General features: G+C 36.3%; 3 protein-coding genes across 4 annotated transcripts; 1 reads left to right on the top strand and 2 right to left on the bottom strand.

Annotated features, from left to right (window-relative positions):
• Nucleotides 1–37,476: 37,476 nt before the first annotated feature.
• Nucleotides 37,477–37,830, bottom strand: LOC113312234 (prostatic spermine-binding protein-like). The gene has a single exon (XM_026560990.1). It carries the CDS (start codon nt 37,828–37,830, stop codon nt 37,477–37,479), a length of 354 nt encoding a protein of 117 aa, XP_026416775.1.
• Nucleotides 37,831–38,094: 264 nt separating this feature from the next.
• LOC113312233 lies at nt 38,095–38,939 on the bottom strand. Its single transcript, XM_026560989.1, has 3 exons — nt 38,699–38,939; nt 38,455–38,597; nt 38,095–38,334 (listed from the first exon to the last, which is right to left on the bottom strand). Exons 1-3 carry the CDS (start codon nt 38,937–38,939, stop codon nt 38,095–38,097), a joined length of 624 nt encoding a protein of 207 aa, XP_026416774.1.
• A 10,641-nt stretch (nt 38,940–49,580) lies between these two features.
• Nucleotides 49,581–56,098, top strand: LOC113308921 (elongation factor P-like). 2 transcript variants are annotated; one of them, XM_026557372.1, is made up of 14 exons: nt 49,581–49,920; nt 50,537–50,691; nt 50,861–50,916; nt 51,124–51,259; nt 51,811–51,841; nt 51,953–51,966; nt 52,188–52,238; nt 52,967–53,036; nt 53,496–53,562; nt 53,693–53,760; nt 54,478–54,601; nt 55,072–55,111; nt 55,660–55,727; nt 55,891–56,098. In XM_026557372.1, the coding sequence occupies exons 1-14, from the start codon at nt 49,629–49,631 to the stop codon at nt 55,901–55,903; spliced, it is 1,185 nt and encodes a 394-aa protein (XP_026413157.1). In that variant the 5' UTR covers nt 49,581–49,628; the 3' UTR covers nt 55,904–56,098. The 2 variants fall into 2 exon arrangements, with proteins under 2 accessions (XP_026413157.1, XP_026413158.1); XM_026557373.1 differs by having other exon boundaries at nt 49,788–49,920; nt 50,436–50,691.
• The last annotated feature ends 15,991 nt before the right edge of the window (nt 56,099–72,089 follow it).

Here is a 72,089-nt window from a genome sequence, read left to right as displayed (position 1 = left end):
TTTTTCTGCATTTGCGGTTTCCTCGTTAACAAAATTCTGGTGTCTGTGTTATTTCTTTTCCGCATTATATTTTGTTATATAATTGAAATATCACATGTTGTGCGTTAAGATCAATCAATTAGATATCCAACCTTTGGTTGTTGATTTACATTGATTGAAACTTGAACATTGGTGCTTGGTACCGTTCAAGTAACTCCTCTTATATTCAATCAGGCTCGCATATTTCTATTTGTTGATTGCGGATTGAATTAAGAGTTAGAGATATTAAACTCTTTGATATACTTTAATCTAGATTGAGTCTGACTGTCTAGTTGATTCTCTAGAAAGTGTATTGGAGTAAGTCCTCTCAGATTGCCAAACGAATTGTTGGGTGTGGTTGTTAGACCCCCGCATTTTCATCTTTGACTTTCTCAATTGTCTTTGTTGGGGGCAATTCAGCAGGAGGATTATCATGATGAAAATTGCTAATATCATCAATGATAACTGAAAATGCGGGGATACAACAACCTCACCCAATATTTCGATTAGCAATCTGTATGAACTAACTCTAATATACTTTTAATAGAATCAATTAGACAGTCAGAGTCAATCTTAATATCTCTATCTCTCGATTTGATCTTTGCTCAAGCAAATGGAAATCTGCGAGTCTTTATTAAATACTAGAGATATAAACTTGGATGGTACCAAAGACCAATATCCAAGGATCAATCAATTTCCAATCAACCACCAAAGGTTGGATTTCACAATTGATCGATACAACGCAAAACCTGTGATATTTCAATTATATAATAAAATATAATGCGGAATATAAATAGCACAGACACCAGAAGTTTTGTTAACGAGGAAATCGCAAATGCAGAAAAACCCCAGGACCTAGTCCAGATTGAACACCACACTGTATTAAGCCGCTACAGACACTATCCTTCTACAAACTAACTTCGGTCTAGACTGTAGTTGAACCCTAATCAATCTCACACTGATTCATGGTACAGTTGCGCTCCTTACGTCTCTGATCCCAGCATTATAATACGCACTTGTTCTCTTAGATGATCTAACCCACAGCTAAGATTTGCTACGACCCAAAGTCGAAGACTTTAATAAACAAATCTGTATCACAAAGAAAAGTCTACTATAATAGATAAATTTGTCTCCCACAGATAAACCTATGAGTTTTGTTCTGTCTTTTGATAAATCAAGGTGAACAGGAACTAATTGATAACCCGGACTTATATTCCCGAAGAACAGCCTAGTATTATCAATCACCTCACAATAATCTAAATCGTATGGTAGCGAAACTAGATATTGCAGAATCACAAACGATGAGACGAAGATGTTTGTGATTTCTCTTTATCTTGCCCTATCGGAGATATAATCTCAAGCCAATTATTCAATTGAACTCATACGATAGAAAATGGCAAGATCAGATCTCTCAACTACAAGATAAGTAGTTTCGTCTGGCTTCACAATCCCAATGAAGTCTTTCAGTCGTTAACCTACAGGGACTCGAGAAGAAACCTAAGGTTAAAGGAGAATCGACTCTAGGAAAACCAACTAGTATCACACAAGAGGTGTGGGGATTAGTTTTTCCAGTTGCTAGATATCTCCTTTATATAGTTTTCAAATCAGTGTTTGCAATCCAAGTTACCTTGGTAACAAAGCATTCAATATTCACCGTTAGATGAAAAACCTGATTCAACCAAGCTAATATCTTTCAACCGTTAGATAGAAACTTATCTTGTCAAACACAAATGAAATGTATTCATTTAGGTTTGAGTAACTGTACCTAAACATGTACACTTATTTGGTTCACAAATAGTTAGCCAATGGTTAGCCATATGAGCACTTTCATATTAACCGTATTCATCTTTCAAATAACTAGTTCAAATGACTCATAAGAACTAGTTGAAGAGTTGTTCAATTGCTTAGGTCTTTATTCATAGACACAATTGAAACAAAATCGGTTTGATCCATTTGAATCAATTCATGAACTAACGATTTGAGAAATAACCAGCTTGGGTACGCATACAGGTATGCGTACCTTAGCTACCGGATTTGAGTTTACAAATTCAGCAGAAATTTTCGGTTCGAAAACTTCCATGGGTATGTGTACGGGTATGCGTACATAAGGTGACTGGTTTACTAGTTTGCAAACTACAAACTCCCAACCTTTCTCCTTTATATAATCTCCAAATCAGGGTTTGCAAGTTAAGTTACCTTGGTAACGAAGCATTCAATATTCATTGTTAGATGAAAACCTGATTAGATTTAAGCTAATATCTTTCAACCGTTATATCGAACTTAGCTTGTTATACACAAATGAAATGCACGTTCATTTATATTTGTGTAACCGTACCTAAACGTGTACACCTAGTTGGTTCAACAGTAGTTAACCAAATGGTTAGCCATATGAGCACTTTCATATCAACCTTATTCATCTTCACCATAACTAGTTCAAATGACTCAAATGAAATAGTTAAAGAGTTGTTCAATTTATTAGATCTCATAGAATTATATAAGACACAATCAAAGAAAAAATGATTTTGGTTCGCTCGAATCGATTCATGAACATTATAGCCACGGTTTGCAAATATGTATTCCTTAGTTTATATATATCTTAGTTCACGAATATACCGTTTTTATAAAATAACCCACTCAAGTATGCATACTGGTAGCATACTTAAGTACCCGGTTTGAGTTTGTTTTCAGTTCACAAACTCCAGCAGAAATTCACGGGATGTGAACTTCCGGCAGTACGGGTACGCGGACTTAGCTTCCGGACTTCCTGAACCAGTAAAGTACGCATACTTTAGTTCAAGGATTTTGGACTTACACAAGTATGAGTTCACATACAATGTTTATATCCATTCAAGGTTATATATTCTAAACTCCCATTTCAATGATTGAAACATTCTTAGAGGATGTTAAATAGAGGTTATTCACACACTATTTTTCATCAAAGTAATTTTCAAGATATTGAAATAATCAACATGAATTTCGTCACTTGTAAAGATGAACTTGGCCAAAGTGAAAGCTTACCAACACATATTTCGAGAAATAGATAAGCGAGATAAACTCGGCTCGAAATAGCAATACGACTTTTGTCTCAAGATAGGAGATAGAGTAGATAGACTTTTGAGTGATAGATAAGTTCAAGTCTCCACATACCTTTTAATCGATGAAGTTCCACCATCTCCTTGAGTAGTTCTTCGTCTTTGCATGATATACGCCATGGAGTCTAGAGCTCAATTACACTTTCTATCCCTGTCCGAGACTTAGTTATAAGTAGACTAGAAATCAAGACTTATAGTTTTGGCAACTAAACTTAACAAACAAGCTTGAGATAGCAACGCTTGCGAGTTCGACCGAACAGTGCTCTGACAGAGATAACTAGGCTGAGTTTATCTCATTATCCCACTGCCTTAACTATTTTCCACGCTGAGAAATAGGTCGGGTAGTTATCACACGTGTCGTAGACCGCCAGACCAAAACCCTAATTGTTATCCCCCCCATTTGTGTGAAGCTGAGTGAGCCTTTGTGATGATATGTTGAGAGAGAGAAATATTATATATAGCCAAGTTGTCCAAGATAGAGAGATATTCTATGATTTGTGAGAATGACTAGGATGAGTCACGTGAAAAGGCATGGAATGCCTCAGAAACCGTGTGCAGAGCATGAGAGGAACTGAGGTTGAGATCTGACTCTCAATGGCCCGTCACATATGTCGCATGGAAACTATATTGCTTGTGGGTCCCTTTATTGAGCATGCAGATCTCAAGGGAGCTTATCCACGTTTTTGGATAGATATGTGCAGTTCAGTCCCAATTTACTAGCCATGAGTCTGTTTTAGACGCTGATAAATAGGCTTGTGCCATAGTTGAGGCTTGTGCCTAAGACTTTTACTTGCATAAGAATTTTCATGCAAGATGGCTCAGCTCGGATGAGGCCATCTGAGATTTGACCTACGTAACTCGGGTTGTTTGAGATTTGGACGACACTTATGGGGCTGTCTGAGATTTGGCCGACGCGTATGGGGCCGTCTGAAATTTGGCGGACGCTTCTGGGGTTGTCTGAGATTTGGCCGACGCGTCTGGGACCGTCTGAGATTTGGCCGACGCGTCTGGAGCCGTATGATAGTTGGATGACGAGTCTGTTCGAGACATGGCCAACGCAATAGAATCTCTCCGAAGTAAGCTAGGACATGTTTGGGAGAGAAAATAAGGCCTGCACGCCTGATAATGTCTCTGCGAGACTTCGGATCACTTGTATTTGACCAGCGTATCTTGCAGAGATGTGCTAGGAGTCAATTATATCCGTATTGTGGAGCCGACATGACTAATGTATCTCAGAAAGATGTTCTATGAGTCTTTCTAAAGGCCCCAGAGGCAAAATAGCCATCGTATCTCGCGGGGTTGTCCTAGGAATTGTTTGAAAGCCTCAGTAAGTCGAGTTAGAGTCTAGAATAGACATGACCAGTGTATCTCGTGATGATGTACTAGGAATCAGTCCATGATCTCAAATAGGGTGAGTCGTGCTTACAGCAGACATGTATATATCCGCTCTGGATCATAAGTCCATTGGGAACGTTTTTACGCATATACTGAGCCTGCGTGACCAACAGTATCTCGTCGAGGATCTATACTAGGAATCATGACATCACAATCATCTCCGTTTCGCGAAGATATGTTGTAATTGTGGTTGTTTTGGTTCATAAATTCGTCGTGGACATTTTACGCTCTATAGAACCTACATGACCAGTAGTATCTCGTCGAGGATGTGCGCTAGGAATCACGACATCACGACCAACAATGTCTCGCGGGGATGTATACTAGAAATCGTGGTTATGGGTGCCTTGAGGACCAAGGACTTAATCACTCCCGTGAGAGTTGAGTTTTGTCTATGGTCTTGAAATGACACTTTTTCCCCATATATAATTTTCACCATCTACAATACTATACTAGAATATGGACTCTTTATCGCTAACGCTCAAGTTTTGGAGGCTAGCGGCATAGTCTATGTCATTTTGTGCCCTTTTCCCATAATGGATGAACACATTTTTCCATCCACTTGGTTAGCCAGATGGGCATATTTGTCAATGCCTACGACGATTGGCTTGGGAATAGGAATAGTAGAACCAAAAAATATTTTAACTGCATCAATGAGATATTGTTTTATTATAAACAACATTGATGAAATGAAAATACAAACAATATAAGAAATAAAGTTAATCATGTATAAGTTGACTATGGGTTTATTATGGCACCAAAACACAAATAACTGCAAAAAGATGAGGATCCAATAGGGGGAGAGTAGTGTACATAGGGGAATATAAGTAACAACTATTAAAAAAAAAACTTAACGGTATAGACTGCACTTTGTCGCTGGAAGATAATTCTTGGCCGCTAGAAACATAGTCGCTACCGCTTTAGGTCCTGTTCCATTGTGGAAAAATACATTTTCCCATCCATTTGGCTAGCCAAATTGTCGTTTTTGCAAATGCCTATAAGGATTGGCCTAGGAAATCGTAGGAATGGTGTAAACAAAAAGTATTTTAACCGCATAAATGTAATATTTATTGTGAACAACACCCTTGAAATAACATAAAATAACAGAACAAATAAAACTAATTATTCATAAGCTGACTACGAGTTCATAACGCCACAAAAACACAAAAAACTACAAGCAGACGGGGATGCAAACTTGATTATTAAACTCTTCGGCGGTCGTTGGTCTGTGGAGGGAGTGGAGATCTACGACGGCCGTCGATCGATGGGGGTGGCACTCTAGGGATGCCGCTGGTCAAGGCTCTGGATAGGCTAATTGCTGGTGGTGAGGCTCTAGAGAGTACAATGGTTGGTGGTTGGGAAATGATCAAGTTATGTATCCGTCGCTCAAGCTGCACAATCAAGAAAACACACACATTATGAATACATGATTGCCTTAATAAATTATGGGATAACATACACAAACACTTGGACTAAAGTAGTCAACAAATAATTAAGCTTTTTTTTACTTGGTTTTCCTTTCTTACATCGAGGACCTTGTGAAAGGTCTTTTATAATGAAGATTTTTTTTAAAATCTGAAGAAAAAAAAATAACAAGAATGATACTTGAACTCATGCTCATTCTATAAATGATATTAACTGGACCTTAGATGAGTTTAATCCTTAAATATAACTGTGTAATGCTCCATGCATTGTGAACACCTCTTGAAAAACAAATTGGGTATGAATAGTTTACACTTCATATAGCAAAACTTCATAAAACTAAATAAACATTGTAAGGGTTATAAATGTTGTGCATGCAATTAGATTAAATTTATGTCTAACCTATGAATACGTAATGGCTAACATATGAGTACGTAACGGCTTTAATAAATTATTTTAACTGGGAAAAAATCCAATTACTTTTATGATGTGGAGATAAAATGGTTTCATCCGCTGAAATTCACGCGAAATTTGATCCATAGCGTTGAACACACTTAAACTTAGATCTATAAGAGATTATATATGCAATCCACATGTTTATTAATTTTATGGAAATAAATTGATTACTTCATACTTTATATAGATTAGAAAGTAAGGAAAGAGCGCTACGAAAAGTCTTCATACTATAAATGAATAATCAGAGAGAAGATCAAATGAGAAAAGATTTTAGAATTTGATTGGCATTATAGTCATATCGATATGTATCTTCCTATCTAACATGAACTGAAACTATATATGTATAACAAGAGCTTCATACTAACTCAATAATCTCTGACTTATCCCGGGCCTCTTTGAATGCCTTGCATGCCTCGGTGATCTATATGGAGCCGACACTAACGCCAAATAAATTCAACGAGGATATTAGTTTCCGTGTAATCGCCTGATAACATAGCATTTGATAAAGCAAAATTTTAACAACTTGGACTTGTCAGTCCAGGTTTGTGCAAATAACTTTGTAACTTCCCAATGAACAACACAAAATATCCCGCCTATTTAAGCCCTACAAGAGGTGATAAAAAGAATATACTAGAATAAGTAGTAAGTCTGATAGATGAGAGCAACTATAAAAATGGTCTGCTTATGGTCCCAAAGAAAAAAAATTCTTTTTTAAAATGAACTCTTCCATAAGAAGAGGCATGCTACCTACAAGCCTAGGCAGTTAGGTGAAGAAAGAAAAAAGAATTTCCCCATCCTGATGTAAGTGAGATTCAAATTCCAGACCTCTTATTAAAACGCACCAACAGTTAATATTTCGACGAACCTAAAAAACCTAATACTTAAAGCTGAAAAGATACCATAACAACAGTTAATGCTACTATTAGAGTGAGGAATGCGCTACGGAAAGAAAATACCAAAAAGTAGAATTTATCGTTGACGAAAAAAAATTTGAGAGATAAAGCCAAATAACCTAATCACTGATACGTATTGGATAAGATCATTGGATCTGGATGATAATCAATTAAAAAATAATTTCCCTAATCAATATTTTGACCATATATACACATTTATAGTATGACTAATTGGCTCATGATTAGGAAAATTTATGGCAGATAGAAGCTAACGGTACAATATATATAATCAATTAACAAATAATTTCTCTAATAAGTGATTTGTATATATATATATGCGTTTATAGTATGATTAATTGGCTCATGATAAGGAAAACTTATGGCAGGTAAAAACTAAAAATACTATGTATATGTATATATATATATATTGTGTTTTAAAATGATCAGTAGTACCACATAATCCTCAAAGTGTAGGTATCATATTTGGTTCTCAGTTAAATGTTATATCTGCAAAGAGTGAGTTGTCTGGTTGGAAATTAGTTAATTTGGATACTCCAAAAATACTTCTAACAAATATCAAAATTTATGAAACAGATATACGCATATTATATTTTCGACCATTATCACTACCTTTCGGAAATTGGTTAAGTTAGATGTTACCAAAATACCTCTAACAAGTATCAAAATTTATGAACTACGATAAGCAAATATACACACATTAGATTTTCAGACTCACCATCATTACTACTTGAATTAGTTTTAAATATTAAGTAACTACATGACATGGTTGATTACCCTTTGCTATTTGAGTGGATTCGGTGAATCAAATCTCCTATCTTCACTATGTTGATAACAGGTTTTCTGCAGAAAAATAAAACAAAATCTTAATCATGACAATTAATTTTGAAGGTAATGTACTAGTTCTATAACCTCCCAAAATCATATAAACACACGTAAATATGCATACCGAAAAATGCATTATTATGTTGAAAACATGCCTCCCGCAGAAGTTTAATACAAGACTCTAATAATAACAATTAGTTTTAAAGTAATATACTAATGTATATAACCTCCAAGACTCACACACGAGTATATATATAGAAAGAGACATATGCATAGGTGATACAAAATTTTCTTCAAATTATGTACGCATATAATTGATATATTTCTCCTATCATTTGTTCACCATCTTTGTAGATGACAGTTAAAAGATCAGACGCCATACTGAATCCCTTTTTCTTATGGTCCTCCATGTTTTGAACACCTCGGAAACATTCAAAATCATCCCTATCAAGAAGACCCTGCATTGAATAAATACAATAACACATATATCATTGTTCATCTTAACAATATCATTATATCTTCGATCTCCAAACTAAAGAGTTTGATGAAACATATAACCAAGTAGAGATCTAAATACATATAGCAAGAGAAAATGAAACATACACACACATTTATGGAGACTATCTACCACATCACCCTCTAACTTACAATAAGATATAAATGTGGCAAATAAAAAGTCCTTATTAAAATTATCAATGAGAAATGAATCATCCTCACTAATAAATTAAGTACCATATATAGAAGCAAGTGTATTTATTCCATAAATGCATTTGTATATGTACCAGAAGCAACCATCTAGTAACCAATAATGTTGTTTTATTTTTGTTGCAGAAATAATCACCACTATCGCTCTCATTGAATATATCACAAGATCTTAGAACTCAATCTTATATAAACTATTAAATGGTCATATGTAGAAAATGCATAATAGATTTTACCATTGATACATCATATGATATGGATAAAGGGGTGCATGAGAAAATCAATCTTTAACAATCAAAACTTTGCATAAATTCAAAACGAAAATAAGAAGAACCCAAAACATAGCACGAGACAAACAAAATAGAAAGTCAATAACAAAACTCGTACGATTATTTTATTTTATTTTTAATTTTAAATAAGGTATATTCAATCCTAGACACCGAGGAGGCAGGACACAAAAACAAGCATGAAAAAAGAAAGACTTTTGAAACTCACTTTAAGAGCATCTCCAATGCTAGGGGTGAAGGTAATCCTAGGTGGAGGTCTTATTAGTACCTTTTTTTTGGTGGCTAAGTTATGCTTTCCACCTAAAATTTCATCTCCAATGCCAAGGTATTACTACCCTAAAATTTCGAGACAAAATAATTTTGGAATAAAGAATTGATGATGTGTCAACAGACCTTGGGTCATGGAGAAAGTGAAGATATGACTTCCTCCTTTACCCTTACCTATGAGATGGCAGCCATGTCATGATTTTTAGTTAACCTTTACCATACCATTGGAGATAAATTTTTGGTTAGAAAAGTGTTAAATCCTAGGTGTCATGTCTTTTTAAGACCTTCACCCCTAGCATTGGATATGATCTAACAATAATCAAATCAAAGAACTTAGGTTTCCCATAATAAATCCTTAAGATTTGTATGTATTTTTTAAATGGAAATAAATAATTAAAAACTAACTAAAGAATCAATAGGTAAAAGAATACTCATTGTACCTCATCATATTTTGTAGACAAAAACATGGAGAGTTCTTCACGAAGAGCGGCCAAATTCTGAGCCATTTTTCAGAAAAAGAAAAAGAAGAAGCAAAATTCTTTACTTGATAAAATGGATATTCTAAATATCATAGACTGGAAAAACAAAGAGGTATCAATATAATAGGAATTATTTGAGGTGAAACTTCTGAAGGAAAATAAGTAAATTTATAGAAGCCTTTTAGAGAGAGTAAGTGACATAAATGTAGGTAATAATGATTACGCTTGTCAGAGAGGTTAAAAAAACAAGAAAAAATTAACTAAAAGTTTGAACAAAATAAATGTTAAAAATAAGTATTTAGTGAGGTTTAAATAGGAAGGTAAAATAATTTAGTTATTGTTATATTGACGTTATCATACTTCTACGTAATTTTTTGGTAGACCTTAACATTTGTTGTATAGTGAAAGTTTATTTTTGAGCAATCATGGATTGCTAATTTATTGATTGATTTGGTAATGACCTTAATTATACAAAATTATATGTGAAAGATTGCACGGTAATAAGTTACTAGTATAAAAATAGAGAAAAAGTTGTGAATAGTTATTGGTTAGCGGAGTGGAGATCTTTAGCGATAATTCGTGATAAAAGAGTATGCAATCATGATTGTGCTTGTAAGGAAGGTTAGAAAAACAACAATAATAAATTGAAAGTTTGAACAAAAAAATTTAAAAATATATTTAAAAAGGTCTAAATAAGAAGGTAATAATAATTTACTTTCTGTTACATTGAAAGAATCACCCTTTTACATTTATTTCTTCAGGTAGACCTTGAGATATTTTGCAAAGGAAAAGATTATTTTTGAACATTCAAAGGTTACTAATTTGTTGATTCTTTTAGTAGTCACCTAACTAGGAAGAAGTTATATGTAAAAGGTTTACGGAAACATATAGCAACACTAAAATGGAATAAAAAAATTATAAAGGGATGTTGGTTAGAGGAGTGGGACCCTTGTTTGACCAGATAATCTAGACACCTCAATATGAGGTGTAAGAACCTAAAATGGTAGTAAGCATATTAGTTGATAGTCACGAGGGATCTGGATAGTATGTTCAGCTTAGTGGTTGAAATGTGTACTACTCAAAAATAAATAAACTTATATGTTGTAAACTTGTACTTAACTTGAGTTGATAATGAAAATTTTTGAAGAATTTGATTAGTTTAATATAGTCAAACCGCGAGCATAGTTCACCTTCATCTCAGTATAGCAAGGATACATTAGGTCGGTATTGAATTATTTCTAAAAGAATAAAAAGAAAGAAAAAACTAACCAATTAAGATATTCCTTAATTCGTTAATATAATAATACTTGACATTTTAACACAAAATAATTTATCGTTTATATATTAATGTATAACATATAATTTGTCGCTTATATATTAATATAAATAAATACCAGTTTACCGGTAACATAATGGCGTTGTTGATGTCTTAATATGTGCAACGGTATTAGTTTATTGGTATTGCATAACGTATCAGAACATTAATCTCTTTTCCAATAGTTTCAGTATATTTGTTGCATAATATAATCTTGCACAACGGTATTAATGGTTCTTCTGCACAATGATAGTTAATCTGTTGGTAATAATTTTACCAATAATGTTTATGTTGTAACTATAAAATTTATGGAATACACTTTTTAATTTATTTTATATATAATAAATTATTTTTTTCGCCTCGTAGTGAATCATATTTTTTTCATTTACTTTTTTTATTTTAAATACACTTATAAGAAATATTTAATTAGATAATAAAAAAAATATATATAATGCATACATCACTAAAGTTATCATTAATCAATTAATACCGAAATTCATGATTCCGTAAATAACAAAAACACTAGCAAAAATACGTGTAAAGACATTAAGTCACCAGTAGAGTTTTTTTCTTTTTCTTATCAATGACAAAGTTACCAGTTTTAGTGAGAAATCTAATTGTTTTTGAAGAAAAATCGAAAAATCTAGCTAGTATTTGAAAACACGGGGGTACCAAAATATACCACCAACTTTTCGTAGGCAATCTGTATGGACAAACTTAAACACAATTCCGAAAATTCAACTTAATGAATCTCAATCAAGGAATAGTATTCAGAGTTATATCTCTTTCTCTCACAATCAGAAAGTTACAGAGACTAATCAGTGGACCTGATTTGCGTGTGAGAGTACTTGGGTGATTCCAAAGATCAATTTCCAAAGTAATCAATCAAGTCGTATCCAACAAACAAGGTTGAACGTATCTACAATGATTGATTAACGCACAACTTGTGATATTTCAATTATAAAGATAAATAATATAATGCGGAAAACAAATAACACAGACACCGGAAATTTTGTTAATGAGGAAACCGCAAATTCAGAAAAACCCCGGGACCTAGTCCTGATTGAACACCAAACTGTATTAATCCGCTATAGACACTAGCCTATTACAAACTAACTTCGGACTGGAACGTAGTTGAGACCGAATTAAACTCTCACAACAATTCAGTTACAGTCGCGTTTAGGGCTGCACATGGGACGAGACAGTACGGGTTTTTGCTTAGCTCAGTACATGTACCTCCCTATGGCCGGAACCTATATCGTGTACCTGTACCTGTGCAGTATGGGACGGGACGGGACCTGTACCTGTTTAACACGGTACGAGACGGGACCGGTTCTTTACTTGTAGCATATGTAAAAAAAATTAATAGAAAAAGTATATGGCCGGTACCAGCTCTAGTGGATTGCCTGTTATGCAAGCAAAAATACTAAACAAGGAAGGAAATGGAAGCGGCCTAGCTAGATAAGAAGAGAAGCTAGAGAGATTCGTTCGAGAAACGAAGATGTTTGTTATCGTTCTCGAACTGATACTCCTGAATACTTCATCTCTACTCAACACTATGCAAAAACAAAAATTAGTCAATAATGTTTGTCAATAATTTTAAGCCATCGCATTAATTTTTTCTATTAATTTTTTTTATATGCTACAGGTAAAGATCCTCGGTACTACGGGACGGGACGGGAATAGACTAGATCCATACTTGTACGTACGCTAGGTACGGTATCATTTTTTGGTACTTGTACCTGTCCCATATGACCGCGGTTCTGTGACGGTACCGGTACGGTTCTTGCGGTTCCGGGACGGTTCTACAGGACGGGACGGTTCCTGTGCAGCCCTGGTCGCGTTCCTAACGCCTCTTGAATCCCAGTAGGACTTTGCGCACCAACTAAGAGTTGCTTCAACTCAATTGAACATTTTAAACAAATCTGCCTCCCACAGATAAGCCTATATATGTGATTCCTATTTGATCGAATATCAAGGTGATGAAAATAGTTATATAATAAACAAAGTCTAGCTAACCTTAAAAACTGGACTTATGCAACCCGAAGTGTAGCTTAAATTATTATTCACCTTACAATTATTAAACTTGTGGAATCAACAAAGTCAGAGACGAAGAGAACTTTGAAGATTACTATCTACCTTGATCAAGTGAGCAGCTCAATAATCGATCAAGATCAGATACTCGAGCTATCAGATAAACAATAGTTGAACCTGGCTTCACGAAACCCTACGAAGTTTTTGTAGTCGTTAAACCCTAAAAGGGTTTTAGGAAGAGGACGACTCCAGATTTACAATTAGGACACGCCAAGAAAAATAGTGTTGGGATTCAAAAATCCCAGTTGTTTGAGGTTCCCCTTATATAAACATTCAAAGCATAGGTTGCTTTAGGTTTAAGCTAAGATAGCTTTGGAACCAAGCTAACAATATTCCCTGTTAGATGAATCTTTGAATCTGATTTACGTAATCAAGATATACACTCTGGTTAGGATGAACCGTAAATGAACCGTGTACAAGACCACACTTATGAATGGTTAGCCGAATCTAGCTAACTGAACTATAAGCTTGAGCATTTTCATAAAAACTTAACACTTAACTCGAGTCACAATAATGTGATCAAATATGTCTATGGTGTTTTTAGAGATTATTCAAATGCTAATTATCTCGGAAAATAATTTTATGTGCATATGAATTTAATCGACATGGTAAGTAGGCATACAAGGTACAAGTAGTTAACTTGTTCGTGAACAGTTATGTCATTGCATGTGTACCGGTATGTATAATTTATAACATTACCGAGTTTCGGAGTTCACAGAACTTTTTCAGTACGTGTACCAGTATGTAAACCTTAAGACATAACCGAGTTTCGGAGTTAACACAAAACTTTTTTGTATGCGTACTGGTATGGATGCCGTTTATATATAACCAAGTTACGGAGTTCACAGAACTTTTCTAGTACGTATACCGGTATGGGTACCAAACCGGTTCCGCAACCAACATTTCTTTTCTAGTACGCGTACTGCTTTGCGTACTGATCCGGTTTCACGAGTTCACAGACTTTTAAAGGTGTGCATACTAATATGCTTACCAAAAATCTTTTTATCGACATATAGCTACTCCGTTACGTGTACTGATCACATGTATTACGGCTTCCGACTTATAATAATTTTCTCAGTTTGTAAGACTGATATGTACTTTGTCTTGTATCCGAATTTATAGTAGTTCTATATTTCTCTCCAAATCGATTCGAAACATTCCGGAATAACATCAATGACACGTATCATTGTTCCAGAATATTTTCGAATGATAATCTTGAATTACGATTTTGATTGCGAACAATGAATTGTTCTTAACCGAAATTCATCAAGTATAAAATATTTATTAAGCTTAGTCATATTTCGAGGACTAATTACAAGAAGAATCTTGACTCGAGATTCTTGATATGCTTACGATAGCCTAATTAGTTACGCGACAATGTCTCAAAGATAAAAAAAAAAAGGTGAATATAACTTGAAAAATAGGTGGTTCACTCTTCACTTACCTTTTATTGAGGAATTTCTCCAAAAGCTTCGGTTGATCTTCGCCTTCAAACGGTAGAATAGAATGATGACTGTCGTGATGTCAATTTCTCAACTACATCTTATATCCTAATCCGAGACTTAACTAATTGTAGACTATAAATCAAGATATAGTTTTGACAACTAAATTTGACAACAAGCTTGAGATAGCAATACTTGTGGGTCGACCGAGCAATGCTCTAACAATCTCCCCCTTTTGTAAATTTTTGATCGTAGATCAAGGTGATTGGAAATCTATAACAATAGACAAAGCCTAGCTAACCTCAAAATATGAACTTATGCAACCCGAAGTGCAGCCTAGATTATTATTCACCTCACAAGTATTAAACTTGTGGAATCAATCAAAGTCCGTGACGAAGAGAAATTTGATGATTCGATATCTATCTTTTTCAAGTGGGCAGCTCAAAAATCGAACAAGATCGGGATACTCGAGCTATCATAGCTGGACCTGGCTTTACGAATCCCTCTGAAGTATTTGTAGTCGCTAAACCCTAAAAGAGTTTTAGGAAGAGGACGACTCTAGTTTTGCAACTAGGGAACACCAAGAAAGTAGTGTTGGGATTCAAAGATCCCAGTTGCTTGAGGTTCCCCTTTTATAGACATTCAAAGCATAAGTTTCTTTAGGTTTAAGCTAAGATAACTTTGGAACCAAGCAAAAAATATCTACCGTTAGATGAATATTTGAATATAATTTACATAACATGATATACACTCTGGTTAGGATGAACGGTAACCGAACCGTGTACAAAGACCACACTCATGAATGGTTAGTCGAAACTAGCCAACTGATCTATAAGTTTGAGCATTTTCATATAACACTTAAGACTTAACTCGAGTCACAATTATGTAATCAAATATGTTTATGGTGTTTTTAGAGATTATTCAAATACTAATTATCTCGGAGAAATAATTTATGTGCATATGAATTTAATCGACATGGCAAGTAGATGTACAAGGTACAGATAATTAACCTGTTCGTGAACAGTTAGGTCAAAGTACGTGTACCGGTATGTATACATTATAACATGACCGAGTTCCAAAGTTCACAGAACATTTCAGGTACGTAAACTAGTATGGATACCTTCAGACAATGACCAGTTCCGGTGTTCACAGAACTTTTCTGGCACGTGTACCGGTATGGATACAATACCGGTTCCAAGACCAACAATTTTTTTCTAGTACGTGTATTGGTTTGTGTACCGATCCGGGTTCACGAGTTCACAGACTTTTTAAGGTGTGCATACGGATATGTGTACCAAAAGTTGTTTGTTGACATATAGCTACTCTGTTACGTGTACTACATACATGTACTACGGCTTCAGATTTGTAACATTTTTCCCAGTTTGTAAAAATGATATGTATATTGTCTTATATCTGAATCTACAGTACTTCTATATTTCTCTGTAAATCGATTCCAAACATTCCCTAATAACATCAATGACACATATGCTTACGATAGTATAATTAGTTACGTGACAACGTCTCATAGATATAAAGGTGAATATAACTTGAGAAATAGGTGGCTCAGTCTTCACTTACCTTTTGTTGAATAATTTCTGCAAAAGCTTCGGTTGATCTTGATGTGTGTCGTATGGTAAAATTAATTCACTTATCTTCTACTTTACTAATGAATAATATAGCAGTAAATAAGGTTCGTTCCCACGAAGAGCAAGGAGTTTTAGTTGTCAAAAGTGTCACAAGGGGGATTTGTTTTAGACTCAAAGTAAAATCAAAGCAATTAAAAATAATTAAGATTGCAAGAAAATGAGAGAAATATGATCGGGGAATCCTTCTTTGTTACTAAACGTTCATCAAAGTAGCATATACATCTGAAAAAGTGGGGGTACAACAACCACACCCAATATTTCTCTTAGCAATCTGTATGGAAAAACTCCAATATACTTTCTAGAGAATCAACTAGACAGTCAGACGCAATCTAGATAAAAAGTATATCAAAGAGTTTATATCTCAATCTATCGATTTAATATATACTCAAGCAAATATAAATCTGCGAGTCTTTATCAAATACCAGAGAGATAACTTGGATGGTACCAAAGACCAATATCCAAGTGTCAATAAATTTAAATCAACAACCAAAAGGTCGGATATTTTAATTGATTGAACAACGCACAACCTGTGATATTTCAATTATATAACAAAATATAATGCGGAAAAGAAATAACACAGACACCAGAATTTTGGTAACGAGGAAACCGCAAATGCAGAAAAACCCCGGGACCTAGTCCAGATTGAACACACATTGTATTAAGCCGCTACAGACACTAGCCGACTCCAAATTAACTTCGTTATGGACTGTAGTTGAACCCCAATCAATCTCACACTGAGCCAAGGTACAGTTATGCTCCTAAGTCTCTGATCCCAGCAGGATACTACGTACTTGATTCCCTTAGTTGATCTCACCCACAACTAAGAGTTTCTACGACCCAAAGTCTAAGACTTTAATAAACAAATCTGTATCACACAGAAAAGTCTACGGTAATATATAAATCCGTCTCCCACGAATATACCTACGAGTTTTGTTCTGTCTTTTGATAAATCAAGGTGAACAGGAACCAATTGATAAACCGGACTTATATTCCGGAAAAACAGCCTAGTATTATCAGTCACCTCATAATAATCCTAATCGACGCAGCGAAAAAAGATATTGTGGAATCACAAACGATGAGACGAAGTGTTTGTGATTTCTTTTATATCTGGCCTATCGGAGATATCAATCTCAATCTAATTATTACAATTGTACTCGTACGATAGAAACAGCAAGATCGGATCACACAACTACGAGAAAGTAGTATCGGTCTGGCTTCACAATCCCAATGAAGCCTTTAAGTCGTTAACCTGGTTTAGAAGAAGAAACCAAAGGTTAAAGGAGAATCGACTCTATCTTAGCACAACTAGTATCACACAAAAGGTGTGGGGATTAGGTTTCCCAGTTGCTAGAGTTCTCCCTTATATAGTCTTTCAAATCAGGGTTTGCAATCAATGTTAGATTGGTAAAAAAGCATTCAATATTCACCGTTAGATGAAAACCTGATTTAGATTCAAGCTAACATCTTTCAACCGTTAGATCGAAAACTAGCTTGTTACACACAAATGAAATGCACGTTTCTAGGCTTGTGTAACCGTACCTAAACTTGTACATTTATTGGTTCAACAATAGTCAACCAAATGGTTAGCCATATGATCACTTTCATATCAACCATATTCTTCTTCACCAAAACTAGTTCAAATGAACTAGTTAGAGAGTTGTTCAATTGCAAGGAAATCTTATGTAACTACACAAGACACAATCGAAGCAAAAACGATTTGATTCACTCGAATCGGTTCATGAACTATATAGCCACGGTTTGCAATTTACATTCCTTAGTTTATATAAGAATAAGTTCACAAACATCGTTTTTAGATATAACCTACTCAAGTTCGCGGACTTAAGTTCCCGGACGGAGTTCACAAACACTAGCAGAAATTCTCGGGTCGAGAACGGACTGAGTTCGCGGACTTGTCTCACGCCACCATGCCGGTTCTCTTGATCAACAAAGTTCGTAAACTTCGGTTCAAGGAATAAAGACTTATACATATATGTGTTTCCATAAAAATGCTTATATCCTCCAATGGTTATATAATCTAAACTCTCATTTCAATCATTGGAACATTCTTAGAGGATGTTGATATTCTACACTTGTTATTCACAAACTATTTATCGTCAAAGTAAGCAATTTACAAAGTGATTGAAACTTGTCATGACTTTCGTCACTAGGTACAGATGAACTTGGTTAAAGCGAAATCTTACCAACACATATTTCGAGAAATAAATAAGCGATATAAACTCGGCTCGAAATAGCAAATGTGTATAATCTAAGTCTATATAGCAAAACGACTTTTGTCTCAAGATAGGATATAAATAGACTTTTGAGTGATAGATAAGTTCAAGTCTCCACATACCTTTTAGTCGATGAAGATCCACCGGTTCCTTGAGTAGTCCTTCGTCTTGTATGATGATTTCCATGGAGTTCTTGAGCTCAACTACACTTTCTATCCTAGTCCGAGACCTTAGCTATAGTAGACTAGAAATCAAGACTTATAGTTTTGATCACTAACATCGACAAACATGCTTGATATAGCAACGCATGCGAGTTCGACCGAGCAATGCTCTAACAATCTCCCCCTTTGTCAATTTTAGTGACAAAACTATCAATACATATGGAATACAAAAAATAAATAAATTAACTTTTGTAGCTCCTATTCCATACTCCTAATCTTCAATATTACTTGAAATCTTCATCACTTCCAAGTACTCCAATGATCCCAAAGGTTGTTGTAGTTGCAGGAAATCCTACAACACACCCCTTGTAATAATTTGTAGATCTAAACATAAAATGATGATAAGAATGCTAAAATTGTAAAGAGACACAAGGTTTACGTGGTTCGATCAATTTGATCTACATCCACGGGGTTAGGTTTTACTCTGATTATTTGTAATTACATATTGATTACATGGAAACTACATTAATGAGTATTTGGAGCTCTCTCTCTCTCTCTCTGGTTTTTTGGGGAAGAATAAGAAGATAATAATAATACAACCAATTCTACTTTCTCTCTCTACAGAATGTATCCTCTCCTAAAGTGTGTTCTCCCCCTTCTCTCTCCTGCTATTCTCTTTGTATAGGTGTTTACATAGTGGATGACAGCTCACATATAGTGGAGTACAGCTCATATTATCTCACGCCCAAAATACATTCTCGCAAGCTTCGCTACCTTCTCGCAAGCTCTGCTACATTCTCGCAAACTCTCTCTATAATTTCGCAGGCTCTATCTGTAATTTCGCAAACTTTTATTGTTGTGCGATATTTGGATCCTACATCTTGCCTCTTTTTCCTTGAATATTGCTTGAAGAGCGATCTTTAAGGAAAAATCCACTTTGTTGTAGTTGTTGGAGGAACGAGCGAAAGAATATTGGTCTTGAAAAGTACGTACTTGCCTATATTCTTTTGCGACGTTCCGAAACTTTGCGGAGTAAATAAGAAGTATCATATCTTGAAGTATGCGAAGTATGAAGTATCCTTGAAGAAGTATAAGAAGTACTCAATCCTCGAAATATAAGAAGTATCCGTCCTTGAATGAGAATAATAAGTATTACCTCTATTCGTGCGAAATTATTACTCCATTTTTGGTGAGGATTCTTGTCGAAGAGATAAAGAACATAAAATGTTTTCTTGGTAATCCATAGTTTCCTCTGTTCTTTATATATGAAGGTAGAATCCTTGAGAAAATGTTGAATGTGCGAATTTTTCCCTCATTCTTATCTTGCCTCTGTCTCATGTTTTGTGCTCATGCGATAGTATAATCTCTTCAAGTTGCTTATAATTTAGCAAAATAATTGAGCGAAATAATTATATCGTTCAGAATAATCACATTCTGCAAAACAATCATATTCTGCAAAATTCTGACATATTCTACGAAATTCTGAATAATCTTGCCAAATGATGAATAATCCTGCGAAATGATGAATAATCCTGCGAAATTCTGAATAATCCTGCGAAATTCTGAGATATTATTCCGTAAAGCTTTGTAAAATACTTGTGCGAATCTAATGCTTATGTAATGATTATGTTATGAAATGTGTATGCGATGTTTATGCCATGAAATGCTTATGCAATGCTTTGATGATGCAGTGTGATGCTTGGATGATGAGAATACTTATCTATTGCAATGTATAGCCAATGTTTGTGTTACTTAGCTTGTTTTGCCGTCTAAAATTGATGTAGCTTTAAATTGTTTCCATTCTTCATTTCTCTGGCTTTTTCTTTAGTGTATGCATTCCTCTTCGTGTAGTTATTATTCCTCACAAGTTCTTACTTGTGTTTCATCTTTCCTCTTTCATGCACTATTAGTATCTCATAACAGTATGATCATAGTATCAAGTCCGCGGCATTTTCACTGCCTCTATTTCATTTCCATGTACATGTTCGCAAACTTATTTGCTTACATATAATCATTTTCGCAAGCTCATTAGCTCTTTTTCTTATTTTCTTATGTGGTCTTATTTTGCCTTCCTAGTTAAAGGTCTTATTTTTCCACCCCTTGTCATTGCGACAAAATCACAAGACGTCTTTGCACTTTCATGCAAAAACCCATTGATCTTGCCTTAACTTTTTCTTTTGTATTATTGCCTCTTCAGGATTGTTGCGACAATATGACAGGCCTAAATATTCTTGCGAAAATAAAGCCCCATGACATTGCCGTCTTGCGACGAAATCGCAGGACGTCTTCACACTTTCATGTAATGACCCATTCATCTCGTCTTATCTTTTTCTCTAGTATTATTGCCTCTTCAGGATTGTTGCACAAATATGACAAGCCTTAATACCCTTGCGAGTAAAAAGCCTCATGACATTTGCGTCTTAAGACACTTATCAGCTCCCTAATGGAGGGTGCCGCCCTTATCTCCCCCTGGTTTCCCCTTCAAGGAGGCGTACTTCTACCATACAAGGTTAGCTCCTCCCATCCAGTCTTAACAACAACCAGTTCTTTTCGCAGCCTCTTATCCCTTTTACCTATAGGGCTTATGGTTACGAGACTGCACCCTAAGTGGGGTTTTCTTCGGGTCGAGTGCAGTATAAGCCAAGACTTGTCAAGAATGGCAAGGTACGCTTCAAACGCCCCTGGCACTCTTGACTCAACCGTGTACCTCGGCGCCTTGATCAGATTCCGCACTCCTTGGGAGAGTCCTTATTACCTTAGTCGCCCAACCTAAGTCATATGCTCAAGCTGAGAATCCAAGGTGCCTCTCCCGGATGGGCTTTATTGAACCCAAATCTCCATGACTCAGGTTTCAGGGGCGGTGTAACCTTTTCCCTGAGTCATGTTACAGGTACCCCCTTCTATGACGTACTTTAGGTCTTACATTTGCCTCTTGCGAAATTTTATTCACGAATTAGGGTGTACGCCATAAAGGTTCGCCCCATTTTAATCTTAGATTTTTATGGATCTTAGATTGTCTCTTGCGAAATTTTCGCGTTTCTTTATTCTTTTATTCTTTCATTCATTCTTTCATTTCCGTCATTGCTTTACTTGATGAAGAAATTACTTCTCTTTCTTTTAATTTGCAATTCTTGCGTCATGCACCGTCGGTTAATGCTCCACTTTAGTAATGTATATATGCTCCTGTGATTCTCTGCAGAGAGTTAATGGTTGCATAATCAAAAGTAAAAGAAAGAATAACATCACTGCTTTACTTTATTATTATCAACTTTATCATTGCTTATTTCTAGCTTGGTGACCAATAAAATCAGAGATAAGTGGAGAAGGTACTTCCCTTATGGATTTGAGAAGATTTGAACTTGAGATGATCAACAAGTCCAAAAGAATGGAGTCGTTTATTTCGTCATTGAGTTATTTGGATCGCCGGTTCTTATTCGTAACTCTTGAACTGGTTGGTCAAGAGAGATATGTACTTCGCTGGTTTGTTGCTCGCAGGTCTGTCCCTTCCGAAGTGATTACTTGGCGAGATAAAGGTTGTCGACGAAGTACCTTCATATCTGACGAAGTAATGATTGCTGATCCTTGACTAGTCAAGCTGGCGAGTTGAACCTGAGATATTACGTTTCTGCGAGCTGTTCGTTCCTTACTGATTGCTGACGAAGTTGGTTGACGAATTGATCTCTGCGAAACTTTTAACCCTAAGTCTTTCCTCTCCATTGCCTCTCTGGTCCTTCATTTTCCCTTCGCTAGAGCTGATACGGAGAATTTGTTTCGAACTTCATCAGCTGCTGGTGAGGTTGTCTCGAAGCGTGATTCGCAGAACTTCCTCTTCTTTGAAATTGCACTTCGCTGGAGCAACTTTGTGTAAGCGATTTCTTTGTTACCACTTCTTCACTCTCTGTACTTCTTCCTGGTAGTTAGTGACGGAGTAGGGTTCTCTACTATTTCTCTTCACTACTACTATTAGGAATTTACGTTACTGGTTGCCTTATGATAGCCTACTCCCTCATTCTCTTCATCTTAGCTTTGTACCGTACGATTCTCGTTTTCATTATTTTGACTTAAAGTTGTTGTCTTCATTGGATTTGGGGATGAACTTCGTATTTCTAGAATGGAAAGGTTGGTTTGGTCTTTGCTTTGCTTTGCAATTGTTGGACACCTCTCTGAAGTTCAATCCTTCACCGGCATCTCAAGTTTATTGTTTCGACATTGTTCGTGTACCTGTGGCTTAGAATTCAAGCACTTAAACAATTAAATGAAATCTGAGTGAGCTATAAATGACAATATTATATTCGGATTTTCTTAGATGATAATTTTTTAATGATTAGATAAGGGAGAGTAAGAGTACTTCCCTTTTAGTGGTATTATTGACAGTGGGTGGTGTGTTTAGTGGATTGACGAGAGGAATCTGATGAACTGAATTTGAGATGCTTTGTTCGCCGGGGATGAACTAGTTGACAAAGTACTAATTCCTTTTCCTTCGCATAAACTGGTGTCGTCTAGCTGACGAGGTAGGAAGTTGTCATTGAGTCCGTTGGCGAAGTTGTATTGCATAAATCGGCGAAGTAGTTAGTTGGCGAGTTGGGTACGAATTGGTTGTATATAATGGCTGGAGTAGATTTGAATCTCGCAGGTGGATGATTGGTGACGAAGTGAGCTATTGGCTGGGGTTGTTCATTGGAACCTCTATCAAAGTAAACTCAATATTAGTTGCTCGTGGCTCCTTTGGTTGTTCTGTTCGACGGCGAACTAAAATTCCTCAATATTAGTGCTGCCTCGTTCCGTCCTTTTCTACCCTGCGTCTCGTAATTCAAATGGTTAAACAATTAAAAGGACTGAATAACAACAAACTATAGATAACGTATTTCCCTTTTGGTTTCATTTCTGGTTGCTCTTGAGTTGGTGACGAGGGGAGGGGAGGGGAGGTGCTGAAGTTAACTGATCTTTGTTTTATATTGGTTGTTCGCCAGTGATAGTACTTCGCTGAAGTAGTAACTTATCTTCTCTTCGCTGTTTTCCCCTCTAATTATTTCTATCGATTTCTTCGTGAATCATCATGGCTTTACCAACTTTGGTGACGAAGTAACTTGCTGAGTCTTTTGAGCTGTCTTAATCGATCCTAAGTCATCATGCTGACGAGGGCTAATATGAATCTTCCTTCATCTAAATTGTTGACGAGGTGAGCTACTCTTATGGTTATTTATTTGCAAATTGTAGTGTGGAATTGATAATGAAGTTGGTTCTGTTGGTATTCATTTTCCCTCCTCCTCTGACGTCTTTAGTTTCTCCCCGAAGTGGACTTCATCTCGCCAGTTGAATCTCAACCGAAGTAGCTCAAATGACAGGTCCTTTATTGTCTTCATATCTCTACCGTTGATACTTCGTACAACTACTCATCATCCTTCGCTTCTAGCGCTTCTTCGTGAACTGCATTCTCCTATCTTTGTTATTGTGCTGCACAATAAGCAATCAAGGGGAAATTAGATCTGCAATAATCAATAATCAGCGTTTCCAAGGTCGGTTAAATTAGTTTGAAAAGCACAAGTTAGTAATCACAAATCTATACTGAAACTTTTTTTAAGTAAGTTTTCGAAAAGAGATCTGATCCTTTTGTAAACAACTAAAGTTTGTGAGAAAGTTTTTCAAAATTTTCTTTTATAAATCAGAAGTTCTGAAAGAAAACAGTAGTAACAAAAGTAATGAGTTAAAAGGAGGATTTTCTTCTTGATCTGCTGTTGATGGAGCTTTCTTCCATCTTTTATTGTGTTGTTGTTTGAACTAATGACTAACAATAGCTAACTCCGCTCGATCTTGCTTGACTAAACTTCATGAGAATCTCTGGATGTTTTCTTTGAATCAACAAGTTATAGGAAGGATAAATCCTTTACTCCTCCCTGTTTCTAGCGCCATTATGTAGTTGCAGGAAATCCTACAACACACCCCTTATAATAATTTGTAGAGCTAAACATAAAATGATGATAAGAATGCTAAAATTGTGAAGAGACACAAGGTTTACGTGGTTCGATCAATTTGATCACATCCACGGGGTTAGGTTTTACTATGATTATTTGTAATTCATCTTGATTACATGGAGACTCCATTAATGAGTATTTGGAGCTCTCTCTCTCTGATTTTTTAGGGAAGAATAAGAAGATAATAATAATACAACCAATTCTACTTTCTCTCTCTACAGAATGGATCCTCTCCTAAAGTGTGTCCTCCCCCCTTCTCTCTCCTGCTATTCTCTTTATATAGGTGTTTATATAGTGGATGACAACTCACATATAGTGGAGTACAACTCATATTATCTCACGCCCAAACTACATTCTCGCAAGCTTCGCTACCTTCTCGCAAGCTCTGCTACATTCTCGCAAACTCTCTCTATAATTTCGCAGGCTCTATCTGTAATTTCGCAAACTTTTACTGTTGTGCGATATTTGGATCCTACAGTTGTAAGTTCAGCATCATCGTTGTTGAAAATCCATAGCTATAACAACGATAAAACAAGAGTTCTCAATCATTGTTATACAGTGTCATAATATCATTGCACAGTGTCAAAGCTCAGTTGTATCACAACTTCAACAACAACTATGGTGATATGCATCACTCCCCCTTAGTCAATACTCCTCCATCTCACATGGAAACCACTCCCCCTTACATAATGATCCGAAAACCATATGTATTTGTAGTGTGAACTACATATTCATTCTCCCCCTTTTTGTCAATAAAATTGGCAAAGGTACAAGAATGGGATCCTAATGAAATTTCCGAAAGAGACATTTCTTGACCAAAAGAAAGCAAAAATATATCATCTTATTTAGATGCAATCATAAAGCCGAAGTTAAATGCATTCATCAAGGGTTTTGTAAAGATACAAGATAACCCCTATAATATTCTACAGCCGCACTCCCCACAAAGATTTAGCAATTAAGCACAAGTTCAATTAAGAACTCTCCCCCATAAAATATCATTCCCGAAAGAACAACAAGAGCGACCTTAATTTCGAAAGAAAAGAAGGATTTCTTTGGACATAACAAATCACATACAAGTATGAATTTGAATCCAAAATATTCAATTAAACTAACCACAAGAGAACCATGATCAATTTAATCGACAAATGCTCAACATAAGTGAACTTATGGAGACTTAAAAACATACAATTAGATTAATCACAAGAGAACCCATAATTAATCTAATCGAAATACACAATCAAACTAATCACAAAAGTAATCAATTTAATTGGTCATGCTCGACATAAGAAAACTTACGGAGCAACAACTAAATAACCAAACAAGATGATTAATTTAGTTGAATATGCTCGACATAAAGTACCTCACGGAACAACAACATAGTTAATCATAAAAATAATCAACTTGGTCGTTCAATGCTCAACATAAGACACTTTACGGAGCCTCACAGTAATACATAAAATATGGATCAGGGAAGATCAATACTGCGGAATACACACGGATTCATTTTATTTTCCATCACTATTCGCATAACGACATTCAATAGACATAATCCTTGTAAACAAAAGATTTTAACCTATCTTCCATCAATAATTGACATAATAGGCTTAACTTTTGTATTTGTCAAAACTCTATTCATTCTTTTATCAATACATGCATATCGACATACGAAAGACTTTACTTTTGATAAGGTATGGGACAATCATAGTTTACGGACGTAAACCCACATATCCCATAACAAATTTGCAATATATAAAACCATAAAGATTAATACTGCAAAAAATCATCTTCCAAACAAATTTAGGGTATAAACCAATAAATCTAAAAACATGAAGATGAAAATGTTAGACATAGCTATGTGTAATCACAATAATGGCTATTCCAAACTCTAGTTATTCTTCTAACAAAAACAAGAAAATAGAAGATTTACTAGGTAAATAAACTCCTATAAAGCATTTCACTTACTTTGAATAATCTTCTCATATTCTCTGTATTCATCAAACTCATCTTCGATCAGATCAATTCTCGACTCCAGATGATCCATCTTTTCTTCAAGTTTCTTGGAAGAAGTTTCAAGTTCACTTTTCAGGGCACGAACTTGTCCCAAAACGAGATTCATGGTTAAAGAGAGCTTATCAAAATGAGAAACAAAGACGTTCCCATCAAGAAAAGAGCCGTGAAGATCAGGGCTCATCGCATTATCAGAAGAATCAAACCGTATCTTCTTAGATGGAAAGAGAACAATCCAAACATCACTTTCCTTGCTTGATTTACTTGAAGAGGACATGATGGAAGAGATAGATGAAATGTTTATGCAAAGGAGAAAAACTTCATCTAAAGAGGAACTGAGGATAAGGGATAAATGTCCAAAATAACCTTTGACCAAAACCCTAAATGAATATCCTCATAACGAGTCTTAGGAAGAAAATCTGTTTGAAAACAAAACAGTTCTAGGCTAAAACAATAACATAAATAAGTTATCGCAACCCTCTTGAAGATTATGATTTTTGTCTAAGAGGGATAGACAAGAATCATTAAAACGGTATTACAAACTGTAATTGTTCCAATCCTCTGCAGGACTGGGTAACTTCTTTCGAGGGGATGAAGTATTTGATATATTTTGTTTCTGCCTTGTTTTTAAGAAAGAAGAGTTATGTACTTCATCATTTCTTCCTTTTAGCACAGATTTGAATACCTTGATTGTTGATTTTCGTAAACTATGCATTCTTTTTGAAATCTCTTTTACAAAAGATGAGAGTTTTGTACGAGATTTCTTTTTCTTCTTCTGCAAACGACGTTTGACAGAGGAGTACTTTTCCTGTTTCAAGGTGTCACATGTTTTAAGATGATCCTGACGATCACATGAGGAAATCTTGAGATTAGATAAATCCTTGTGATCTTCTGTATGATTCTTGTCGTCAAGGTGACTTAAGAATGATATAGAATCAGGAGAAATTTGCTGGCAGTACAAGGTCGTCTTGTAAGGATCACAATTGTTCATCTCCAATTTTAAGTTATACAGTTGGCATTCCATATTTTCAATTCTTTTAATTAAGACTTCCTTTTCAAGTTGAAGTATTTCTGAGGAAGTAAGATTGTTTATCATGGAATAATCAGGACTGTTAGGAAGACACACGTGATTATCAGCAAATAGATTAAGAGAATCTTCATAGATTTCACCCTCAGGACAGTAGTCAAGAGTAGCCATCCATGCTTTAGTTATCTCGCTTTTCTCCGTATCAGGATGAATAGAAGCATTGTGAACACTTCTACAGCACTTGAAACTAGAATTGTTGACATAGTTTTTCTGAACTTTTTTATTGATTGACTGAGCTTTCTTTTGAGATTTTCTTTTCCCCTGTCTAAGGGATTTCTTAAGCTGTTGTATAAACAGTGACAAGGTCGAATTAAAGCAATTCTCATTACTTTTATCAGTCAATTTAGAACATCGAGACTTACGGTCAGATGCAACAACATGATTGCTAAACTGATGACTTTTCTCTCTTTGTTCAAGTTCAAGATAGAAAATTTTCAACTTTCCAACAAGAGTATTTCTGGATAGTATATCAAGGTTATTTTCCTCAACGATGGCATGCTTCTTAGAGTCGTATCTAGATGGCAGCGATCTGAGAATTTTCATCACAACGTTCTTTTCAGGAATATTCTTACCCAATGCAAAAGATGCATTAACAATTTCAGACACTTTGTGATTAAACTCATCAAATGTTTCTTCATCTGCCATACGAAGGTTTTCCTAATCGGAATTAAGGTTTTGAAGCTAGCTTCCTTTTCACTGGAGTTACCTTCGAATACGGTTTCTAAGATATCCCACGCATCTTTAGACCTCGTGCAATTTGACACATGGTGCTGAAGATTTGGGGTAATGGCATGTATAATGGCGTTCAAACTGTCGGAATTTTGCTTTGCAATATTTATCTCGGCAGGGGTGTATTCACCAATAGGCTTGGGAACGTTTACATCTCCAACTGACATGACGAGAACATTATAGCCATTAACAACATATACCCATGATTGAAAATCACATGCTTGAAGAAAAGCCCGCATAGCAATTTTCCACCATAAGTAATTAGAGCCATCGAAGACTGGTGTTACGTTAATTGAGATAGCACCTCTGTCCATAGAGTCAGATTGCCAAAAACACAGACTTTTGAGGTATTAAACGTGTTTGTCTGCTCAGATACCAATTGAAAAAGTGGGGGTACAACAACCACACCCAATATTTCGCTTAGCAATCTGTATGGACAAACTCCAATATACTTTCTAGAGAATCAACTAGACAGTCAGACTCAATCTAGATAAAAAGTATATCAAAGAGTTTATACCTCAATCTTTCGATTTGATATATACTCAAGCAAATATAAATATGCGAGTCTTTATCAAATACTAGAGAGATAACTTGGATGGTACCAGAGACCAATATCCAAGTGTCAGTCAATTTAAATCAACAACCAAAAGGTCGGATATTCTAATTGATTGAACAACGCACAACCTGTGATATTTCAATTATATAACAAAATATAATGCGGAAAATAAATAACACAGACACCAGAATTTTGTTAACGAGGAAACCGCAAATGCAGAAAAACCCCCGGACCTATTCCAGATTGAACACACACTGTATTAAGCCGCTACAGACACTGGCCTACTCCAAATTAACTTCGGTCTGGACTGTAGTTGAACCCCAATCAATCTCACACTGATCCAAGGTACAGTTATGCTCATACGTCTCTGATCCCAGCAGGATACTACGTACTTGATTCCCTTAGCTGATCTCACCCACAACTAAGAGTTGCTACAACCTAAAGTCGAAGACTTTAATAAACAAATCTGTATCACACAGAAAAGTCTACGGTAATAGATAAATCCGTCTCCCACGAATATACCTACGAGTTTTGTTCCGTCTTTTGATAAATCAAGGTGAACAGGAACCAATTGATAAACCGGACTTATATTTCCGATGAACAGCCTAGTATTATCAATCACCTCACAATAATCCTAATTGACGCAACGAAAAAAGATATTGTGGAATCACAAACGATGAGACGAAGTATTTGTGATTTCTTTAATATCTTGCCTATCGGATATATCAATCTCAAGCCAATTATTATAATTGTACTCGTACGATAGAAACAACAAGATCAGATCACACAACTACGAGAAAGTAGTATCGGTCTGGCTTCACAATCCCAATGAAGTCTTTAAGTCGTTAACCTAGTTTAGCAGAAGAAACCAAAGGTTAAAGGAGAATCGACTCTAGCTTAGCACAACTATTATCACACAGAAGGTGTGGGGATTAGGTTTCCCAGTTGCTAAAGTTGTCCCTTATATAGTCTTTCAAATCAGGGTTTGCAATCAATGTTAGCTTGGTAATAAAGCATTCAATATTCACCGTTAGATGAAAACCTGATTTAGATTCAAGCTAATATCTTTCAACCGTTAGATCGAAAACTAGCTTGTTACACACAAATGAAATGCACGTTTCTAGGCTTGTGTAATCGTACCCAAACTTGTACATTTGCTGGTTCAACAATAGTCAACCAAATGGTTAGCCATATATCACTTTCATATCAACCATATTCTTCTTCACCATAACTAGTTCAAGTGACTCAAATGAACTAGTTAGAGAGTTGTTCAATTGCAAGGAAATCTTATGTAACTACACAAGACACAATCGAAACAAAAATGATTTGATTCACTCGAATCGGTTCATGAACTATATAGCCACCGTTTGCAATTTGTATTCCTTAGTTTATATAAGAATAACTTCATAAACATCGTTTTTAGATATAACCTACTCAAGTTCGCGGAATTAAGTTCCCGGAAGGAGTTCACAAACTCCAGCAGAAATTCTCGGGTCGAGAACGGACTGAGTTCGCGGACTTGGCTCACGCCACCATGCCGGTTCTCTTGATCAACAAAGTTCGCAAACTTCGGTTCAAGGATTAAGGACTTATAAATATATGTGTTTCCACAACAATGCGTATATCCTCCAAAGGTTATATAATGTAAACTCTCATTTCAATCATTGGAACATTCTTAGAGGACGTTGATATTCTATAGTTGTTATTCACAAACTATTTTTCGTCAAAGTAAGCAATTTCCAAAGTGATTGAAACTTGTCATGACTTTCGTCACTAGGTAAAGGTGAACTTGGTTAAAGCGAAAGATTACCAACACATATTTCGAGAAATAGATAAGCGAGATAAACTCGGCTCGAAATAGCAAATGTGTATAATCTAAGTCTATATAGCAAAACGACTTTTGTCTCAAGATATGAGATAAATAGACTTTTGAGTGATAGATAAGTTCAAGTCTCCACATACCTTTTAGTCGATGAAGATCCACCGGTTCCTTCGTCTTGTATGATGATTTCCATGGATTTCTTGAGCTCAACTACACTTTCTATCCTAGTTCGAGACCTTAGCTATAGTAGACTAGAAATCAAGACTTATAGTTTTGATCACTAACATCGACAAACATTCTTGAGATAGCAACGCATGCGAGTTCGACCGAGCAATGCTCTAACAACATCTATTCTTTATAAATCACAGATTATTACCAACCGTAAGAAAGCAGCTAGCGCAGTGCTATCCTCAAAATTCCCTAAGTCACTGGACACCGAAGCGCTCGAATGCCAGATTTTATTCTCTAAACCACCTAGAAGTAGCGCACTCTAAGTGTAATTTGGTCGAATGCTTTATATTTTGTGAATTTAGGTCAATCCTAGTAGTTGAACTCTTAACGCAAGGTTCACTTTCTAGTGTTGTTTTTACTTTTGATTGCTCCACAGAATCCCTCTGCAAGGTTTCGCAATTTCTACTTGTGTAGAGAATTATTTATCAATTACAGATATCCTAATTCTCTACTAGAATTAGGTTAACTAATAAACTAGTTCAGTTGGCCACCTAAACAATTTATCAGTCAATTATAAAATTATTTATCATAAAAACAATCAATAACCATGTGAACAATTAAAATAGATGTATATGCTAAATCAAATCATGTATTAGAACATAGAATTCATCCCCAATCACTAAGAAATTTAGTTACTCATGGTACTAACAAAACCCATGAGATTCATATAATAAAAGTAAAAGAAATAGTTACAGTGATGAAGAACGCTCAAAAATCCTAGTTTTTCTTCTCTTATGTTTTTTTCTCCAAAGACTTGATAAAAGATTAAAAGATATCTCAAAAATTTTAGAAGAGTCTCTTATATAGTACCCAAGTTGTAGGTGCGCCTGTGCATTGAATCCCGTCGAAAAGGTTGCCAAACTTTCCAAAGAAAAGAATATCAAACCCTTCTCAAACTCGTGAGAACATATATCCCACGTCCGAATAGTCATCATGGGCTTGTACCTAAACACCAAAGTCCAGACCAACTCGTCATTAGCTTCTCAGCCATGCAAAACTGACAGCCTATTTCTTCTTCTCTTATTACGACCATGATATTCTGTCTGTAAGTTCTCATGTATCTTATTCCATTTTCTTACACTATAATCACGGCTAGGACTTCCTAAACGTATCTTCTCCTGGATCTTTTCTCTTATTTTCTCTACAGTTTTGCGGCTAAAACTTCCCAGTCGTAGTATCTCCTGTAATTTTTCTCCATTCTCTACTACTTCTACGGCTAAGTCTATCTCGAGTTATTCACAACAACAGCAAACCATCGTCACTACTGCAATCTTCATCTCTCGGCATTGGCAATGAAAGAAACCCGGCTCCACTCTCATCGAGAATCACTGCCATCATCATTGAACACCCTCCATTAGTCTGACTGCAACAGGGATCATTCCTTCTCCATCGAGCTGCATAATTAACAACAACTCCTTATCTCTCTGCACAGGCAGCACAGCATCACAGTACTAGGCCAACCCTCCATCAGTGTCACAGACTCATTCTCCATCACCTTTTCACGCTGGTAGAAACCTGAACTCGATCTCTTCCTTCACTGATAACCGCAGCTCCATCGTCCCTGCCATCACCAGAGACCATCTTCTTTAATGTTTAGCTACTCGAGCTCTTCCATCAATTGCAGCTCAGCCTAAATGGAATCAATTCTCATTGACTTCTCTGAATCGATCACTATCACTAACAAGTTCAGCTCTATCTCCATGATCATCAGCAAGTATCAATGGCAGCAGAAACCCATCATGATCTTCATTGTATCCTCCATCTCTGTCTCATGTCCCATCTTCTTCTCAATGTCGACCCAAAAGACCTCAACTCCATCGACTACCAGTTGCACCTCTATCTCTGCCATTCGAGTCTTACCATCACGACCACCACTGTCACTGCATACCCCGAGATAATCTGCAACCATCATTCCTGCGTGGTGAAATGGGGAAGACGATGGTGCCCAAAATAAACGCCTGGTGTCTTTATAAACAGTGCAACTGCATACCGACAATTCAATTCTCTTAGAGCTAGAACTATGGTGCTCTCCATCCCTTCCCTATCCCTCACCATCTCTCAAAATCTCCAAAATCCATCTACTATGGTCTCTCATATCCCTACATGTGTAGGGATATCCACCCCTTTCCCTAATGGAGGATCACATCTGATCCCGCTTGTAGGGAAGGGAAATCACACGGCTACTCAGTAGCCATATAAATTTACGCTTTACGGATACTGAGTAGCCGTATTACCGTTGATGCGGCTACCGAGTAGCCGTATATTTTTACACGTCTACTGAGTAGCCGTTTCAGAAAAAATATTTGTTTGACCTTTTTTCGTTTACACCTCTCTCACACCTGATCCTAACCATCCATCATTAATAACGGCTCTATTTTCTTCACCGTCGGATCCCAACGGTCATTTTTTCAAAATCCTCTATAAATACCACTCTAATTCTCTACTCAAATCACACCAAATCAATTGATTTCTTATTTTTCTTCTTCTTACATCAATTGATTTCTTATTTCTCTTCTTCTTACTATACCTCTTTGATTTTTATATTTATCTTCTACTACTCAAGTTTTTATATTTTAGTTCATTCAAAATGGTTTATAATTTTGTTCAACGGGAAGAGATTGATCTTACTACTACATTTATTTATGTGAGTATGGACGAAATTGTGAGTTTGGGACAAAAAACCGCTATGTTTTGGATACGTATTCACCAAATTTTTGTCGAACGCAACGGCAATCCATATGAAAGAGATTGGGAAGCCTTAAAAACCAAGATGAAGAATATAAAAAAAGATGTCAAAGAATTCGTGTCCATTCTTAACGCTATATATCGGAAAACCAAAAGCGGCACGAGCCACGAAGATTTGGTAAGTTCTATTAATTTGTTAAGTTTTTCCATATAGTTGGTGATAATAGTAATAAACTTAGTGTTTCTTACATAATTTTTCAGACAAAAGATGGTCGGGAGCAATTTCATGAAGTTCTTCCTAATGGAGAGACTCGTTGGAAATACAAGCATACTGCACGTCCTATAGGAACCAAAAAAGCCAAGATGCTAGCTAGGCAGAAGAAGGATCGTGAGCAAGTTATATTTAGAAAAGGTGATGAGGGAACATCTTCGGTTAAGATGGAAGAAGATAGGATCTATCAGCAAAGTGCTAGTATTTTGGAGTATCTTAAGGAAACACGATCAAGGAAGGAAAAAATGAAAATGGAACAAGAATCCCCATACCAAACAATTTGGGAGTATACTCAACAACCGAGTTATCAAATGGAAGAACAACTCAATTTTCAAAAGCTTCATCAACAGACTATTCAAATGCATCAACAACAAATGAATTTAGATCAAGACAATGCAATAATGTCTGTGGACCTTAGTCGATTAGCTCCCAACGAAAAAAATATTATCGATGCAAGCAAAAGGAGATTTTGAAGGGGGTGAATATAATCAGCGTTGAAGATTCAGAAGATGCAGATGTAATCCATCTCTAATTGTTTTATCTTTTATTGAGTTTAGTTTTTTAATTTATAGTCCATGTTTAAATTAAAAGTGTTGTCCTAAATTTTTAGTTAGTATTGTTGTTCACTTAATTTTAAAAGTGTTCTCTAAATTAATTTAAATTGTTGTTTGAATTAATTAAATGTTTCAATGTGTTGTAACCAAACGATTTTCATATTCAAATTAATAACTTTAAAAAGAAATTACAACATATCATTCGATTAAAAGCGTGTATCGCTCTGCCCTCGTTTCTTGACATGGTGCACGATAGGTATGAATACATTACATGTTATTATTTTGTTGGTGTGAGATTCAACGATCAATCCCGCTTCGATATGATAAAACTGTTCTCCTCTCTAGGCTTTATATGCCTCTTATGCAGCGGACCTGTCCCTTCTGTACTTATGGAGAAACTCATTGTACTTGATGCATAATTTCCTAACATGATTTGTCCTTGAACAGATGTGGGATGGTTCATAATTAAAGCGTGGTTTCTTGCCCGTCGGTTTAACGAAAGGACCCCGACCAACTTGAATCCAAAATATAGTATGATCTTTAGGATCATCTGGAAAATCATCCTTGAGAAGGTAAAAGTTTCTAATCCATTCTGTCTCTTCTTCAACATCCTTTAACTTTGCCCTCAGTTGGAATTGTTCTTGACCTCGTTTCTTTGCCTTGAGTTTTTCTTCGTATTCTGTCGCACCGCTAATGAATATTTGATTTTTTTTGTGGATTTTCGTTTTCTTAACACTTCATCCATCACATTAGTTAATTTGGTAGGTGATGAAGACGTTGTTGCGTTCGTAGTAGCTTGATGACCTCTTTTGCATATCTCTTTTTCCATTGCAGCAATTGATCGAGTGGTTCGCTTGCATCTTCTAAGAATGTCTTCGACTGAGTTGGTAGTTGCTGATTGATTTGCCGTTGAATAGATGTTTAACTTTGATTTTCACCTCAAAAATTAATATTGCAAAGAAGAATGAGTAGATTGATTCTGCAAAGAAAAATGGGTTATCTACCTTATGTAGGATTCGTTCCCAACGGCCATATTTCTTAGAACTTGTGCCCAACGGCTCTATTTCTTAAAACTCGTTCCCAATGGCTATATTTCTTTATATAAATATAGAACATTTTTTCTAACCAACAACAATCTCAATTCATTCTCAGATATAAACCTCAATTATGTATTCTAACAGTTCGAATAGAAATGGAAAACAAATAGTATGTGTGGAAGCAAAAGAGGTTTGTTCATGTTGTTTCATGGATAATCATAGGCTTCAATGTCCATGGCTATATACCAAATGTCCACAACGAGGTTGCACCGGCACTAGGAAGGTAAAAGAGTCGATACCAGAGAAGATAAGGTATTTGGAATGTGAGTATGCTAAATGTCCGGGAGAAGCACAATGTTTGGAAGATGCAATGAAAGATGCAATCAAACAAGAAAATGTTGAAAGACTATGCAAGAACTTCAAACTAAAAGGAAAGGTGGAGTTTGAATGCACCAAGGGGATTCCCTGTGAAACTGAGGGCTGTAATTTCTTTATGGAAATGCACCAGTCAAGTGCAAAGAAATCATATGGAAAACGTTACTGGAAATGCCTTGAGTGTGGAACGGTGGCACGGGTTGAATAAGTGTTGTTATGTTTTAGTTTAATCAAGAGTTTGAATATCAATTGATGTAATGTGCTTTTTTATAATTAGTATGTGTTGGAATTTAAACGTGATGAACATGATGTAATATGCTTCTACAATAAATAATAATAGCTATTTTCATATTCATATGATTAACGATTACATTAAGCACGTGCAACCAGCCTTTAAACCAATAGGCGACCCTATTGGACGAGTTATGTCTCGTGAGGGTTTACAGAGAGATATACCCACAAAACCTATCTTTATTTAAATTCTTTACTCTTCATATGATGATTCGGAGGATGAACCTTCAAAAGGGGAAGGGTATTCCGAGAAACTGTTTTTCAAAATCACATAGCAGTTAAAAAATCTAAAAGGTTTCCCCTCCTTTTTTTTGTAACTATCCAAAGCGGATTGCTCCTACAACAACAGAAAACAATATCAATTTACAATTAAATTATTCAACAATTCAGTACACATACACAAAAAATTGTTGGATAGGTAACTGGTAAGTGTCTTACGATTTTCGAAGGTACTGGAGTCCTCCATAAATATAACGATCTCTATGTCGATACATATACTTTCACGTCTGAACTTATAACGTTCAACCTTGTTTTCAGATACTTAACCGTGCGTTCATTCGGATTCTCGTTATGCATAGTCAAATTTTGCAGCAACTGCAACATAAACTAACTATCAATTCGGATGCCCGTCTGATCTTATTCTTCATTCTCTAGATGAACTTCAACCCATAAACTAACTATCAATTCGTCTTCCTCCGGAATATAACCCACCATAATTAAGAAAGAAAAGAGTTGTGGATAATAACTTGGACAAAAATAAGTGTTTATTTTTGAAGATAGAGAACAGGGTTGGTCGAACTAATGTGTTCATTGCTAAAGAGATTGTGAATCCTTTATACATGGTCCGTATACATATCCATACACTGTATAAAGAGATTTTACGGATAAGTATACTAATCCATATACTGTAGAAAGAGATTTCACGGATATGTATACATATCCGTATACTGTACAAGGAGATTTAAATGATTTCATGTATTTTCCTAATTGTAAACCATATGCCATCAAATATAAACGTATTCATTTTCATACATAATTGAAACCAAAAAATAATTAAAAGTCTGTTATTACATATGCATGTAACATTCAAAATCTTAAAACACAACATTGAAATACATCTTATGCCTCAACATCATCATCATCATACAGACCCGCATCATCATACAGAGCATCATCGCCATCGTCAGAATCCTCATCATCATCGTCCTCCTCATCGTCATCGTCCTCATCATCGTCATAATCCTCCTCATCGCCAGAATCCTCATCGGCATCTCCATCATGTTCATATTTGTCTCCCACATATCCGTCTGCATAAACATGTTCAACTGCATGTTCAAAGTCATTTGGGATTTGATCGTTGTAATATCCATAATAATCAAATGCTCCTTCCCCGTTTTGACCAGGAACAACTTCTTCTTCTAAGTCTGTATCATCATAATCTCCTTCTGATGATGGAAGTACCACGTATTCCATATCTGAACCCTACAAACTAGACAAGTCTCCTGCCTGGCCTCCTCTACCAGGACGCGCAACAATGTGCTTGACGAGATCATTTCTTAGTTGTAGGTTCATTTCTAGGTTTTTCAGAGATGACATGAATACACGACCATTATTGGTAGGTTACGGAATCGGAACAGGAACAACTCTGCCCCAATCCGGCTCCCGACGTTCATGCTCGATAATCATGTTGTGTAAAATAAGACAACATTTCATAATTAGGTTCAAGTCAGATTGTTGTCAATACTTAAATGGAGATCCGACAACTCTGAATTTACCCTGAAGCACTCCAAAAGCACGCTCGACATCCTTTCTTTTAGCCATTTGATACTTGTTGAATTTCACATAGTCGGGAATGTCCAATGTCTGAGAGAAAGCTTGTACAATTGTAGTCAAGTTTGGATAGATACCATCGGCTAAGAAATAACCCATATTGTAGTGGTGACCATTGATGACATGATTGCATGGAGGTGCTACACCCTTTAGCATGTTATCAAAAAGGGGTGAGTGTGCCAACACATTCAAATCGTTGTTTGATCCAGGCATTCCAAAAAAAGCATGTCAAAACCACAAATCGTATGATGCCACCACCTCTAATACCAAACTACTCTCTTTATCTTTACCCATGTAAGTTCCTTGCCAAGCTACCGGACAATTCTTCCATGGCCATTGCATACAATCAACACTACCAAGCATTCCAGGAAAATCTCGATTCGCATTCTCAGCTAGCAACCTATGAACATCTTCGGGAGTGGGTTCACGCAAATATCCCTTTCTCCAAAAGTCATGCAAACGGTGTGGCAAAATCTTTTTAGATAATAGTATATTGTGGTGGCACCCATACTAGTGTAATCATCAACACTATCAGCTGCCGTACTTTTGCATAAACATTTCATCACAACAACTAATTTCATATGCGGAGAATGTCCCATAGTACCGGTTGCATCTAGACGTTGTTGCCATTCTGGATCAACTTCAAGCAATTTTCCTAACAATTTCTTGAATAAGTATTCCCTCATGCCTAGACGTTGTTTGAATTTTCTTGAGGTATAACCAGTTCCAGGCGTAAAATAATCATTCATCATTTTGGCATCATGCCACACTCGATCACGCGTTATTACACTACGTGTTTGTACCTCCCTTGGTACAGGTTATCTAATAATATGCAATCGTTCATCCAAACATAGTTGTGTAAACATTAGCAAAGCTTTCTCTTCTTCATCACTAGAGGAATCCAAATAGAATCCATATTTAACTCTCACATAAGCACGCATTAGACTCATTATGCACATTTGAAAACAACAAAAACAATATCAATTTGTGTATACCATACTGGTGTGGTTTTAAAAGAACCTACAACTTAGACCTGCAAGTATACAGGGTCAGTTGTAGTGAGTGAGGTAAGAAGGGGTTTGTCCTCAGGGACAAGGAGGGTGTAAAGCTGAAACTATGGTCTCACTTAAACTAATTCTAAACAAGAAAGAGTAACCAAAATGGGGGTTGTTTTGATGTCGATACGATGAAGATGATTGATAGTAACAGAAGCAGTAAAGTAATATGCAAAGAAAGTAAATAGAGCAAATGATGAGAATGGTATTAGGGCCTTTGAGTCCACCACTAACTTACACTAGTTATTCTTCTCATAACACTAACCTTGTCCTTATATCTGATAACAAAAGGGATGTCAATCCTCTGTGTATCTAAGGTCACCTTGATATGAATGATTCAATCACAACTAAGGTATTTTCCTAAGCATTAACTGTCTTTTCAGGGAACAGCTAATCAAAAGATCAATATATGGGATTAAGTATGAGTTGTAGTTCTTCAACACAATATTATTCTAACTACAATGGATACATGGCATCCATTGTGAAAGTAAAGTACTGAAGTCTTAAGATTGAATTTTATTCTAAAACAATTAAGCACAACAAAGTTACTGCCATTAACAGGAATAACTAGTAGCAAACTAGGGCTTCATCTAAACCCTAGCAGGTGAATTTAGAACATGATGAAGATGATGAAATCAAACATGAACTACTGCTTGGTGCACCGGCTAATCCGGGCATACCCCCCCACACACAATACCATCTTCTATTTATACCCAAAATTAGGGTTCTTAACAGTTTCCCCCAAAATTCCCAAATTAGGGTTTACATTGAAAATTAAAATTAAAGCTCACCCGTCTCTGCTTTTGTTGTCTCCCCCTCGACCCATGTTTTGTCTTCCTTCTCTGCTACTCCTCCTGCTCCAATTGTCTCTTATGATGCTCTAATTGTTCCCTAACTCGAGTTGTTTTATTCACCCCAAACCTAGGGTTCAGTGGTTGTGAGATGAGTAAAAGAACTAGGCTAGGGAGATGGTGTAGATGTTTGGAATGATTTGATGGATATGGTGGCAGTGAACATAGGGGTCTGGTGGTGGCAGGATATGGTGGTGAAGGAGTTGCAGGTCTGTTGGTCGGGGAAGAAGGAGAAATTTGGGAAGAATAGGAGAAGTCGATGGTTTTGGGAGAAGATATTTGGTGCTAGGGTATTGAGCGGGTGTAGAAAATTCGATGTCCAGCGAAGATGATACGTTGGATGATCACATCTGGATTGAATCGAACGGCTAAGATGGAACAAGCTTGCAGCGACCATTGGATGCGTGATACAACAATTCTGACGGCTTAGATTGGAGTTAGGTACTATGATGTTTGACAGGAGCTTCAAGATTTGATGCTCGGTGATGAGGCGAACGTTGGATGATGTGATGGATCCAATCTGACGGCTCTCATGGAAATGGGTATGGATATTGGAAATGGATTTGGGTAAGGGTTTTGGGCCTTGGGTATGCCAAGCCCATATCTTCTTTAAGGACAATTCTTCCTCTTCAAGCCCGCTTTTAATTGATCCGGCTCTTGCAAACATCAATCTTTGCTGCCTTTCTGCGGGAGTCTTTGCCGTTTCTTTGCTCTTTTCGCTCCGTGAGTTAACCAGGCTTTATGTAGTACCTAAAAATGCAAAATTAATTGAGAAAAGTATTTATTCTTGAAAACAATGAAAACACAGAATATGGGATAAAATGGAGCGTTAGTGCACAAATGATGAGTTAAATGCCAATAAAAAGGTGCAAATATATACAATATTTGGCACTCATCAAATACCCCCAAACCTGAATTTTACTTGTCCTCAAGTAAAACAAAACTAAGGAAATCCTACCTATACCACTGTCGCTGGTCTCTCGATTGCATTTAGCGAATACAATAAGCCTTTTAAACCACTAAGTGTCCCTAGTGGACGAGTTGAAGTCTCGTGAAGGTTTGCTTAGAACGTACCTACAAAGTTCTAGGACAAAATATAAGCTCAGATTCCATGAAATGTGACATGTGCAAGACAGTAGAAGCTCACAACAAAATGGAGATGTCAATCTAGCTATCAAAGGCACAATCCTAACACTGATAACAAACAAAGACATGTGATAAGATTGTAAAGTGTATCTACACATGTGTAAAGAAAGATCGGATGTTATGACTACTAATCACCAAGAGATAGTTTCTCAGGCTAAGAACCGAGGTCGAAATCTAGCTAGCTGTCCGGACTTTACGAGAATTGTGAATGAGTTGGAGGTATTTCACAATTACTCGCGTTGTACATCAATGGCATACACCCTTCCTTGCTTATATCACAAAAACACAAAAGATGACTCTTATTTACATTGACTACTCTCTTTTATTTTTGGAACAAGAGAGGATGGAATTGATAAATACTTGATTTTTTTTTCTGATATTTTTCTGAATATATACATCGTTTTTTTTTTTTTTTTTGAAAAAATTATTTACAACATGGTAACTCTTTTGATACATAAGCAAAAAGAAACAAAAAATTATATGACACTTTGCAAGAGGTAGCCCTTTTTGATGCACCCAGTTAAATTCTATGGTTGTGTTTCTTAATGTAACCTCCACCTTCTATCCCAACCAACCAAAGAACAAGCTAGTCAAGTTTCGTTCAGTATTCTAAAGTGATTGGAAATCGTGACTTCCGATAGAACACCTCAAGGATGAGGCTATACATGTATTGGTAGATCGTGTGCGTGCAAGTTTCTTATCACTATGTGAATTGTGCTAGAATCAGGGTGCCTAAATATCTAGACTAAGAATCCTTATGTTTACATACATGCAAAAGAGTCAACATTTCAAGGTAAATGAGCTCCATTTTTATGTAGTTTTTTTTTTCGAATTTTTAAATTTTTATTTTCATTTTTTATTTTATTTTTTTTCAAAAAGAAAGAGTTCTGTTTTCAATTATAGCATGTTATCAAAGTATCTACTTTTCACCCCCAAACCTAAACTAAACATTGTCCTCAATGTTTCAAAAGATAAACATGATTATAACACAAACTATGAGAACGATGCTAAGTGTAGAAAAAGGAAAGAGATTACCGGATATTGGCGAAAGCAAGTTTTGAACTTCATTATTCAAGGCAAAACCCAACAGTAACTCAAGTAAATTCACATTGGGTTAGCACAATATATACAAGAAACATATGATTCCACTAAACATTACCTACCAGATTATATACAAACAATTCACCATATACATACAGTTTAAAGAGTTGAGGATCAACCCAAAAGACAAAGTGTTGAAACATAGACAGTTTCAAACAACTATAGTTGGACTGAAATGCGAGTGAGAGTGAAAAACCAAATGAATCACCCCTAAACCTATATTTTTCAACAGGTTTACTTTTAAGCACAAAATCTTTTAATTTTAGGGGTTCAGGATTCACAAGGTCTAACTCAAAATGGACTTTTTGCGGGATGGTCAGAGAAATTAATTCCAACTGTGGATCTTTAAAAATGTTGTATTTTGATGCAAAATAGTCCAAAAGGACTTGGGAGGTACACAGTTCCAATCCTAGGTTGGGAATTTTCAGAAAAGTTGGTTTAAAAGTTTTGTTACAAACCAAATCTAGGTTGGGTGGAATAATCTCAATATGCGATTTAGGTAAGAAAGTTGGTACTTCTAACTAAGTTATTTTCATGGATAAGATCAATAGTACCAACACATACTTCCCCTAAATCAGAAATTGGTAAATCATGCTCACATTCATCGAACAAAACATTAAGACCTAAATCGGTATCATGATTGTCCGTAGTACTCAAATCAACATCGGAAGAAATAACATTTTGTGACTTAGGCAAGGAATCAGACACATCAAATTTGTTTTCATGCATATTAACATTAGTGTCCACAGAAGATTCAACTATTCCTATGTCATGCTCATCTTCGAAGAACAATTGTACGAGTACCATATCAATATCAAAATCATATGATTTGCTATGAGTATTAGAAGAAACAACATTCATGAAGGTCGAGGGCGAGAAGCCATATGTTATTGAACTAAAAGGTTCCACAATATTTTCATGTTCTTCTAACATAACATCATTATCATCATAATCTTCATAATCATCATCATGGTAACATGCATATTGGTCCTCATTAACAGTGATGGTGTCATTAGTCGATTCATGTTCCTCTAAATTAGGTTCATATTCAACATCATTTACATGAATGGGACTAGACAATTCATTAGGGACAACATACATTTCCTCATGAATTTCCTCCTTTTGTATGTGAAGCAAAATATGATCTAAATATGCCTGAATTCGTGATGTAGATCTAGCAAAGTTTTGCTCACTGAGTCTGAAAGCTTTTGTGGTGGAGTCTAAATTCATGGGAGTACAAAATTCTTCATGTTCAAATTGTGGTGAATGGTACATGTGTGCATGGTCATTAGGGTTTATAAAAGATTGATCGCAACCCTCAAAGGATTGATTATGGTCCCAATGACTATCAGCCTCACAATTTGTGGGCATTTCATAATTTGGATTTTCATGGGATTCTCTAAATTGCCTATAATCATACAAAATATAGCAATATTTATCCGGGTGATCTAAACCACCACATAAGGTACATGCATAGATTTCAGGTCGTCTATGTGAACTAGATGCTACAGATTTCTCATGTGTTTGCATTTCTAAAGCAGTGATCCGAGCCTCTAACTGATTCACAAGTGACGAATGTGTGAGTTGGATATTGTCTAGATGTTCATTTTCACTCAATGGTGGATGATACATGTGTGAATAGTCATTAGGGTTTGCATATTGAGATTCATGACCTACAGAAGGTCCATAATAATAATCCCTATAACTATTGACATCATGGTCTGTGGGAGGCTCATAAGGTGAATCTTGACCGTAAGCTTCTCTAATAGATTTATTCCCAGTGGCAGACCAAAATCCAGACATGTTATGTTTATCAAACAATCACACAATTCAAAAAGAGAAATAAGGCCCACACTTTTCAGTTATAGGTTTCAAAAATTTGGTTTTTAGGCTTTAAAGGTAAAGCCTATTTGGGATTTTTGGTTAAAAAGAGGGAGAAAATTTTTGGTTTTTGAATGGGAGAAAACTTTTGGTTTTAATTGGGAGATAAAAAGAAAAATTTGGTTTTTAATATTGGGAGAAAAACTTTGGTTTTAAAATTGGGAGCAAGCCCACATTGGTGGAGCAAGAATTTGGTTTTGAGTTGGGAGAAAAATTTGGTTTTGTTGTTAGGAGCAAGCCCACATTGGTGGGAGAATTGTGCAGCCCAAAAGAAAGTTTTGAACAGGCCCAGTTGGTATTTTAACAGGTCCCAAAGCATAGCCCAGTAGTCTTCAGGAGGCCCAACAGGTTATTTGGAAAGTGAGGATCCCAACAGGAGTTTTTGAAAGTGGAAAACTTGATAGATTTTCAAAGATTTTAAGCCCACTGTTCTCAAAGTTCCAAAGTTGCTGTCTTGAGTACAAGGCCCGGTTAATGTTCAAAGTTATAAGCCCACAGTCCAATTAAAATTACAAGCCCAAAAGTCCAAAAACACAAGCCCAATGTAGGGTTTAAAATAATATTACAAGCCCAGAAAAAATATAAACCCAACAGACAATAAAGAAGGCCCAGTTGGGCTTTGCTAACGGGTTCAGGCTTACTTGTTTTTGGAGGGAAGCCCAGTTGGGCTTTTATCCCCTTTTCTTTTGTTGCACAGCCCAGTTGGGCCTTGTTCAATCTTTCAACTCCAACAGCAGCAGGATCACCTCTTCAGTGGCAGTAAGCTAGCTCACAGCCCACAGCAGCAAATTTCATGCATTCAAGATGACACTGCTAACTCAGCATACAACTCAGGCATTCACAGCATTAAATTTCAGCAAATTTCATAGTTGACAGCACCACACCACATTCACAGTAACATATTTCAGGCATTCAAGATGACAACAACACATTCAAGCATTCACAGTATGTTAAACTTCACAGTTGCACTTGTTATAGAACCAAAAATGACCCAATGGTCAATATGCAGACTTAATGCTCAAGTACTCCAAGCAAATGCAGTAACAGATGCAGTTGTGGCAAGGCCAAGACTGGGAAGCAGGCAGTTACAGGGCAGGGCAAAGCTACAGACAATGACGAAATGAGCAAAGCCACAGATAATGAGCAAAGCCACAGATGATGAGCAAAGCCACAGATGCAGTGATGCTTTGCAGGTGTGCAGGTGACAGAACAAAGAGAAAGCTAACACATATATACACAAGGTTACTGTTTGCTAAGTATGCAAATGAGGCAGACTATGTTACATGGCAGACTAATCTAACACATGGCAGGCTAAGCTAACATATATATACAAACAGTAAGCCAAGATGAAGTGGAATGCAGGGAAAATGAAAGTGCAGTGAAAATGAAAATGCAGTGATGCTAAGTTAACAACTACAAAATGGCAGATAAACTACAGCTAAGATGAAGTGGAATGATGATGTTATTAAACTATTACAAAATGGAAGATCAAATAAACTAGTTACATCTAACACTATTAACAACAGAAAAACCAAAAATCTAACACATATATACAAGCAGTATATTAAAAATCAGGAAAGTGGAAGAAAAGAAACAATCACACCGCTACTGACTCCCCGGCAGCGGCGCCAAAAACTTGGTGTGGTTTTAAAAGAACCTACAACTTAGACCTGCAAGTATACAGGGTCAGTTGTAGTGAGTGAGGTAAGAATGGGTTTGTCCTCAGGGACAAGGAGGGTGTAAAGCTGAAACTATGGTCTCACTTAAACTGATTCTAAACAAGAAAGAGTAACCAAAATGGGGGTTGTTTTGATGTCGATACGACGAAGATGATTGATAGTAACAGAAGCAGTAAAGTAATATGCAAAGAAAGTAAATAGAGCAAATGATGAGAATGGTATTAGGGCCTTTGAGTCCACCACTAACTTACACTAGTTATTCTTCTCATAACACTAACCTTGTCCTCATATCTGATAACAAAAGGGATGTCAATCCTCTGTATATCTAAGGTCACCTTGATATGAATGATTCAATCACAACTAAGGTATTTATCCTAAGCATTAACTGTCTTTTCAGGGAACAGCTAATCAAAAGATCAATATATGGGATTAAGTATGAGTTGTAGTTCTTCAACACAATATTATTCTAACTACAATGGATACATGGCATCCACTGTGAAAGTAAAGTACTGAAGTCCTAAGATTGAATTTTATTCTAAAACAATTAAGTACAACAAGGTTACTGCCATTAACAGGAATAACTAGTAGCAAACTAGGGCTTCATTTAAACCCTAGCAGGTGAATTTAGAACATGATGAAGATGATGAAATCAAACATGAACTACTGCTTGGTGCACCGGCTAATCCGGGCATACCCCCACACACACAATACCATCTTCTATTTATACCCAAAATTAGGGTTCTTAACAGTTTCCCCCAAAATTCCCAAATTAGGGTTTACATTGAAAATTAAAATTAAAGCTCACCCGTCTCTGCTTTTGTTGTCTCCCCCTCGACCCATGTTTTGTCTTCCTTCTCTGCTACTCCTCCTGCTCCAATTGTCTCTTATGATGCTCTAATTGTTCCCTAACTCGAGTTGTTTTATTCACCCCAAACCTAGGGTTCAGTGGTTGTGAGATGAGTAAAAGAACTAGGCTAGGGAGATGGTGTAGATGTTTGGAATGGTTTGATGGAGATGGTGGCAGTGAACATCGGGGTCTGGTGGTGGCAGGATATGGTGGTGAAGGAGTTGCAGGTCAGTTGGTCGGGGAAGAAGGAGAAATTTGGGAAGAAGAGGAGAAGTCGATGGTTTTGGGAGAAGATATTTGGTGCTAGGGTGTTGAGCGGGTGTAGGAAATTCAATGTCCAGCGAAGATGATACGTTGGATGATCACATCTGGATTGAATCGAACGGCTAAGATGGAACAAGCTTGCAGCAACAATTGGATGCGTGTTACAACAATTCTGACGGCTTAGATTGGAGTTAGGTACTATGATGTTTGACAGGAGCTTCAAGATTTGATGCTCGGTGATGAGGCGAACGTTGGATGATGTGATGGATCCAATCTGACGGCTCTCATGAAAATAGGTATGGATATTGGAAATGGATTTGGGTAAGGGTTTTGGGCCTTGGGTATGCCAAGCCCATATCTTCTTTAAGGACAATTCTTCCTCTTCAAGCCCACTTTTAATTGATCCGGCTCTTGCAAACATCAATCTTCGCTTCCTTTCTGCGGGAGTCTTTGTCGTTTCTTTGCTCTTTTCGCTCCGTGAGTTAACCAAGCTTTATTTAGTACCTAAAAATGCAAAATTAATTGAGAAAAGTATTTATTCTTGAAAACAACGAAAACACAGAATATGGGATAAAATGGAGCGTTAGTGCACAAATGATGAGTTAAATGTCAACAAAAAGGTGCAAATATATACAATATTTGGCACTCATCACATACATAAATACAAGTCAATCAATGTTCTACATTGATATGCTAGTTTACAAACATTTCATGAAATCAAGAAACACAACAATTAATCATGGATTTTTCACTAAATATATGTTTTAATTACATCATTGAATTGCATACTACATACCTAACCAACCTAATGTCTACAATTTCATCAAAATCAAAATCAAATTAATTTGAAACCCTAACATTAGATTCACTCACCTTAGATGATTTTTTGGATGAAATTCGAAATTGAAGAATGAATTTGTTTCACCTTGGAGTAACGATCAAACCTTTTTAATTTAAGCCATCGAATCGCAATGAATCAATATGAAAATCGAAAGGGGGTAAGAGGGGTTTGAAAGGGTTTTGAGAGGATGAAATAACTAGAGAAGCAGAAGAAGTGGGAAATTCGAGCGAGAGTCTGGTGACTTAAACCTATGATACGGCTACTGAGTAGCCGTATCATGTAGGGAAGGGATAGGAGGGCACCATAGTGAAGTTGGCTTCCTTGTGTTATCCCTTCCCTACATATGAGGGATAGGGAAGAGATGGAGTGCACCATAGTGCTAGCTTTTATCAATCACTAAGAGGCTGCCCTGAGTAATTTAAGCGGGTGCATTTAACAATTCTGTAGGTTCTATACTTTTCGACAATTTCGGCGTGCTTCAAATGCTTCTAGATTCTTCATACGACGTCGAATGGACTTCATTCTTTCGTTGTTGACTTCGTCTTTTCGTCCTCTTTAAGATGATAACAATTACTCCTCGATTTGGATGAGTTCCACTTGGTCTTTGGTCCTTCTCCACTTGCAACTAACTTTTTTCTTTGCACAATTAAGTGTCAATTCTCTTATTTTGGATGATTCACCTAATAAAACATAAATAAGACAAAACAAACATAATGTACAAATAATTTACAAGAAAATAGCACTTGCTAGCATGGATTTGACACTAAATATGTGCAAAATATGCACTTAACAGATCTTCGCCTCCAGACGGTAAAACGCAATGATGACTGTCGTGATGTCCACTTCTCAACTACACTTCTATACTATCTGAATCTATAGTAATTCTATATTTCTCTCTAAATCGACTATGAAACATTCCCGAATAATATCAATGACACATATCACTGTTCCGGGCTATTTTCGAATGATAAAACTTGAATCTTGATTTTAATTCCGAATAATAAATTGTCCTTAACCGAAATTCATCAAGTATGAACAAATGTTCATTAAGCTTAGTCGTTATATTTCGAGGGCTAATTACCAAGATAAACTTGACATGAAATTGTTGTCTATGCATAATAATCTAATTAGTTATGCGATCGTCTCAATGATATAAAAGTGAATATAACTTGAGATATATGTGGTTCAGTCTTCACTTACCTTTTGTTGATGAAGTTCACCAAAAGCTTCGGTTGATCTTCACCTTCAAACGATAGAACTCAAAGGTGAATGTCGTGATCCCCTGTTTCTCAACTACATTTTTATCCTAGTCCGAGACTTAACTAATTGTAAACTAGAAATCAAGATATAGTTTTGACAACTAAGTTTGATAACAAGCTTGAGATAGCAATACTTGTGAGTTCGACCGAGTAATGCTCTAACAATCTGTATGAATAAGAAAATTACCCTGAGTGTATCTCCTCAAATTGATTTAAAGCTAGTGGAAGATCATCTACGGATGAGAAAAGAGCCTACTCATTGATCATTTTTTTTGAGGGCAGATCCACTCACACTTTTATTCCCGTAAAATAAGCATATTCTGAAATGAATAACATAAAAGTCGAAATTATGATTGGTAGATAGTGAGGACTGGTATATCTCATTTATGGCAGGAATATAAAACTTCAAAGGAGAAGCATATCCCCAAATGTGAGCTTCAAAAAGTGTAACTGAATCCGCCCTCTTTTTTGTATATACAAAAATCGACTTCTTTTGAGCTGAGTGCATTAACCGGCCATGGCAAAAATAAGCCATAGTGGTTGGACAGGGAAGGAAGTAAGCACCATAGTTCTTGCTCCAAAACTTTGCTTTAACCGTCGTAAAAATAGAAGATTACTGAAAAAGAAACCTCCGTGCCGTAAGGCAGCCATTGAAACTAAAACTAAGAATCTCCGGTCATCCTTGATACCGTGTCTAACATTTTTATACGGACTCTACTCCATTTCCATTGCCGTGCAAACCGCTGCTCGGCCATCTCTGACTCACTGGTATCTCCGTAAAACTTCGTTGTCAAAATCTGTGATCTCGGGTAATTGTTACTCTAACCACTGACTCAATTTCTTCTCAATTCATTTGATTTTTGGTTCAAAAGCTTCCAAGGTGACTGTACATATGCATCTAAAATATTGTTGCTGTGAAAACCTAACTATACATTAGCATCTTTTGGATTTATCATGTTAAAACTAAAGCTTTTGGTATTGCATATAAGTTGTTTGATGAAAGTTCACACAAACAATAGTTTCGTAGAACTATAATAGTAAAATTATGTGAATGACTGAATTCCCGAAACAAATGTCGTTTCTTATACTTGGCAACAGAATCGTTTGTAGATTTGTTAAACAAGCTGTGAGTTCGACTTTATTATCTTCTCATGACATCTTTTGGAGTAAAACTGACCACATTTAATGTTAAACTGAGTATGCACTTTGTTATGACTAAACATAGTTCTACTTCGCCATTTGTATGCCTTACATTTTTGTTGAACACAAAAACACCATTAATTGTCTTTGGATATACTCTCATCGTTAGACTTGGACTGTGCAGCGCTGAGTTGAATGTACTCTGCCATAGTCTTTAAACAGAGCCAATAAGTATAAGTAACTGTAAGCTCACTTACGTGCTCACCCCCCTGTAATACTTAATAGCTATTGAGACGGAGAGATTGAGAATGAGGATGAAAGGGAGTTTGACTAATATCTTCAGACGAAGATACCGTGCAGCTCTTCAAGATTTAGAAAGATCAACAGAAGTTTTAAAGTCCGAAGACAAACACCAGCAAACTAAGATTCCTCATTATCTGGTAAACTTTTATCCAGTTTGTATTAATTCTCATCTTACCCCTGTAAATAAAGATCACTAAACTTGAAAAATTTAGATAGCTTAACATTTCCTTTCACTGTTATCATTTTTTTAATAAAGCATTAGAATACGAAAACTCATTTGTTTGATTCATATGTTGTATCTTACAGAACATAAAAGAACTTGGTTTACTGGGAAATTCAGTTTACAAAGGACCTTTTTACAGGTTAGATTTGAAGCTCTATCTTGTCTATTTAATTCCGAATTAGCCTTGTTTTGCAGAGTTGGTAATACAACTACTATGGTTTGTGTAATTAATACTCAATTAGCTTATATAAGTACCATGTATGACATATATGGAGAGAGAGAGAGAGAGAGAGAGAGAGAGCTTTACTAACAAGTCTTCTTCCTCATCTCATTGTTCTTATTTCAGAAGCATCACAACTCTCACGGCATCACTACAAAATTACCAGACCATCTCACCTAATAATAGTTCGCTTTCGCGTGGCACCTTTGATAAACCATGGTCCGCTTCCCAACACCGTGGAGTTAAAGTTTTAGGCACTGATGTATGTCTCGCTCACCCCATTCTTCTTTATCAAACTTCGTGTTCATCTTTTTAACGTTTAAAATCTGTTGTCTTTGTAAGAGCACCGGAAGAAGATCTCACCATTGCTCAAAATCTTCGACTGGTTTATCATTGATCAAGGATGAGACTGATTTGATTTGATTACCTGCTTTGTTTTCCAAGTTCATTTTCTTTGAAATTTAATGTATACGTTTTCAATGCAGTCTAAATTGGTGGTCTACGTTCGGAGTTAGGGTTCCATTCATTGGTCGTTCTGACCACAGCTGAATTTTAGCTCATTTACAAATACACGACATAAATTACATTTTGTAATGTGTTGAAATAAACTCACATGGCGGTATTATATTTAACTGCTTGTTAATTTCCTGGTTTGGGTTTATAATTATTGAGTTCAAATTTATTTTTAAAACCTTAAATTTCTCTTACATGCTTCTCAAGTCTCAACCGGCAACTGTACACTTTTCTTTCAAGTAACTAATAGTTTAATTGTAATATGTTATATGTACTGATATATCAAGCTGTTTGTTTCAGGTCAGAAGCGGGAATGTCATCCAAAGGAAAGGTAGCATTTTGATTCACGCCCATTAAGATAATACTTTTATTCTTTTAGCTGCATAATCACTGACATATCTTTTATTTATTATGTAATAATTGGGGAGCTGCATTACTTCAGGACGTATTTATCAGGTAAGGTACTTTACCATTATTGTAGGATTTATTTATTTATTTCGAGGAATTTCACAAATTAAAAAAACAAAGAATAAAGAGTAGAAACTAATCTTGTTGATGTTGCAAGTTTGGTTTACCGAAGAGATAGACAAATATTAGTTGTATGATAAGGAAGTACCTTAATTTCTCGTGTTAGAAGTGTTTCCAAGCTTTATGTGGTATTCACTATTTTCTTTTAGGTTCTTAAAGCACAACACACACAGCAGGGAAGAGGAGGAGCAATAATACAGGTATATTACGGAATACAAATTTTGAATTTCAGAAGAATATATGTTATACGACATGGTTACCATAAAGCTGTAGAAACCCCGAGTCGTCTCAAGCCTATGACATTCCAGAGAACTTAAGTATTAAACCTATGATACTAAATGTTATACCTGTCAGTTGTACAAGCTTCCTTTTGCTATAACCTGCATGGTCCAATATGCATGAAAGAAGCCGTATAATCTATTTGATGATAAACTTTGTGCCTAAGGTCCACTACAATTATTCAGAATTTAAAATTATACTGTACTTAACGTTTTGCTATGAGGTCTTATTTGAGGTATACTGGAATAACACTGCTCCTCTAATCCTAGTCCTAGTACATTCAGGGATTTTCCTTTTCTTTATATACCTTTAGCTTGAACATGGTACGTCTTGAAATAGGATTTGGTTTCCCTATTTCAATGGAGCACGGAGAGGCATGATAGAGTGATGAAGGTTCATTTTATAGGTTATAGATCACTTCTAGTGAAGGTATTATTGAAGTCTGGTAGTTGGATGTTGACAAGAAATTCTAATAATTAATTTGCTACGTGGCTAGATGCTATATTTGTAGTGTATGACCATTACTGACCAGCGGTCATTTCTTTTTGAGAATGTGATCTCCCCTGCATTCTACTTTCTGAATTGAGGTTAACAGAATTCCTCACTTCTCTTTTTGAGTATATTGCAAGCTATTTTTGGGTTGTCACAGGTGGAGTTACGTGATGTTGACAGTGGAAACAAAGTGACCGAAAGATTTCACACCGATGAGGCAATGGAAAGTATGTTTAGACTACAAATAATTTCCAAGATAGTTTCCTTTATGGTCACATGTAACCCCCCTTCACTGTAGTTGTAAGTGGTGTTTCTTATCGGCAGACATCATTTCAGCTAAAGTCCACCCAGCTGCCTTATTTGTATGCTTCAGATATTGTTTTTTCTTTGCTACTTTAGTTTTGGAGAGAACGAAATTGACCCTAGACATTAGCATTTGGCACCAGAGCAGCCAAAAGTTGCCAAAATCTTTAACTATATCTCCTCATGTTAGTTTATGTAGGGTGAGCCAAAAGATATATGGATCTTGGTCAAGTTTTTATTATTGGTGGAGGATGAGTTGAACTTATACCAATATATATTTTAATGCGAGTGTTGTTTCACTTAGTTCTGCCTGTATCTTGTTGGCGGCAGTGATGAAAATCTTTCCCTCTAATGAAAACTGATTTTGATTCTAATATCTACAGGAGTTTTTGTCGAAGAGAAATCTTTCACCTATTTGTACACCATAGGCGAGTCAGTAACACTAATGGAGTGAGTGTGGTTGCTTCAGTATCTCTACATCTATCATATTAAACTTTAACTTTTTTCCTTGCTTTTCTTCTGCCACTTTACTATTTACCTGAATGAAGTTTACAGTGGCTTTCTCTTTGCTTCTTAACAGGCCCGAAACATATGAACAAATGGAGGTAACAAAGGACTTGTTTGGCAAGGCTTCTGCATACCTAAAAGGTGATTAGTTATACTCTGGGCGAATGACTAACAATCTTTATTTATGTTTGAATGATACTTGAACAACAGCAGATTTATGTATTTCTGGAAACACCTTGGATTAGTTGTCTGAGTCCGTATGACAGAACTCTGTCGTGAATAACCTAAACTGATGAGTATAAAACATTTTCAAGACTTACCTAGCCTCATGGAATCGCTCAGCTATTTTCCATTAAAAATCTTATTCTCCAACTAATAAACCAAAAATCTAATTTCTCCGTGATGACATGTATTCAAGTAAATGTCTTCTTTTTCCTTCTTCTTCCCCATCAAACCTAGCCAAACGTGATCGTCTAGCCACCAAGTTTGGGTCCCCCAGATCACATTTATGTTAACAACAAATGGATGTACTGTACAAAAAAATTTTCTTAATTGGTTTTGGTTCCTATGACCGCCTCTTCTTTCTGTATATTTCTTCTTCCTTTTTCTATTAAGTAAAACTATCTGAAAATGCTACTTCTATTATTTTAAGCTTGATTACCTTATAATTATACCTCTAAAAGTTGACCTCGCGAAGTCATATTCTGTGGTGATGCTCTCTCACTGCTAATAAGGGTCCTGTTTTAGTCAGGAACGAGCTTTTGATATTTGATTTACTACTTTTTTACGAAGTTCCTACTTTCATATTCAACATTATTTCTACTCTGCTAATGAAAGAATGAATCTTATGGATTACAGAGGATATGAAAGTCAGCTTGCAATTATATGATGGTAAAGTGATGTCTGCTACTATTCCACCACGGGTGACATGTACTGTTGCTGAAGCAAAAGGCAATATGAAGGGGCTGACTGCCACACCTCAGTATGTTTCATCTTTAGCAGTGGACTGTTTTGTCTATTTTTTATATTCTTTATATAGCTTTGATGTCTTACCAATAGGTTGATGTACTCTACCAATCGGAGGTTGGGTTCTCGCAGTAAAGCATTGAAGATTGTTAGATTTGGGGTCTGAATTTAAACGACATGCTAACATCTCAAGACTTTTTCTGTTAAATGCATAGAACGATTACGGCTTATCATGCTTAACATTAGAAATCTGTAATTCCCTCGGTTAGCTCTTAAGTTTTCTGAATTATTAGACCTGCCACATGATTAGTTTGGCAGGTATTAAGACACATTCACCAGTGTAAAGGTTTCAATATTATCAAGCGATTGTTAGTAGTAACCTCTTGATTGTTTTTAGCCGCATAATTATTTGGTTCCACTAGATTTCTGTTCTGAACTGTTAGTGACATTTGAATTTCTTCTGTTTAAATTGAATGAAATGCACAGGTATAGAAGAGTTTTGCTGGAAAATGGTCTTACAGTGCAAGTAAGTCTGAAAGCTTAAATACTGCATAAAAGAAAATAAATTTCCGTTGCACTTTTTATTACAAGTTACTTATTTGCAGAATTCTTTTTCTCTTGAGTTGTTTCTAATTGATCGATTACATATTATGGTACTATTTAAAGAAATCCAGGAGAGATTTCTACCTTATTGGTCAATGGTCAGTGTACATGGAGGGATTAGTATCATACTAATGGCTTATGTCATTCCCATTTACGACGCAATGGTCTTGAATGGTTGAGTGAGCCATTTTCAGTTTGAAAATGTAATGGCTTCATTCCTATATTTGCCACATAGAAATGATTAATTTTGTACGACATTTGTTTCCTGAATCTTGACCTTTTAAGTGGATGAAAGAAATAAGGATAAAAGATACAAATAGAGGAAAGGTTATTTCTTTTGCAGTTTATGTCTTTGCAGGTTAAAGTTCCAGCTAATCTGTTTGTAACTCAAGTTCGTTAACTAACTTTAAACTGCTATATGCATCTGAAATTTCGTTTTTGTTTTGCTTGTGTGTTCACCAAATTGCACAGGCACCTCCATTCATTGAAGTTGGTGATCAGATAATTGTCAATACAGTCGATGACTCATATGTCACTAGGTGATTACTCTGATTATATCTACTTTCTTCCCCTGAATTTGATGTTGTGTTGATGTAATTTCTGCATTTCTTTTCAAGTGTATATCAGTGGTTTATTGTCTTATCCCTTATGAAGCCTGGCCATATTTGATTTCATGAGCATGAGTTTCTTATTTCTTTCTAGGGCGAAGGAGTGAAGTTTTGAAGGTGATGGTCTTGGAGCTGTTGCTGCTTCTATTGCTACCCCAAATAAAAGGGCCACTACTGAAAATAATTTAAACAATTTTGGAAAGTGATATAAACTTGTTTTTATGTCAAATTAATTAATAATTTTTTTACCAAGGTGGCATTTTAATCCATATGGCCAAGTCTCATGGACATGGTTTCTAAAATCGCCCAATTCGTGATTCGCTTCAAAAAAATTTGAACTCGATTCACATCGGAACATTGAATCATATCACAATAAAATCATGTTTATTCCATTTTAGATATATAATTTTGATTGTTTTATCTTGGTTGACCTATAAAACAAGGTGTAATAATTGATGTCCTCTCGTACTTCAGTGTCCCCATGGGCCCATCAACCATCTACATATATAGGGGTAGTACTTAAAAATGAAGGTTGTTTTTAGTCATACCTAAATCTTTCTTGGCATACTGAATAAGGACAAAAAAGAATGTCAAATAACAAAATCAGAAATCTCCTTAACCAAATTTTTTTATAATGACAAATCTGTCCTTTCTGTATTAGTGTTAGTAATCTGGATTAGTGATTAAAACTTGTAGGAATTACCTATAGGTACTAATATCCTAGTATTGGTTAGTGGCAGGTCCACCCACTAAAGCCCTGTAACCAGAGCCAGAGGTCCATAATAAAAAGAAAACAGTAAAATGGACCCAACTTTTTAATCCCAGGTCTTGTACACGTGCGGAAACATTTATGTGTAATTTAAAAATACCAGAAATAACCTTTCTACTTTACAGACCAATTCATCATTCTTCATTTTCTCTATTGTCTCTCTCGATTTGAAGAGCTCTGGCGACTTGCGATGAAGACTCTTACGAGGTCTTTGATCGATTAATCAGTTTCTCCGCGTAAGATTTTGTTCCCTAGATTTATTCCTCTGTATCTCCTTCGATTGATCATTTCTAACACCCTAAAAAATGGTGAGATTCTTAATTTAGTCTTCTTTTTATTGTTTTCTTAGGGTTTTGATATTTTTAGTATCTTCTTCTTTGCTGTTCGAGTTCTTTTTATCATCAATTAATTGGTTTTTACTGAAATTTGAGTGATTTGTTGGATTCGATCTACTAGTTACAGTCTAGTAAATAGATCTAATTTTGGATGTTTGATTGCTGATCCGTGAATTGGTTCGATGTAATGATCTGTTACGTTTGGTAGTGGATTAATGGATCTCACTTTGGCCACTGAAACGTTATAGGAAGAATTGATGTGTTGATTTGAGAACAAAAATTGTTATTGTTTAGATTATTCAGTAATATAGCCATAATTTTGTTTTTTGTTTCTTTTTTTTTGTTAAAATCATGATTGTTTGTTGTTACAGATTATTTGATTCAGCAGTACATAAACGGTATACTGAAGAAAAAAACTGGTTTAATTTTGTTATATTCATTGTTTTATTACTTTTTTTGTTTGATCCTGAAGTACTTGTATCCAATACTGGAATGGAGTTGTTTTTATTCTGTTAGATTCATAGGTTTATAAGTTATTTTTGACATGCAGTTGATTTTTAGTTTACGAATCAGAAGTACATATATGGAATACTGAAAATAATTGCTTGTAATTCTGTTGTGTTCATAGTTATACTCAGTTAATTCATATGATCTAGCAGTACATATGAAATACTGAATTGAAAGTGTTTCGGTTCTGATATATTCCTATGTTTCTGTTGGTTGTATATGTTTGTGCTTTTGGCTCTGAGATTGTTGTTAATTTTTGATGCGAGTATAGTACCCATCATGCGAGTTAATTTTTGATGTGAGTATATTTGGTTTACTGAAAAATCAGAGGCTGGTAATCTCCACACTACTACCCAATGCAGTATGTTCAAAATTATAGAATAAAACATATACAATACATAACAACTGTACTGGATTTTTGAGCAGTGTATAACAACTATACTGGATTTGTTATTGAAGTAATTTTTCTTCTTACTGCATACCCGTCTTCACACTACTACCCAACGCAGTATGTTTGAGACTAGAGTAGAACATACACTACATAGCAGCTGTACTGGATTTTTTTAACAATGCATAACAACTGTACTTGAATTTTTAGATTTTAGATGTTTCTGATGTTGCATTTTTTTTCTTTTTTTACAGGCATGGAGAGATAGTCTTTGTAGCTCCTGCATAAATGCCTTCTACATGGATATGAAAGTGCAGCAGCAGCAGCTCAATGCTTACTAAACTTGTATAGGACAAGCTTTCATACACAGGTTCGCCCATAATTACAATATTTAGAAATTTGATTAGAATGGTAGTTATTTCGTGAAAGATTAATGTTATGGAGTACTAGTTTAACCTTGTGCATATGTTAATGCCAATGTTTCCACAATCCTAAACCTCGTTTAGCTTACATTCGATAGTCACAGTATATATACACTGCACTGCTAAAAAGACACAATGTATATATATGTTGCACTGCTGAAAACTCTACACTCAAGAGAAAATCGTTGCATAAACGATGTACTTCGTACTTCCTAACTTTATATGTGGCGAAGCCTTCATACACATGTACAAATTTCATTACTGTCAGGAGTAGTTTAAACCAATGACTGAGTAGTGGTCCTTGTCAATGATTTAGCTGACAGGTGTGCTTCTAATATTGTTGTTTTTGATTTCATATTCAGAGGATTATCTTGAGTTTATTTTTTGATTTTTGGTAATTTTTGGTTTTGTTAAATTAGATCTTTGAGATCTTCGCCACGACTTCACTTAAATTTTTCTACCCCGTTTCATTAATGGTGTTGATGGTGTTGTTCATTTTGTACTCAAAAGGTGGTGGTGCTACTAGACTTTACAAGCATTTGATGAACAAACAAGAGATCTAAAGAAAACATCTACAAGATATGTAAGTCTATTCTCTCTTATTGTGTAAATTACAGTACACCATGATTACTACAGACTCATCTCTCTGTTGTAAAGACAAGTGCACCATTTTCCAAAATGAAATTTACATTAGCCTGATTTGTGTTTGTGCCGCATTATGCATAGGTGTTAGATGGAATTAGTTATCTTTTCAAATGTTATCCCTGTTATGATACTTAAAATCCACTGAAATATGAGTGTAGTAAATATGTACTGACACAGTTGTGAAAGGAAGAATTGTTATCTTAGCATTATGCAAAGGTTTTAGATGGAATTAGTTGTATTTTAGAATGCAATCCCTGTTATGATGTTTAAAATCCAATGAAAGTATGAGTGTAGCTAATATGTACTGACCATTGTGACAAGATGATGAGTGCTAAAAAGTGCATATTTCTTTATATTTTTCTTGGCAATTAACTCATCTTTTGTGCATTAATTCTACATTTTATCCCATATTCTGTATTTTCTTTGTTTTCAAGAATAAATATTTTTATTAATTAATTTTGCATTTTTAGGTACTAAATAAAGTTTGGATGGAATTACGAAGCGAAAAGAGCAGAAAAGTGGTGGAAGCCGAGAAGAATTACGCAAGGAAGTTGTGAAGAATGTTGTGCGCAAGACCAAAAGGTTAGAAATGGGCTCAACAAGGAGGAAATTGATCTTAAAGAAGAAATGGGCTCGGAATTACCCCAAGCCCAACTTATCTCCCACACCAAAACCCAAATTCACAACCACTTCTCCTGTAGCCGTCAGATTGGATCCTCATCTGAATCCAACGGTCGCTTCATCGCCAGTACATCAAATTTTCTACAACCGATTCACACCACAACACCTTACTCGATCTTGAGCCGTCAGTTTCGTTGTATTTTTGCATCCAACGGTCGCTCATGATCTGTCTCCATATCACCGTTAGATCCGTTCCAGAAGATGTTATGCCACGGCTCAGCTTTGCAAGACATCAAATCTTGATGTTCCCGATACACACCTTAGAACCCTAACATATTTTCCCAAAACAAACAACACCTAATTCATTCTATCGGGTTTTCTTCGTCTCCTCCTTCTTCTTCTTCACAGCGCCTCCACCAACTCCACTGCACTGTCGCCATCACTACCACTTGCTCCCCCACCAACTCCACCTCAATCACCACCATACCCACCACGTATAACAACCAAACCCATCACTCTACCTACCTATTACATCAACCTCTCGACCTTTCTTTCTCTCTGAAACCCTAGTTTTAGGGGTTGATGATATAGGTTAGTTAGAGAAGAAATCAAAGGTATGGGAAGATAGAGAAGAAGATATGGAAGCATGGGTCGACGAAAGAGAAGAAGAAATCAGAGAGTTAGGTGAGTGAATTTCGTATTTGGTGAAACCCTAGTTTCACTGATTTGGGGGTTTTTGATTTTTTGAGCTTGCATGTATAAATTGAATGCTTGGGTGACGAATTGAGGCATGCCTGGACTAGCCAGTGCACCACCAAGAGGACTGGACTAGCCAGTTCCTCAATTGTTCATGTTCTGTTTTTGCTTCACTTTCAAATTCAGTTTTATTTTCACATATTCATCATGTTTTAATTTATCACTTGCTAAGGTTGAGATGAAGCTTCCATGCTAATGCTAGTTGGTTAATGTGTAGACAATGTTCTTGTGTTCTGAAACTGTGTAGGACAGTTATAATTTAAGCATTTCATCACATTGCTCTCACATTGTATGTCAAGCATACATTGTAGTTAGGATAACCCTGTGATTGATGGTGCTGCAGCTCATGATTAATGTTTATTGTTCAAACCTTAGACTAGTTGTGCTCTAATCAGACAGTTAGTGCTATGGAAGAACATTTTAGCTGTAATTAGATTATCCTTTAGGAAGGTTCAATCATCTAAGTGACTTATCTGCGGGTAGTTGCAGTGTGAGAGCCCCAATTACTACAAGGACTAGACTTAACTTAGTGACCCTAAATCCTTCTCTTAAAACCACATCTTTGATAAGCAGCAGGCTCGAACCTCCACTGCTATCTAGATAGTTAGCTGAGGCTAGAATCTCACTAATATCTAAACAAGGGGCAAGAACATGAGTTAGCATTGAAAATTGACTTAGCATAGGTTAGAGGTGGAATCAAAAGCCTTAGTGATTAAGCCTAAAGTCACTGTTTCTTTCCCTCACTGCCTCACTGCCTCACTGCAACTGTTTTACTTTGTTTCTTTGGCTCTTTACTTCACTGCCTTAGGCTCATTGCCTTTGTCCCTTTGCTTCACTGTCACTAGCTCAGAACTATCTAGGAAACTTCAACTCACACACACCTTGTCTCTGTGGATCGACCCGTATTTGCATTGTTCTACACCTCGACACCGTGCACTTGCGGTTATAATTTGTAGGACCTTTTAGAAGCCTACCAAGTTTTTGGCGCCGCTGCCGGGGACTTGGCATTGTGTGGTTGCTGTTTTTCCTTGCTTTCTTTTGCTGCTATTCACTTGCATATCTTGCATTTAGTATAATCATTTAGTGTAAGCATTTATCTCATCATAACTTGCATTCATTACTGCATATTCATCTTTGCATTGCATACTCATCGCATCTTGCTGTCCTGATTGCATATCATATTTGCATATTAGTCATCTTTACATTCTTGCAGTCAATCTTGCGTTACAGTTCTTGTTCACTGCCTTTCTTTGCTGTCCTTGACATTTTTGTTGAGTGACCAGGTACTGTGACCTTGCTGTGAGGCTGAGAACAAACCTCTGGTGTTGTTGTGCTGCTGTGAAGCCCAAATGGTGCTGCTGCTGTTACCTGTGGTGCTGCAGCAGAGCTGCTGTTGCTGAAGCTGTTGCCCCTGCTGTTGTTGCTGTGACCTTGCCACAAACTGACCTGGTGATGCTGTTGTTTCCTGTCAGGCCAAGCCTATTGTTGTTGCTGAGTTGATCTTGTGTTGTTGTCTGCTGCTGCTGTAACTAGACCAAAACACAACTGGGCTACACAAGCTTAGGATGATCCAAAGCCCAACTGGGCTTTTGCAACCAAACTGAACAGCTGGGCTGTGCTTAAGCAAGTAAGCCTAAACCCATTAAGAGAACCCAAACTGTGGGCTTCCATTTTTCTTGTGGGCTTGTAATATTAAACCCAACATTTGGGCTTATATTTTCTGTTGGGTTTGTAATTAATTTCTTGTGGGCTTGTTTGTTTAATTTCTTGTGGGCTTGTGGTTTTAGATTGATTTGGGCCTGTTGTTTTAATTAAAGAAAACTGAACTTTTGAAAGCCCAGTTGGGCCTCATATTTTAGTTAGTAGCTAGCCAAATCCCAACTAAATTTCTGGGACTGTGGGCTTAACATCCATTTGAAAACTAAACATTTACACTGTGGGCTTGACCCAAAAACAGAAAACGTTTTCAAAGCCCAGTTGGGCCTCGACCTTTGGCTATTTAAGAGCCCAAATTTCAAATTGTTACCTGGGCTTGTTTCTGAACTGTGGGCCTGAACCAAAGTTCGAGTGGGCCAAAATTTCAAAATTCCAAAAACCAACAGTGAGCTTTACTCACCAGCAGTGGGCCTGTTTTTCAAAAACGTAGCTGGGCTTCGCAAAACCCAACAGTGGGCTTGGTCTCCTTATCCCATTAAAAACCAAATGTTTTTCTCCCATAAAAACCAAAGCTTTCCAAATGTTTCCCTAAAATCCAAAAATTTTCTTTTTCCCATCAAAACCAAATGTCTCCCGATAAAACCAAATTTTTCCCAAAAAGTCCAATCCCATTAAAAACCAAATTTTCTTGTAGATAGTTTCTTAGTTAAATCTTTTGTTTCTTTTGTATATATAGTGCTAATCCAATATGATCTCGGCTAAAAAAAATGTTGGATTTTTGCCTTGAATAAATGGAGTTCTAATCTTGCTTTCGCCGAAATCGGGTATTCTCTTTCCTTTTTCTCTACTCAGCATAATCCTCTCCATATGTTGTATTATAATTCTTTACATCTTTTGAAACATTGAGGACAATGTTTAGTTTAGGTTTGGGGGTATAGAGTAGATACCACGATCACATGCCATAATTGAAAACAAGAACTCCTTCTTTTTGAACTCTTTTTGAAAAAATTTAAAAATTCCAAAAAAATTAAAAAAAAAATAATAATAATAATTAAAAAAATCATAAAAATGGAGCTCATTTACCTTGAAATGTTGACTCTTGTGCATGTATGTAAACATAAGGATTCTTAGTCTAGATATTTAGGCACCCTGATTCTAGCACAATTCACATGTGATAAGAAATTTGCACGCGCACGATCTACCAATACATGTATAGCCTCGATCTTCAAGGTGTTTGATAGGAAGTTAGATTGCCAATCACTTTAGAATACTGAATGAGACTTGACTAGCTTGTTCTTTGGTTGGCTGGGATATAAGTTTGAGGATACGTTAAGAAAAGCAACCATAGAATTTGACCGGATGCATTCGATAAGGGCCACCTCTTGCTAAGAGTCATGTAATTATGTTTTTCTTTTTGTTCATGTATCAAAAGTGTCACTATGTTGTAAAGATCAAAGTTATTTCTTACAAAAAAAAAAAAATATTATATATATATATATATATATATGATGTATATTCAGAAAAAAAAAATAAAAAAAAAAAAATCAAGTATTTATTCCATGTTTTGTCATGTGATAGACACATTTATGTGTCTAATATAGCCCAATTGTATATTGTGTTAGTACCCATTTTTTGTACTTATTATGGCTTTTTATGTCCATGTAGGTATTTCCGGAGAAATAAGCTTTTGCGGCGAAATTGGCTAAAAAAAGTGGTTTTTGCGCTCGTGGGAGAAAATTACTATACGGACTCTCACTTTGGATAAGGGGTAACCTAATTACTAAGGGGTGACCCATTTTCAGGCAGCTGCTAAAGGGACACCAGAACTGGATAGGGGGAGGTCTTCTTCAAATTTCAAATACTGGTTTTTGGCGGGAAAGGCCATGCATATCGATGTTGAATTTTGATCCGATTGTTGGAGCTGTTTTAGGGAAATTAAACACCGGAAATTGATTGGGCTGGACGTGATATGGATATAGAATTCTAGTATGGATGATTTCATGGGCTTAATTGGGCTAGAATATCCGGGAGAAGCAATCGAAGTTAAAACAGAGAGACGTGTCCTGTTGTGCACTTTCAAAGATTTTTGAGAGATTTCTGGAGGACTTTGACGATGGATTAACATGTACACGGTCTTATTCAAGTCTAGGGAAGAGTTTGATAGCTATTTTATAGCTAACAGCACGTGAAAAATCTCAACAGAAGGGATTATTCTCTCAACAGCACAGAGAAGAAAAAGAAAAGAAAAAGTGGGAATTTATACGAGATATTTGGGGTCTGTGGGATATATAAGAGTGGTTTCAAGTCATAAAAAGGGTGAGAAAAGTTTAGGGAGAAAGAGGAGAGAGTTCAGAGCCGAAACAAGGAAGATATCATTGATTGTTGCTGCTGCTGCTGCGAGGAGGAAGAACGTGAATAACAGACTCTCCAAGGCCGTCGTTTATCAACAGTGACATCGACTGTCATTTGTGGGTCGTAGTTCTTCAACGACAACAGCACTTCAGCTTTGTCGTTGATTCTGGACGCCTTCTGTGGGTCGCAAAATTCTGTTTTACATCATTTGCTTGTCTTTCTCTTCATTGTAAAACACTTTTGAGCATCAATGAAATATTTTGAGAGGTTTTCCAACATGATGAGCAGCTAAATTCTTGGTGATTGAGGCAATGGAGGATCTATTCACTCATGTTTGATTGGTAAATTCTTTTTATAAATTCTTAATTATTTATTTTATTTAATTCACTTGGATCAATAAAAAAAGAGATAAAAATGGTTTTCTTAATTAGTTGTGAATCAGTTTGATGTTTTATGCTTAGAATTAATTCTTTGATAAATCATGCTTAAGGATTACAATTTAATATTTGGACACCTTATAGATTAAGAAGTGATTTAATGGAAAAAGAGATAGATAATTATGAAATATTTTTGTAACCAATCAACTTGAAGTAATAGTGAATCCGGAGCCTTAGTCCATTTTAAATCTTGACATCACTCTTTGAAAATTAATTTGCTTTTTTTTATTAAAAAAAAAGTTACCTTCACAAGTTCGAAAAGAACCCCTTTTACCACTACAACTACAATCACTTTTGAAAACCATCAAATTTTTGGCGCCGCGACGCGGACGCGATTTGTGTTTAGGTAGCTTTTTTTTAGATTTTTTTATTTTTATTATTTTTGTTCTTCTTTACGTTTTTGGTTTTTTGTTTCCTTGCAGATTTTTGAAGTTGGAGCGAAAGAATTTTGCCAAAGCTTGTGGTGATTTACTTAAAGTTTGGGAGTGAAAAGCAAAGCTAAAGGAGCGAAAGAAGAAGATTTTCTTTATTTTGTAAAAGAGAAAAAAAAAAGAGAGATTTTTTTTTTTATTATTAGTTTTTTTTTTTTAGGCTTTCATTTTTTGTTTTTGCACTTTATTTTTGGACTGTGAACTTTGGACATTTGGATTCTTTATTTTTATTTATTTTTAAATCCTACGGAAGGGTAGTTAAATATCACTGTTTGCAGGGAAGGACGACGATTACAATATCGTCTCGGCCCCTCGGGTTCGCACACGGCATAGGAGTCGTGGCCCGAGTCGACTTCAGCGGTTCTTCGCCCGTCTGGTACGGGAGGTAAAATTCTAAACACCCGCGAATCTCCTGCAAGCGGGTTACTGGACTCCTTAAGGTGAATATATGCTGAGGACTTGAATATGGACTGTTTTTAAATTCCTAGTAAAGGGCAAGGACTGGACCATATAAGATAAGGGTTCGGATTTCATCACCGCTCCCTTCTTGCCCGCCTTAGGAAAACGAAACCTAAAGCGAACCTAAGCCTAAAATTTGGACTAGAAAGAGACCTATAGGGTATCGAGCTTAACAGGACAATCATTCGAAAAATATTGGTTACTCTTTTAAGCACACCTCGAAGTTCTTGAAGGTTTCTGCGAGTTGAATGCGTGACTGCGCCGCATTGGATCGGTGAGGTTTTGGGTATCAAAGCTCCACTGAGCTTCCCTCGCCTCGATTCAACTTGCTTAAACTCGGATTGATTCCAGAGGGGTTTGCTCAAATTGTAACGAATTCCCTTTCGAAGGATTAGAAGCTGGTCTAGAAACAATCTAAGTGGAGCCATCATGCTTGTTGTTTGCTAGAAATCTTTAGGTTTGCTGTGGTAATGTCGAGTCAGCCTATTGTGTGTTTGCTAGAATCTTCCTGTTAGGATTTTTTTTTTTTATTTCTTTTTGAATTCTTTTTAGTGTATGCTCGATTTTGTTAATAGGGCTTGGAAAAGAGATACTCTAGGTCGATTGATTAGCAAAAAAACCTAGTAGTTCTTCTGATTTAAGCAGGGAGCTCGAAGACTCTTCTTTGGAGAGCCCTGTTTTTGGAAACTTCAGTTTTGAGAATTTATCTCTGAGTGACAAAAGTACCCCTAGTACTCCAGTTGTGCCAACAATGGCAACTTTGAAAGATTACATGTTCCCAACTAGGACCAACCGAGCTTCATGCATTAAATTGCCAGCCACTACGGCTAATTTTGAGATAAAACCTAGTATTCTTCAGATGATCCCTATATTCTTAGGAAAAGATGATGAGAACCCTTATTTCCATATTAGGGACTTTGAGGAAATCTGTGGGACAATTAGAATAAAAGACCTTACTGATGAAGTCTTGAAACTTAAAATGTTTCCCTTTTCCTTGAGAGATAAAGCCAAGACCTGGCTTAACAACCTACCGTCTGAATCCATAGAAACATGGCAGGAACTTATCGCTGCCTTCTATATGAAATTCTACCCTAAGCATAAAACTGCAGCTGTTAGGCAGAAAATTAGTGCTAGTGTACAACAAGAGGGAGAGTCTCTTTACAGTTTTTTAGAGCGATTCAATGATCTCCTATCTCAGTGTCCTCACCATGGATTTGATAATATGAAACTTGTACAGATTATTTATGATGGTTTAGACTATTCGACCAAAGCCATGGTTGAATCTATGTGCGCTGGTGAGTTCACTAGTAAAAATGCTGATGATGCTTTTACCTTCCTAGGAGCTATCGCTGAAAAATCCCAACAATGGGAATCTTGTGTTGAACCCCCTAAAAGACTCTTGGTCAATAGAAGTAGCACCAATATGGTAGATACGAGTTTTGCGTCGACCAGACCATTTGACCAAAAGGAATAAATTCAATAAAGTCGACCACTGGTACCCTTGTATATGCCAGTTGTATTGACCTAGAGTTAGGTTATCGACCACTGGTACCCTTGTATATGCCAGTGTGTTGATATTAGTCAGACTAGTATCTCAATCCATTAGGATAGGTTCATTTTGGCGGAGGCCTTCAGACAGATATGGGAAATGTCGTTCACTTAGTAAACATCAAAACCATCTATGTTTTTTATATCCATCTTCTTGATCTATCCATGTGATTAGTTTTGACTCCGAATATGATGTCCATAGTGCAACTATCTGAGTAGAGCTCTGTCACTTTATATGAATTTTAGTATGCTTGAGTGCAAACTCGTGTACAACAATTGGAATTTCGCATCAGGGTACTTCTTCTTGTAGTCAATAAGTATGCCAACCAAGGAGATTCTTTAGTGCCTTCCAAGGTTCTGCGTAGATAGCTAAGGTCTGGAGTATTAAGGTTTTGTGGGTATATCTCTGATAAGCCCTCCCGAGACTATAACTCGGCCACTAGGGCCACCTAGGGGTTTAAAGGCTTATTGCATACGCTAAATGCAATCGACGATGCCTGCGACAGTGAGTTAGGATTTTATTTTCTATTTGATTTGCTCGGGACTAGCAAATAATAAGTTTGGGGGTATTTGATAGACGCATTTATGTGTCTAATATAGCCCAACTGTATATTGTGTTAGTACCCATTTTTTGTACTTATTATGGCTTTTTACGTCCCTGTAGGTATTTCCGGAGAAATAAGCTTTTGCGGCGAAATTGGCTAAAAAAAGTGGTTTTTGCGCTCGTGGGAGAAAATTACTATACGGACTCTCACTTTGGATAAGGGGTAACCTAATTACTAAGGGGTGACCCATTTTCAGGCAGCTGCTAAAGGGACACCAGAACTGGATAGGGGGAGGTCTTCTTCAAATTTCAAATACTGGTTTTTGGCGGGAAAGGCCATGCATATCGTTGTTGAATTTTGATCCGATTGTTGGAGCTGTTTTAGGGAGATTAAACACCGGAAATTGATTGGGATGGACGTGATATGGATATAGAATTCTAGTATGGATGATTTCATGGGCTTAATTGGGCTAGAATATCCGGGAGAAGCAATCGAAGTTAAAACAGAGAGACGTGTCCTGTTGTGCACTTTCAAAGATTTTTGAGAGATTTATGGAGGACTTTGACGATGGATTAACATGTACACGGTCTTATTCAAGTCTAGGGAAGAGTTTGGTAGCTATTTTATAGCTAACAACACGTGAAAAAGCTCAACAGAAGGGATTATTCTCTCAACAGCACAGAGAAGAAAAAGAAAAGAAAAAGTCGGAATTTATACGAGATATTTGGGGTCTGTGGGATATATAAGAGTGGTTTCAAGTCATAAAAAGGGTGAGAAAAGTTTAGGGAGAAAGAGGAGAGAGTTCAGAGCCGAAACAAGGAAGATACCATTGATTGTTGCTGCTGCTGCCATTAAAGCTTCTGAAGAACACGAAGAACAGACTCGCAGAGTCCGTCGTTCTTCAGCAGACTTATTTTCATACCACTGTTGTTGTTTCACAACAGTAGATAGTTATCGTTTACATCATGTTAAAGACAATATTCTCTCTTGTTCCAAAAATAAAAGAGAGTAATCAATGTAAATAAGAGTCATGTAAAGAGTCATCTTTTTATTGTAAATAGTCTTGTAATAAGCAAGGAGGGTGCAACCATCGATGTATAACGCGGGTAAACTGAAATATCACCAACTCATTGGGTGAACATTCACAATTCTCGTAAAGCCGGACAGCTAGCTTGGCTTAGAATTCGGTTCTTAGCCTAAAAACTATCTCTTGGTGATTAGTAGTCATAACTTCAGGTCATTCTAGAAACATGTGTAGATACACTTTACACTCTTATCACGTGTCTTTAGTTGTTATCAGTGCTAGGATTGTGCCTTTGATAGCTAGATTGACATCTCCATTTTGCTGTGAGCTTCTACTGTCTTGCACATGTCACATTTCATGGAATCTGAGGTTATATTTTGGCCTAGAACTTTGTAGGTACGTTCTAAGCAAACCTTCAAGAGACTTCAACTCGTCCACTAGGGACACTTAGTGGTTTAAAAGGCTTAGTGCATACGCTAAATGCATTCGAGAGACCAGCGACAGTGGTATAGGTAGGATTTCCTTAGTTTTGTTTTACTTGAGGACAAGTAAAATTCAGGTTTGGGGGTATTTGATGAGTGCTAAAAAGTGCATATTTCTTTATATTTTTCTTGGCAATTAACTCATCTTTTGTGCATTAATTCTACATTTTATCCCATATTCTGTATTTTCTTTGTTTTCAAGAATAAATATTTTTATTAATTAATTTTGCATTTTAGGTACTAAATAAAGTTTGGATGGAATTACGAAGCGAAAAGAGCAGAAAAGTGGTGGAAGCCGAGAAGAATTACGCAAGGAAGCTGTGAAGAATGTTGTGCGCAAGACCAAAAGGTTAGAAATGGGCTCAACAAGGAGGAAATTGATCTTAAAGAAGAAATGGGCTCGGAATTACCCCAAGCCCAACTTATCTCCCACACCAAAACCCAAATTCACAACCACTTCTCCTGTAGCCGTCAGATTGGATCCTCATCTGAATCCAACGGTCGCTTCATCGCCAGTACATCAAATTTGCTACAACCGCTTCACACCACAGCACCTTACTCGATCTTGAGCCGTCAGTTTCGTTGTATTTTTGCATCCAACGGTCGCTCATGATCTGTCTCCATATCGCCGTTAGATCCGTTCCATAATATGTTATGCCACGGCTCAGCTTTGCAAGACATCAAATCTTGATGTTCCCGATACACACCTTAGAACCCTAACATATTTTCCCAAAACAAACAACACCTAATTCATTCTATCGGGTTTTCTTCGTCTCCTCCTTCTTCTTCTTCACAGCGCCTCCACCAACTCCACTGCATTGTCGCCATCACTACCACTTGCTCCCCCACCAACTCCACCTCAATCACCACCATACCCACCACGTATAACAACCAAACCCATCACTCTACCTACCTATTACATCAACCTCTCGACCTTTTTTTCTCTCTGAAACCCTAGTTTTAGGGGTTGATGATATAGGTTAGTTAGAGAAGAAATCAAAGGTATGGGAAGATAGAGAAGAAGATATGGAAGCATGGGTCGACGAAAGAGAAGAAGAAATCAGAGAGTTAGGTGAGTGAATTTCGTATTTGGTGAAACCTTAGTTTCACTGATTTGGGGGTTTTTGATTTTTTGAGCTTGCATGTATAAATTGAATGCTTGGGTGACGAATTGAGGCATGCCTGGACTAGCCAGTGCACCACCAAGAGGACTGGACTAGCCAGTTCCTCAATTGTTCATGTTCTGTTTTTGCTTCACTTTCAAATTCAGTTTTATTTTCACATATTCATCATGTTTTAATTTATCACTTGCTAAGGTTGAGATGAAGCTTCCATGCTAATGCTAGTTGGTTAATGTGTAGACAATGTTCTTGTGTTCTGAAACTGTGTAGGACAGTTATAATTTAAGCATTTCATCACATTGCTCTCACATTGTATGTCAAGCATACATTGTAGTTAGGATAACCCTGTGATTGATGGTGCTGCAGCTCATGATTAATGTTTATTGTTCAAACCTTATACTAGTTGTGCTCTAATCAGACAGTTAGTGCTATGGAAGAACATTTTAGCTGTAATTAGATTATCCTTTAGGAAGGTTCAATCATCTAAGTGGCTTATCTGCGGGTAGTTGCAGTGTGAGAGCCCCAATTACTACAAGGACTAGACTTAACTTAGTGACCCTAAATCCTTCTCTTAAAACCACCTCTTTGATAAGCAGCAGGCTCGAACCTCCACTGCTATCTAGATAGTTAGCTGAGGCTAGAATCTCACTAATATCTAAACAAGGGGCAAGAACATGAGTTAGCATTGAAAATTGACTTAGCATAGGTTAGAGGTGGAATCAAAAGCCTTAGTGATTAAGCCTAAAGTCACTGTTTCTTTCCCTCACTGCCTCACTGCAACTGTTTTACTTTGTTTCTTTGGCTCTTTACTTCACTGCCTTAGGCTCATTGCCTTTGTCCCTTTGCTTCACTGTCACTAGCTCAGAACTATCTAGGAAACTTCAACTCACACACACCTTGTCTCTGTGGATCGACCCGTATTTGCATTGTTCTACACCTCGACACCGTGCACTTGCGGTTATAATTTGTAGGACCTTTTAGAAGCCTACCACAAGAAGAATATCTTTGCATTACGCATAGGTTATGTTGTGTAAACATACCACTAATGTTACTATGAAATTTTGTAGATTTGCTGGCATTCTATGGATCGGGGAATAAGAATTTTTCATAGTACATAAATGACGTACTCCTAAAAATCAATTTCCATTTGTTACTATTGTATCTGCCACTTGATCTTATTTTGATTACACTTGCACATAACTAAATACTCTTTTTAGAAGCATTTCTTTAAGTTCTCGATAACATGTTCATTAGCCGATGGTGCATATGCATGTAATAATTGAGAAAGTAACTTTCCAAGCCACCTTGCAAACAAGAAATTCCGAATACAATTTTCATATTCATAAAAATAAAAATTGTGAATTACATGGGTGTAAGCACCTCTGGTCTCTCTGCAGTATAACTATAGAGTATATAATTGACAATTGTCGTATTTGGTGAGCTACGGAGATTACCTCCTTTGGCCCATAATTTAATAGAAAATCACAGTGTATAAGCGCTGCACTCCTGAGAAAATAAGTGTATAAATGATGTACTGGGATACTTCTCAGTGTATAATCGTCACCAGCCACACTCAATAAAAAATCATTGTATAAATGTTGTTATGTGTTATTTCTCAAATATATTGGAGGAGCCAAAACAAATAGTTTAGACAATCTGACTGAGGTTGCACTCTTAATTACTAATTTTGTCGGATTTGGCATTTCGTTTTTTGCTATTTGGGTAGCTGGTGTTAGGTGTTGTGGATTTGTAATCGCACTACGGATCTTTCAGTTGCACTAGATGAATTCCAAAG

The sequence above is a fragment of the Papaver somniferum genome, chromosome 9 (genome assembly GCF_003573695.1).
Source record: "Papaver somniferum cultivar HN1 chromosome 9, ASM357369v1, whole genome shotgun sequence".
In the NCBI taxonomy this organism is placed as follows: domain Eukaryota; kingdom Viridiplantae; phylum Streptophyta; class Magnoliopsida; order Ranunculales; family Papaveraceae; genus Papaver; species Papaver somniferum.
Note: the sequence above shows the minus strand (reverse complement) of the source record. Positions and strands in the feature narration are given on the sequence as shown.

What these genes read in the sequence shown, in the direction of transcription:
- LOC113312233 (XM_026560989.1), bottom strand. Translation starts at nt 38,939, where the DNA reads ATGATGAATGATTATTTTACGCCTGGAACTGGTTATACCTCAAGAAAA. An exon ending in TAGTGTTGATGATTACACTA is followed by an intron (nt 38,598 to 38,698) that starts GTATGGGTGCCA and finishes CCACTCCCGAAG; the next exon opens with ATGTTCATAGGTTGCTAGCT. An exon ending in AAGATAAAGAGAGTAGTTTG is followed by an intron (nt 38,335 to 38,454) that starts GTATTAGAGGTG and finishes AACATGCTAAAG; the next exon opens with GGTGTAGCACCTCCATGCAA.
- LOC113308921 (XM_026557372.1), top strand. Translation starts at nt 49,629, where the DNA reads ATGGCAAAAATAAGCCATAGTGGTTGGACAGGGAAGGAAGTAAGCACC. An exon ending in CACCGATGAGGCAATGGAAA is followed by an intron (nt 53,037 to 53,495) that starts GTATGTTTAGAC and finishes TAATATCTACAG; the next exon opens with GAGTTTTTGTCGAAGAGAAA. An exon ending in GAGTCAGTAACACTAATGGA is followed by an intron (nt 53,563 to 53,692) that starts GTGAGTGTGGTT and finishes GCTTCTTAACAG; the next exon opens with GCCCGAAACATATGAACAAA.
- LOC113312234 (XM_026560990.1), bottom strand. Translation starts at nt 37,830, where the DNA reads ATGGAATACGTGGTACTTCCATCATCAGAAGGAGATTATGATGATACA.